The 72,089-nt window shown below is 45.2% G+C and overlaps 1 long non-coding RNA gene across 2 annotated transcripts; it reads left to right on the forward strand.

Annotated features, from left to right (window-relative positions):
- The first annotated feature begins 9,172 nt into the window (after window positions 1-9,172).
- LOC141575770 (uncharacterized) lies at window positions 9,173-38,896 on the forward strand. 2 transcript variants are annotated; one of them, XR_012503576.1, is made up of 3 exons: window positions 9,173-9,285; window positions 34,837-35,241; window positions 38,201-38,896. It is a non-coding gene; the product is annotated as an uncharacterized LOC141575770 (long non-coding RNA). The 2 variants fall into 2 exon arrangements; XR_012503577.1 differs by having other exon boundaries at window positions 34,837-34,987; window positions 35,085-38,896.
- The last annotated feature ends 33,193 nt before the right edge of the window (window positions 38,897-72,089 follow it).

The following is a 72,089-nucleotide window of genomic DNA, read 5'->3' on the forward strand; positions in this document are numbered from 1 at the left end:
TGGTCAGCACTTGCAGAAATGCCAGAGGCCTGTGGAGAGCCGGCCTGCCACATTCCAGAAGCATACTGCTCAGAGAACAGTCTTCACCTCTCCAGTTAGCAGATCATCCGGCGTCTGCCATTCAACGGCTCTAAATATTTTAAGAGAATGACTTAGCAAGGTCAGGCTGGAAAATGTTTCTTTTCCCCCTGGATCTTAGTTCCTCCTGTTCTCCATCTTGTCCGTCTTGCTGCAGTGAAGATGCTACATGGTCAAGCCTCGAAGCTCCCCCCACACTGGAGAGAGGCTACACTCAGCCAGAAGGAGGAAGCCAGGCATTTGTCTGGCGCTATGAAGTGCAGATTAATGGTGCTTTCTGGACAGCCGCTGACCTGGGGGTGGCCCTGGGGGCTAACGGGTTTCATTATTTTCAGCACTTGCAATGCCATCTATTTATATTTTGAAAGTAATGTCAGATCATGATTTTAAAGCATTTTAAAGCCCTCATTTCTTATCATATTGGGTTTGTTGTCAGTTTCCTTTCAGGAAATCTTATTTCCAAGCCCTTCCCCTTGTCCCCTCAGGGTCCCTTCTGTTGATGCCCTGGGTGTCTCTACACGGTGTCCCTCCCTTTTCCAGGTCACCTGGGGATGAATGCAGGGGAGGGTCCTTCAATAGGACTGCCACCTCCCCTGGTGGCCTCATCGTGGAACAAGGGGAAAAGTGACCACGGCTCCATGCCTCAAAACTAGCTGTGTGTGCCAGTCACTGGTGGGGCCAAGCCGGAAAGAAACTCCTGTCTGCATTTTCCTTCCATTCACAGAGAGTCAGCTCCCATCACCGAGGCTGAGCAGCGGTCCAAAATTAGATGCTGCTGTTCTCATTTGTTAGTTAAAAATAGCTGTTCTGCATCCTTGGTGCAATCACTCAGGGGCTGTTTTCAGCAAATGTTTATGATAGAGAAAGACATTTGCTTATTCACTGCTTATTCAAGGAGAATAGCACGTATCTGTTGTTCTCGTGCAAATAGACCACCCAGCATGCTGGTGGCAATTCAGCTGCATTGTCTTAGGCTTTGCAGGGAGGTTTTGTTACTGGGAAGCTAGTGAGGAGAGGGGGAGAGGGCACACATTTAACACGATTCTATAAAAGAGGCAATTAAACCCGGCTCCACTGGGGAGATGGCATACGGTGCTGGATAATTTTGATACAGAGGAAATGACCAGATCTTTCATTTTGAAGGGGTATAAGCCCCAAGGGGCGGCCACCTTGAGGATTTGCAGTCCCTCCCTGAGTTCCTGTGTTTGTTGTCCCCTCTGATGTAGGATCAGAAAGGGGAGCTTCTGACTTTAGATTCAGGGCTTCCTTTATTCTCTTTCTGAGTCAGCACTGCCTGAATGTTCAAATGGGGCCACCCTCTCGCTTTGAACGGTTCCTGTCCCACCCCTGTCCCTCTGCGGTCCTCTCTGTCTTGCACCCTTCCTTAAGTCCTGCTCCCCGAGAGCCTGACTGATGGCAGAGAGGCCAGAGCTGCCCAGCTGAGGGTGGGGGAGGGCGGCCTCACCTGGGGCTTGGGTTCTTTCTATCTCTGGCAATAGTGACATGAAATGATTTTAAGGGAAATACCAATCTCGGGAATTTTAAAGTTCAATTTGCCAAGAACAGAGTCTAAAGACATTTATCTTCAAGGCAGTGTTAGCACTGAACTTTAAAAGGCCCTGGACAGAGAAAGTCTTCTTTAAAACATGGCTTTTGGATCTCAGGATTGGCTGGCATGGGGGCTCGTCGGGGACGTGAGACTCAACCCGCCCTAAGACGGAGCACGAGAAACAGAGGCATGGGCACAGCTCCAAGCGCAGGTTTTGGCAAAAATATCTAGACTCATGGGACCTACTTCTCACTTGCTGTTCAGCAAATGGTTCGTTTTTATTGAGATATGATTGATTTGGATGTTGAAAAGCTGACGTAGGTTTAAAAGCACAATGAGCCGCAGACACAGTAATACGGACGTGAACTCTTTTTGTCCTTAAGAAGGTGTCGTGGGGAAAAACGTTTTCTCCTCTGAGGAGCAATGATGCTGCTCCTGGGCCCTCGAAGACCTGTCTAGGAGGGAGAGGGGAGTCGTGCCCTGCTGGTGAGCTACATTTGTTTTTCTAATCCTGCCAGGACTTGGGCAGCAGCAGGGAGCGTGAGTGAAGGAGCAGAAGTCTTGTGATGGAGACACGGATGACGGATGGAGGAGCTACAGTGGGGCTGGACCCCAGGGCCTGTGGCCAGTGCAGTCACACAGGGCTCCGTGCACAGACGGCCCCACGCTCGGGGGATTCTCTGCTGCTGCTGCTGAACTTCATACATTTTGAATAAGGGGCTGCACAATTCCATTTTGCTCTGGGATCTAAAAATCATGTGGCTGGTCCTGGCTACAGGAGTGGTGGGAAGGGATACAGAGGAAATGATACGCAGGAAGGAGGACGGGGGAACAGGGGCAGATGGTAGTGGAGGTGAGAGAGACTGAATGCTTAAGACAGAAGATAATATATTTTCTAGAACTTGGCAGAGGAGGAAGACAGAGAAAAAGAGAAGAAAGGAACAAACAATTATGTTTTTGGTTTTCTTTTTTGTTGTTTTTCTTGGAGGGGTAATTTGATTTATTTATTTACTTATTTTATTAATGGAGGTACTGGGGATTGAACCCAGGCCCTCACGTATGCTAGGTACGCACTCTACCACTGAGCCATATCTTGCCCCATGGTCTTGAATCATCAAGAAAAGAGAAAAGGCCTCTGTTACATGAGATACTCGCAGTGAGAAGGTGGCTGGATCCAGGCAAATCCATCCAGGTGTGGTGTGGGCGGCTTCCAAGGTGACACTGTCTTGAAGTCAAAGAAACACAAGTGTGCTTGCAGGGTCCTCTCTCTCTATTTTTGGTCAAAGCCAATTAGGAAGTGGTTTTCCTCAAATCATACCAGCATCTTGGTTTTTCTGGGGGAGAGATTTGGTTCCCGTGTGCGTGGGGGATGGAGGGCTGAACCATATCTCCATTAAGGTTATTTCAGGAGCTTCCCATTTTTCAGGACTTCCTGCAAAAGGTTTCAATTGCATTTCCCTTTATTCTCTAAAGGGAGTTTTGTGGTTCTCTGATTTACGTGAAGGTCAGGACAAGGTCTGCAGGTGGCCGCGGAACATAAATTATAGACCCCCTGACGTAACTGCGGGGTCAGAGCAGAACGGCGGATGCATTAGTGGAGGGCTGGTCACTCGCCTTTAAGTGCTAATTCACTTCTCAAAGGTGCAGCTGAAAGGCTCTCTGTCTCACTGCTCATTAGGCCTGAGGCTGAGCCTTTTCCATATTCATCACGGTGCTGGAGCTGCGGCTCGCTGGGAAGTGACTCACGGCTGGGGAGAATTACTCGGCAGACCAAAGTGATGGGAGGACGTGCGTGATCTTCACCTCTCAGGCAAGCAATGCAATTACCCAGGAAACCCATGCGCGGAGCAGGAAGCCAGCTGGCTGCGTGCTTGGCATCCTTGGTGTGTCCTCGTAGCCTGGGGAGGAGGGCACAGGTCTCGGGGGTTTGCAGCCCTGCTGGGAGAGGAAACATGCAGACATTAGTCAGTAGGTCATCGGTCCGTGGTGGGGATGAGGATGCTGAGGCCCTGCCGTCCCTGGAGAACTCTCTCGGGTGCCTGACCCCTTCTCACATCAGGGTCTGTTCCTCAGAGGGGCTGTCTTGGATGACCCAGCTGGCTGTCCCCCTCCCCCGTCACAGAAAGGCAGTGTGTGTGTCAGATTCTTGTAGAAGATGGGTCTGAAGTCAGACTTCAAGGGAAGAGGCCCATGAGGATGGCAGCATGGGGGTGACTGGGGGCCACCAGGCGTCAAGGATGGTGATGGTGAGGACAGCGTAGAGCAATAGGTGAGGGAGGCAGTGGGCCCTGGGGGAGGGGCGGCAGGCAGAGCTGACATGACTGTGGGTGGGGTCGGGGTCTCCCTCTCTTTTCATTGCCCAGAGCGATCATGGGGTCCTGGGGTCCCCACTGCAGTTTCCACGCTCAGCCTTCTGGACAGGCGCCCCTCCAGTGAGGGTGGGGGACTCCGAGAGCAGTGTGCACCATGTCCACTCATCTCTACAGTCAGGGCGGGCACAGCTCGGGGATCCCGGGAACAGAGATGCGGGGTGCCAGCATCCTTCCCCAGCAGCTCTACCTGACTTCACGGGGCTGGAGGCACTGAGCTGAGCAGTAGCGACTCAGAGAGACAGAACGCCTGGTCAACTCGTGACCTGCAGTCTGGTTGGAAAGAGAGCCACATGCAAAGCATCAGGCTTGAATGTCCCAGAGCTTCAGAGGAAGGAGGGGTAGCTGGTGTGGGGTCACAGCAGAGCTGTGTCATGGAAGAGTCAAGGCCACGAGGGTCTTGGAGCAGGTGTTCTCCTGGGGACATTCTTTCACTTATTCTGCCATGAGCTCTGCTGGGTGCTGAGTGCAGCGGTGAGGGGCACAGGAAAAGAGCCAAATCTCGTGAAACTTGAAACTTTACTGGGGAGACAGACCATAAACACGTCAAGAGTAAACAATGTGATTTCAGATGCTAAGAAAATAGAACAGTGTAGGGGGGTAAGGAGTGATGGGGGAGGTGGGTAGTCAGCTGGGTCGACCAAGACGGACTCTCTGAGGCGTAGACCCTGATGGTGAGAAGGGGTCAGGCAGCCAGGAGTTCTCCAGGGGTGACGGTTGTGGGGACAGGAGTGCATGCGGCGTGTCTGGGAGGCAAGAGCGGTTCACTGTGCACCCAGCACTGTCTTAAGAGCTCCCTGTGCATTTATGCACAACCCCCTAAGGTGGGAGCAGGGATGGTTTACAGATCAGGAGACTGAGGCTTAGAGAGGCGCCACCACCATGCTGAGGTCACAACCAGAAGTCAGTGGCGCCGTGCGTGAACATCTATCCCCTGACCCCAGGACCACCTTGCTGTCCGTTTTCCCAGTGTGAGCCCCAACACCACCTCCTCCGTGAACCCCCGGCAGCTGGAGAAGGTGCTCTGCACCCAAGCTGAGCTGCACATGCTGAGAAGAAGCCAGGATGGTGGGACAGCCAAGCCTGTGGTGTCCCTCAAAACCCAGTCCTCCTGGAGCAGCAGCAAGGGGCCTGGGAGGGAACTTCGGATGCCAGGGCTGAGGGGGTTGGCTCATTCTCAGCGTTCTAAGAACCACTCAAGATTTCTGATTAAGAATCACATGTGCAAAGTGGAATTTTAAGCAGTTAGGCAACAGGAGGCCTAAGGGTGTGAGGACGGGAGAGGGACTCAGGGCCAGCCTCAAGGTCGTGGTGTCATGGGTTGAATTGTGTCCCCACATTCGTGTGCTGAAGTCCTCATCCCCAGTACCTCGAAATGTGACCTTATATGGAAATTAGGTCTTTGCAGATGATCGTGTTACAATGAGGTCACTAGGATGGGCCTTTGGCCACTGTGGCTGGTGTCCTTACAAAAGGAGGGAGGTTTGGGCACAGACATGGAGGGAGAACGCCGCCGGGACGTGGGGCCAGAGGGCAGGGCGCACTTACACAAGGCAAAAGAGGCCGAAGTTTGCAGTTTGTTTCCGACCGAGTTGTGTCTCCCTCAGACGCACGTGTTGAAGCCCTGCCCCGCCAATGTGACAGCATTTGGAGGTGGGGTCAATCAGGAGGTCCTAGGGTGTGGGGCTGCTGTCCTTATGAGAACAGGAAGGGACCCCAGAGCCCCGTTAAGACACAGAGAGACGGTGGGGGTCTAAGAGCCAGAAGGGAGCCCTCCCCAGAAGCCGCGCTCGCTGACGCCTTGATCGTGGGCTTCTAGCCTCCGCAGCTGTGCGAGAAGGAGCGTCGCTAGCTTAACGTGCCCGGCCTGCGATATTTTCCCACGGCCGCCCGAGCTGATGAAGATCCTGACGCTGCCAGGAGGCGGGGAGAGGCCTGGAACAGCTTCAGCCTCAAGTCTCAGGAGGAACCGGCCCTGCCGGCACCTTCATTTCAGACCCCTGGCCTCCAGACTGTGGGAGTATCAGGTTCCGTGACAAACGCCGCGGTGCGGGGCGCGCTGTCACAGCAGCCCCAGGGCGCCAATTCACACAGGAAGAGTGGAGCCAGCAAGGAGACTCATTCTCGGAGCGAAAATGCCAAGCTATTTCAGGAGTAACATACCCAACAATCTTACTCAATTTTCCCCCAGTGCTTTAATGGAAATGACAATTCTAGGAAATCCAAGTGATGAATAAAGAAGATTTGAATTTTTATTGATGGGAAAATGAGAGGCAAGATTATCTTTTAATAATAAGCCCACTTATTTGGGATTTCCTGGCGCAGCACGTGAACACACGGATACTTCCGTTTTTACAATCGCACGTGCTTCAGAAATTAAAATCCAGACGCTGCGAAACAGATCTCTGAATGTTTGTTACAAAGAATCTCACTGCTGGTTTAAAATAGTCCACGAGCCCTATATTTACATATTTTGGAATAAATTAGTTCACTTAAGAAGGGAAATATCCTTTATTTCCATTGAGTGTCATAATGTCCATCTGGGGCCTAAAAATAGTTCTTTCTCTGGGCTGTGCATATCTTATGTAACTCTTCTCTCTCAGCCTGGATGTCCCCGCCTTCAGAGGGCCTGCCAGGGTCAAGTGCGAGTTCCCAGGCCCTCACACTCTCCTTCCCTCCTCCTTACTCTCCCTGCCTCCGGTGAAGACAAGGTGAGAAGAAGGTCGGGGTCCCCCCAACAAGAGATCCCTCTGCTGAGGTCTGTGGCCCCAAGGCCTCAGAGGGACAGCAGAGCCATCGAGAAGGGACTGTCTCTTCTATTCTGAGGGACTTCAGTGGTGCATTGAGAATTTAAGAGCATACTTTTGTCTCATCCACACATACTTCTTCTTAGCAGCTGGGGCCTGGCTTGGAAATAAAATGTGTATGTTAAAATACATTTTGAGTTATATAAATAATATATAATATAAAAATTACGTTAAAATATAAAAAGTACAGAAATTATATAATTATATAAAATATATACTAAAATTTAAATATAAACAATACATAAATATATAAAAATATATAATGTAAATATATACAAAATATTAAAATATATAAAAATAATATATAAAATATATACTAAAATTTAAATACATAATATATAAAATACATAAAAAATAATATTAAATATATAAAATAATATATAAAATATATACTATATTTTAAATATATAAATAATATATAATATATCAAAATAATATATAATGTAAAATATACAAAAAATTAAATATATAAAAATAATGCATTAAATACATGATATAAAATATATACTATATTTTAAATATATAATATATAAAATATATATAACGTAAAATATATACAAAATATTAAATATATAAAAATAAAATATAAAATATACACTATATTTTAAATATGTAAATATATAATATATAAAATAATATATAACATTAAAATACATAAAAATAATAATATGCAAAACATATAAATATATACTATATTTAAAATATGTAAATAGTATATATGTAACGTGTACTTTAAAAATATTTTAAAGTCAAGAACGTGAGTGACAGAGGGGGCTGCTGCTCGTTTGTTGCTGTCTTAATCAGGCGCTGAAACCCTGCAGCGGGGGCGGCGACGCGCCCCTCCTGCTGCTGGCCGCGCAGCCCGGCAGGACGGAGCGGGGCGTCTCCTTCCGCAGGGCCGGGCGGAGCTGGCGGGCGTCCTGCGTCCTCGGGCGCAGCTGCCCCGCGTCCCCGTGCTGGTCGCCCTCTCCCCGCGCGGCAGTGACAGGGGGAGGGCGTCGTTCAGGGGCGCAGGGAGCTGGGGTGGAGGGAGGAGTGGGGAGGCCACAGGCGGGAGTCCCTGGGGCTTTGGGGACTCTCCCCCCTTCCCCCCCCCCCCCCCCCGGTTCCGCGGCCGCGCCCCTTCGCCTGCCAGACCGTCGCTCCCACGCGCAGCGCGCCAGCGCGGGGTGGGGGTGGGGGGTTGGCGGGCTTTCGAGTGTCGCAGCCCCTCCCCGGGTGCTGCTCGTCACCGGCGCTCTCCCGGCCGCCCCGTGCTCTGCCTCTCTGGCACGGGAGTCAGGTGCAGACGGACGTGCCGCGGTCCTGGGGTGCTGCCCTCCCCTGCTCCCCGGCCCTTCCCGGGCGCTGCGGCGGGAAGGTTCCCCTTGTTGCCTCAGCCCCTCGCGTCTGGGATCTGCGTGTGACTCAGGTCCTGGCGCGTCCGCCTTTGAGCTCGGAATCCATCGTGTCGGGGAGCGTCAGGGTGGGGCCTCCACTTCGCTGGCACAGGTGGTGCAGGTGCCGTGGAAGCTTCTGGAATAAGCAGGCCAATTCCCCGCTTGCAGCGTCCTCGTCTCGGCAGGGCTGAGCCCATCTGGTCACCAGGTTCCCTGTGCCTTCGGGAATTCTTCCTGGAAGGTCATCCTGAAATCTGATCTGCTACTTTCCCTAGGAATTCTGCGAGCATTTAATAACATAAAAATTCCCTTTTTGCCCAAGAAGCGTAGTGGGTACCCCCTCCCCCCTCTGAAAAAATCTGTCCATGGAAAACCGCCAGTGTGACTATTGGGAACAGAGGTCCAGACCTAACGAAGTCGAGGACTTTGAGATGAGGTCATCCTGGGTTGTCTGGGTGGACTCTTAATCCGATGAGAACGTCCTTGTAAGAAGAAGAGGAGACAGGCACAGGGGAGGAGGCCGTGTGAAGGCGAAGGCAGAGATGGGGCCATGCAGCCACAAGCCAAGGAAGCCAGGGCAACCGGAAGCTGTAAGAGGCAGAGAGGATCTCCCTCTAGAGTCTGGAAGGAGTGCGGTCTTGTGGGTACCGTGATTCTGGACTTCCGGTCCCTGAAACTGTGAGAGAATAAATTTCTGTTGCTTTAAACCCCTTGCTGGTGATACATATGGCAGCTTCAAGGAGCTAATAGACTAGGTTGAGAGGATTCTGTGCTCTGCGGTGGAAACGCCCCGTACAAACTGTCCCCTAGTTGTCACAGCTGCAGTTAGCGCAGGGCGTGGCGACAACAAAGGCAGCGAAGGCGTGGGGAGGGCGTGGGGCTGTGACACTGCGAGGCCTTGGCCTTGGTTTCCCAGTGTCACTGCTCCTGGGGCCGTCTGTGAAGCTGTATCACAGGGCCACCACTAACGGTCCGTCTGTCCATCCCACTTCAGCTGCTGGCGTTTTGCAACAACCAGCCAACCGCCGATGGGGGTGCCCGTGACAAGGTGTCTCCTCTCGGAAATGGCATCCTGTCTTCCTTGCTCCAGACCAAGGCAGCAGGTAGGACTAAAGCCTTTAACGTCCAACAATGTCCTCAGGCACTGTCTGGGCTCGTCTGCACGTCTAACAGCGTGTTGCCTGTGTCCCCCGCTCCCTGGGACTGACCGTTTCTGTCTTTGTCCGTTGGGGCTGCTGTGACGATGCCACAGGCTGGGGGCTTAAATAGCACACATTTGTTTCTTAATGATTCTGGAGGCTGCAAAGTCTAAGATCCAGGCTCTGACAGGGCTGGTGTCTAGTGAGGGGTCCTTGCAGGTGTGCAGACGGCTGACTTCTCCTTGTGCCTTACCCTGGCAGGGAGCGAGGGAGAGAAGAGGTCATCTCTGTCTGTTCTTAGAAGGGCACTAATCCCACTCATGGGGGCTCCACCCTTGTGACCTAATCACCCCCCAAAGGCCCCACCTTCAAACCCCATCCCCTGGGGGTTAGGCCTCAACATGTGAGTTCTGGGGACACAAACCTGAGGTCCACAGCAATCACAAAAACAGCTTTCCTGACCTAAGCAGACACATACAGCAGGCTCCCCACCCCAACCCTACACCCAAACAAATGGCCCAGTGTTCCTCCCAGAGATAAATTCTGTAGCTTCGTTAAAATACTAGAAAAAGGTGCAGGCAACTTGTAAGAACAGCGCTTTCCTCGCCTCACATTATTGTTCTTCAAGGTTTTGAGGGGACGAGACCCCAGGGGTGTTCTCTTTTTGGCTCCCCGCTCTAACCCGGCAGCCTACCCCTCATTCTAACTCTGGCTGACCCTCCCAGACTCCCCTCTCCCGTCTCTTTGTGCTCCCAAGTCTCCTGCCTGAAGTTCCCTGGTAACAACAAGCAAACGAATGCCCCTAGTCTTGCTAAGGCTTGAAAGAAGAACTTTCTGGAAAATCCTCCAATGTGTTAAAACGTGGGGTGTTTTGCTGAGACCGGAGGGACTACAGGCCGTTCAGCCTTTCATCTCTTCTCACAGATTCCATCGTTAGCAACAGGTATTTAATTTTGTGTGGCTTCTCTCTTTTCTGAGCAGCGTCTGTGCACAGCCCAATCACACCACATCAGCCTAAATACATCGAAGGGGCTGCCAGCTTTCCACTTACGTGATCTGTTTTATTAGTTTGTCAACACGCTGTCTGGTAGAAATTGCTGCTGACAGTGGGATGAAGTGTCCCCAGGCCAGCAGCCGCTGTCACAGGGCGGCAGCAGCAGTGAGAGCGTGCCAGGCGGGGCTAGCTCCAGCGCTCTGCTTCTTGTGTTCTCTCCATGTCAAGCAGCTGGTAAGACCCCCACCCGATCAGGGCTCAAAGGGCCTCAGAGGGTAGAGTCACCTGTGGAGACAGAACCACTTAGGAGAAATGAACCAATCACTTCACTGGCTTCGTGACCCCAAGAAAGCAACTGGGGAGCTCCAGTTGGCCTCGGGCCACAGAGGGGACGGGGCTGAGTACCATGATGGGGAAACAAGTGCCCTCCCCTCTTTGGACGTTCTCCTCTGCCTGTCCTCCATCCCGCACTGGCCTTCAGGATAGAAATCCTGGAATGGAGAACCCAGGCTCTTGCTGGGGTGAGCTGTGTCTAGCTGACCCGATGAATCGCGCTGGTACAGAGAGGCGATGTGCAGTGGAAAGCAGGAGGATCACAAGTAACTTCAGGTGTCAGGACTCAGGTGACAGCACACAGCTGACCCCCAGAGCCTGCCCGGATCTACTCACCTAGAGAGAGGCTCCTATAATAATAACGTTTAATTCACTGGATGCTTATCTGAGGGCCAACCGTGTACTAAATGCTCTTCCGAGCATTTGATATCTTTTCACCCATTTGGTGCTCGATGACCCCGAGAGGCCAGTGCACTTACCGCCCCCTCTTGCAGGCTCTGGGACCGAGGTGTTTAACCAAGGGCAGGTGAAGCAGCTTCTCCAGGGCTGGGGGGGTGCGGCGCCGACGCTGACCACGTGGCCTGACGTCCGGCTGCGATGCTCCGGACTCAGGACCGCCCTGCACTTCTCCAGGGCGTGTTTGTGACATTTGTTCAAGTTCAGCCTGAAACTGATTGGGAAATTGAATTCACAGGCGATGCCAGGCAGCCCGCTGTTCGTCTAATTAACCCTGAGGCCTTGGAGGTCTGAGGTTACACAAGCTCCGTGCTCCTGGCTGAGCTCCCGGTGAGAAGAAAGCGCAGAGACGCTGGAGCAGACGGCCTCTGTCTCAGGTGGACGTGAGGCTCGCCGTGCAGCGCACAGTTTAATCTCCCCTCTCCCGTGGAAAGCTCATCAGATAAAACATTCCATGAAAAGATTACAATAAACAAAGAGGCAGCAGAGCAGTGAGGTGATGGGCTTTGCAGTCAGGGTGGAGCCGCAGGCCTGTCACGCAACCTCTTTGTGCCTCAGTTTACCCCTCTGTGAAACGGGAATAATAGTTTCTACCCCTAAATGTTGTTACACGGGGGTTTTAAATGAGTCAATATTTGTAACACTTATAGGAGAGTCAGGCCCTTGGTTAATGCTGTATAATATTTGCTAAATAAATAAAAATCACCACATGACCCCATCTGTGGGTTTGAGACAGTTTTGGCTTTTTTACCTTGTGATTAAATTTATTTATGTTAGACAATTTCTGGTCAAACAAATTAATAATCAAGTCATCCATGGAGCCACAAAGACCGAAAACTGTACAGGCGAGTAGGACCGAACAGCATCACATTCTCCTGTGTCAGTCACGACTCTGCACCTCCTCACATCCCCTGGTGCCCGGTGTCCTGCCCAGATCCGCCCTCATGGTACACCCTGGCTGCCCCCATCTCCACGGCTGCCACCAAGGACTGTGGCTCTTTGCTGACCCTGCCCTTTCTCGGCTCCATCCCTCTCTTGCTGACCCTGAGACACCCCAACACCCTGGACCAGGGATCTGGTGTCTGCATGGCTGCCTTGAGGGGCCCAGCAGCACGATCTGGAGCACAGGGAGCCACTGACTGTGACATGAGAGACAGGAGAGAGGAGGGGGCCTGAAGAAACCTCCTCCCCCTCCAGCCCCAGCTGCGGGGCCTGCGCTGAGCCCGTCACTCTGACCTCCTGTCCGGCGAGGCCCCGGGGAGCTGTCCCTCTGTGGCGCGGCACGGCCAGCACGGTCCTGCACTGTCCTGGGTGGGCTTCTCTGCTCCCCTGGCCTCGCTTCCTTTTCCTCACTCTCACCACTCTTGGGGGAGGCCTGCAGCTCCCCAAATCCAGGGGTGCTTCAGCTTGGCTTTGGTTCTGGTTCCTAGGAAACCTGGTCCAAGCTTCCTCTTTAACCCCAGATTGTCCTTCCCTTGTTTTGCCACACTTGGTCTGTGCTTCCAAACCCGGCAGGTCCCCTGTGGACACACCCTTCCTCTTCCCTTCAGAGTCCAGCCCGGTCCAGAGTCAGTTTGAGTTTTAGGTCCTCTGGTACCCATGCCCACTGCCATCACCCTGGTCCAAGCCTCCTCACCCTCCTCCCCGGCACTCACCTTGACCTCTGCTCTCCAGCTCTCTCACTACTGGTCCCGAATATCTTCCACCTGTTGGATAAGTCATCCTCTTTCTCAAAAGGCCCTTAATTACCCTCCAAGCTTGCATAGTCACCTCAAGGAATGTCTCTGAGATTCTGCCCAGTCTGCCTGAACTTCCTCTTCAGAGTTGTCCCATGTCAGTCTTTTTTTCAGCCCATCTTTCCTGAATTACCTTCCAGGGATAGGCCCTTGGTGATGCCGAGGATGCCAAGGTCCACAACGCAGGGCGGTGCATCTGGCTTCTGGGGCTGCTGCAACAGTCACCGTGAGCCTGGTGGCTGGAAACAAGACGAATGCGTTCTCTCTCAGTCTGGCTGCCAGAAGTCCGACACTGAGGTGTGCGCAGGGCTGGCTCCTTCTGGAGGTTTGAGGGAGCATTTGTTCCGGGTCTCTTCCCGCCCGGGGCGGCTGCCAGCCGCCCTTGGTGTTCCTTGCCTGGTGGCCGCATCCCTCCCACCTCCGCCTCACTCTTCACATGGCCCCTGTGTCCCTGTGTGTGGACTCCCCCTCTTCTTACTCTTATCAGAACACGGATCATTGGGTTTAGGACCCACCCTGAATCCAGGGTGACCTCATCCAGAGATTATCCTCCACTTAATCACATTTGCAAAGACCCTATTTCCAAATAAGTTCCCATTCACAAGTACCGGGGTTTAGGACTTGGACGTATCTTTTTTGAGGGGGACCCAATTCAACCCTCTGCAGTCAGACAGTCAGAATATTCTCTTCTCCTCTGTATTCTCGGGAGTTAGAAGTTAGGCATGTCAGCCGTCCTGCCCTCGTCAGACTTGCTCGCCTCCTGGAAGAGCACTTCCTTCCCTCATCATCCATCCTTCAAGGCACAGGCCAAATGCTGCCGCCTCCACAAAGCCCTGCCTCCTCTCCTCTCCCTCCACTGAGAGTGTGCTCAGGTTACCTGTCCGGGATTTTACCCCTAAGACCGTTTGAAGGCAAAGGATGTCTGTGGTACAGCCCCTTTTCGGTGGTGTGTACTCAGTAAATGCTGAATGCAGTGAGAACTCAGTGCTTGAAGATGACACTTTTTGAAATTCTTTGATGTAGATTCTTCTTTTGACCAAAAATGCAGTTTAGATGTTAATTAAAACCAGTTGCATGAATGATCCTCATTAACTGTCTTAACCCTGGAAGTTTTCTGAGAAAGAGAGAGGCATACAATAGTTTGTATTTAGTAAGTAACATACCATTTTTTTTTAAAAGCAAATATATCTTTGCTCTTAAATCCAATTATTCAACTTCGTCTATTAAAAAGTCTTGAATGCCATAGAAGACAAACTTACGGTCACTGGGAGAAAAGGGGATGGGACGAGATAAACTGGGAGTTCGAGATTTGCAGATACTAATACATATAAAATAGATAATCAAGTTTATACTGTAGAGCACAGGGAACTATATTCAATCTCTTGTAGTAACTTACAGTGAAAAAGAATTGAAAACAAATACATGTATTCAAGTATCCGTCTGACTGAAGCTTTATGCTCTGCACCAGAAATTGACACAACATCGTAAACTGACTGCGCTTCAGTAAAAAAGCTAAACTGTAAACTGTAAAAATAATAAAATAATAAAGTCTTGAATGTAGTCAATTTTAGATGTTTCTTCTTTTTTCAGCATAACAATGTTGATGAGGAAACCCCCCAATTGAATACAAATGAAAATGTATCCTGGCTCATGCTGCTTCCTGCCTGTTCCTATTTGTTTAAAGTAACCATCTGTAGGCGCAGTGACCCACGTGTCATCGTGATGTGCAAACATGAGTAGCAGCTGATCCCGTAATTTCTTACATTGAGAAACTTTCCTGGGTTCTTCTCAGCTACATCTGTTGCTACAAGTTTTACTGAAGCGTTCATGGCTTGGCTTCTGTATCACTAAGTCTTCGGCATTGGTCAGGACGGCTGTGAGCATTTATGGACAGTTCCTCAGGTGCCTTTCTCTAGAGAGATGGCCAAAGTTCTTCTCATTTTGACACAAGATGTGACACCTATCCAGCCCTGAAACAAGCAGAGGGGAAGCGAGAACCCATGTGGTTGCTCTTTACAGAAAAGATTGGAGAGACATTATTTCAAGCTTTTGACCTTTGTTTTAAAAGAATAGATGTTTTCAACTGATACTAAATGCACGTAGCAAGACATGCCTGACGTTTGGTTCTTTTCTATCTTTGAGAAGATATTCTGCCTCTTAGAACTAAATTGGCGACATAGCTCACATACTGTTTTGGACTTTGCTTTGTTCTCTAACAATGTATCTAGGAGCTTTTTCTATCAAAGTTCTATTTAAGTACAGAACTGCTACATTCTCTTTTACATCTGCCTAAGTTTCTTAGCAGGAATGTACCAACATTTATTTAACAGTTACATACTGAAGAACTTTTGGTTTTTGAATCTTTTGTTCATACAAATGGGTGTTGCTGTAAAGATCCTTGTAAATACACCATCTCAGATGAGTATGCACATTTCTGTAAGATATATTCTAAAAACGTGTTTGCTGGGTCAAAGTTGACATGCTCCTCAAACTTTGGATCCTACTGCCAAACCATTCTTCAAAGAAATTGCACCAGTTTATACTCTCACTGGTAATATGATGGTACCTGTTTCTCCACATGCCCACCAGCGCAGTGTACTACCAGACAGTTAGATTTTTGTGACTCTAATAGGTACAAAATTGTATGTCCCCCAAGTTTTAATTTGCATCTCTCTTTGGGTGAGGTGTGTTCATTTGCTTGTCTATTCCTTCTGCTAATATTAGTTGAGGGCTCACTGTGCACAGGTACTGTCCTGTGCACAAGTAATGTAGCCCTGAACAGACTGAACCCCAAATTCCCTGTTCGCAAGAAGTGAACATTTTAGGCAGAGGAGACAGGCAAAGGAGAAGTAAATATGGGAAATATAAGATGGTAATAAGTCCTATGAAGACAAAGAAACCAGGGAAGGGAGCTAAAGAGTGCGGGGGAAGGGGGATGGCTTGTAGCTTTCAACGAGGGTGAGGGAAGGACCCCTGAGTAGTTGCCATTACCGCAAAGCCCTGATGGGGGCGGTAGGGAGAGAGCCACGTGGGATTCCAGGGAGACTATCCAGGAAGATGGGGCAGCAGGCATAGGGGCTTAGAGACGTGCTTGGCATCTGTGCCAAAATCACTTGGTTATGCTGTGGATTCTGTGGGTCAGGAATTTGGACAGCCACAGCGGGGATGTTTCTCTTGCTCCTTGGAGCTGGGGGCCTCAGCTGGAGAGCATGAGTAGTTGGGCTAACTTGAGGTCAAAAGCTGAGATTATCGGAGGCCTCTTTGCTCACACGTTGGCACCTGGGCTAGGAGGACTTGACAGCGGGGCTCAGGGGGACTGTCAAGCAGGGTGCCTCCATGTGGCCCCTCCATAACACCTGGGCTTCCTCCAGCTCAGTGAGGAGCTTCTGAGGGAGCACACTCTGCGATCAGATGTTCCAAGAGCACCAGGTGGAAGCTGAAGGGTTTTTATGACCTAATCTCAGAATTCATAGTCTGTTGATCAAAGTAGGCACACACCCAGGGGAGGGGCACGGGAGAAATGAGGTCATATCTAAGCTGGAATCTGACCAGATATCTGGGTACCATAGTTTGGCCAAGTTGACGGACAAAATTCACCACCACCGGCAATATTGTTGCTGCCACCTTTGGGAAAATCTTCCACGTCATGCTTGAGGGAGAACAAGGAGGCCAGGACAGTTGGAGTGAGAGCAGTGGGGGGCAGTGTGATAGGAAAGGAGGTTAGAGAGGTTGTTGGGGTTCAGATGTTTGGGCTTTGGAGCCACTGGACTTTGGCTTTGACTCTGAGTTGGGAAACCAATATAGGGTTATATTTAAAAAGGGTTACTTTGCTTGCCTCATGAGGAATAGTACAAAGAACAAGTATGGAAAAAGAGGATTCAGTTAGGAGTTGCAAGAATCCAAGTAAAGGTCATGATGGTGAGAAGTGGGTAAGATTTCAGATCCTTTCAGAAGACAGAGTCAATAGGACGCATTGACATATTAAATATGATGAGGGGAAGTGAAAGAAAAGAATCAGGGTGGTTCCAAGTTTTGAGTGAGAAATGGAAGGACAGATTGGAGAAATTTTTCATATGTTTCAGAATCATTTACGTTTCTTGTTCTGTAAACTGTTTTATTATATACTGTGCCCATTTTTTCCTATTGCATTGTTGGCTTTTTTCTTAAAGATTTATTGCAACTCATTACGTATTAAGAAGATAAAAACTTTTATTTGTGAAATAAATTGCAGATATTTTTTCTAGTTCCCCATTTGTTTTATAACTTTGGGCTTTACTGCATAGAATTATTGTTATTATTGTTTGCTTTCTGCAGTGTGTTTATCTGTCTTTTATGACGTCTGAATGGACATGCTCTAATATTGTTATGGGAATGAGCAAGATATGTGGCCAATTTCTTTGCATAGAAACATTTTCCTTTTCCATTATGATTGGAAAAAAATTGTGTAAACTAAGATTTAGGAGTAATAATTGTAATTTATAAGTTTATAAACACAATTTTAAGCACTATCTTTACCATTTCTTCTGAAGCTCTATAAACAGAACAACTCTGTATTAAACTGGCTTGAATTGATTTTTTTTTTTTGCCTAGGGACAGTTTCTATTTAATGCTTTTCTCCCTGTGTAAGGGTCACACTTCCCTGCTTCTTAGGATGCGCCGTAACTGTGTTTCACTTCTTGCTGGTGTGGGGCCTTTGGATCAGGTGGCGGTAGCATTAGGGTCTCTTCAGGTCTTTCTTGGACACACACATAGTTATTCCCCAAATCTTCCTCTTACGTTTTTTGGCTAGTCTCTTGTTCGTCCCCTTAGGCAGCTGCAATGTTAAACACTTGCCACCGGTTGTTTTAAACCAGGCCTGAATTGACTTTTGATTCCTAGCTTTACTCTTTTAAAAAACGTTTTTTTACTTGAAGTATAGTTGTTTTACAATGTTGTGTTAGTTTCAGGTTAGACTTAGTTATATATATACATACATACATGTATAACTAAAAATTAAATTTTTTTTGTTCCAGTTCTGTGAAAAATGCCATTGGTAATTTGATAGGGATTGCATTAAGTCTGTATATTGCCTTGGGTAATATGGCCATTTTAACAATATTGTGTCTTTCAATCCAAGGACATGGTATATCTTTCCATCTGTTTATGTCGTCTTCAATTCCTTTCACCAGCATCTTATAGTTTTCAGAGCACAGGTCTTTTTCCTCTTTAGGTAGGTTTATTCCTAGGTATTTTATTCTTTTTGACGTGATGGTAAATGAGATGGTCTTCTTAATTTCTTTTTCTGGTACGTTGTTGTTAGTGTATAGAAATGCAACAGAATTCTGGGTATTAATTTTGTATTCTGCGCCTTTACCGAGTTCATCAGTGAGTTCTAGCAGTTTTTTGGCAGCATCTTTAGGATTTTCTATGTATTGTATCATGCCATCGGCAAACAGTGATGGTTTATTTCCCCTTTTCCAATTTCGATTCCTTTTATTAATTTATTTTTTCTCCGATTGCTGCGGCTATGACTTCCAAAATTATGTTGAGTAAAAGTGGCAAGAGTGGGCATCCTTGTCTTGTTTCTGATCTTAGAGGAAATGCTTTCAGCTTTTCACCATTCAGTGTGATGTCAGCTGTGGGTTTGTCATATGTGGTCTTTATTATGTTGAGGTATGTCCCCTCTGTGCCCACTTTCTGGAAAATTTTATTAAGAGCTTTTTCTACATCTATTGACGTAGTCACATGGTTTTTGTTTTTCAGTTTGCTAATGTGGTGTATCACATTGTGTGGTTTGTGGATATTGAAAAATTCTTGCACGCCTGGGATAAATAGCACTTGATCATGGCAGCATGATCCCACTAATGTATTGTTGGATTTGTCTGGCTAGTATTTTGCGTCTGTGTTCATCAGTGATACTGGCCTGTGATTTTCCTTTTTCTGTAATATTTTTGTTTTGCTAGCAGAGTGCTGGTGGACTCATAGAATGGGTTTGGAAATCTTCCTTCTTCTTCAGTTTTTTGGAATAGTTTCAGAAGGATATGTGTTGACTCTTCTCTAAATATTTGGTAGAATTCACCTGTGAAGCCATCTAGTCCTGGACTTTTGTTTGGTGGGAATTTTAAAGTTACTGATTCAATTTCAGTCCTGGTAATTGGTCTGTTCATATTTTCTATTTCCTCCTGGTTCAGTCTTGGGAGATTGTACCTTTCCAAGAATATGTCCATTTCTTCTAGGTTGTCCATTTTATTGGTGTATGGTTGCTTGCAGCAGCCTCTTGGGATCTTTTGTAATAAGATGGTGTCAGTTGTAACTTCTCCTTTTCCATTTCTGATTTTATTGACTTGGGCTCTCTCCCTTTTTTTCTCAATGATCTGGCTAAAGGTTTGTCAATTTTGTTTATCTTTTCAAAGAGCCAGCTTTTAGTTTCATTGATCTTCTCTATTTTTTAATTCTCTATTTCATTCATTTCTACTCTAATATTTATGATTCCTTTCCTTCTACTAACTTTGGGTTTTGTTTGTTCTTTCTCTAGTTGCTTTAGGTGTTAAGGTTAGTTTGTTTATTTGAGATTTTTCTTGTTTCTTGAAGTAAACTTGTATAGCTATAAACTTCTCTCTGAGAACTGCTTTTGCTGAGTCTCATAGGTTTTGGGCTGTCATGTTTTCATTTTCATTTATCGCTAGGTATCATTGATTTCCTCAGGGATCCATTGGTCGTTTAGTAGCTTACTTTCTAGCCTCCACGTATCTGGTTTTTGAAAAAAATTTTTTGTAGTTATTTGTAGTCTCATAGCATTGTGGCTGGAAGAGATGCCTGATACGATTTCTGTTTTCTTAAATTTACTGACTCTTGTTTTGTGGCCTATTATGTGGTCTGTCCTGGAGGCTGTTCCTTGTGCATTTGAAAGGCATTCTGCTGCATTTGTGTGGAATACTCTATAAATGTCGATTAAGTCCAATTGATCTAATGTGTTATTTAAGGTCTATGTTTCTTTACTGATTTTCTATCTGAAAGATCTGCCACTGATGTAAGTGGGATGTTAAAGTCCCCTACTATTACTGTATTATTGTCAGTTTTTCCTTTTATGTTTGTAAATATTTGCCTTAATATTGAGGTGTTCTGTTGGGTGCATATATATTTGCACTTGTTATATCTTCTTCTTGGATTGATTCCTTGATCATTGTGTCATTGTGTAGTGTCCTTCTTTTTCTCTTGTAACCATCTTTATTTTAAAATCTATTTTGTCTGGTGTAAATATTGACACTCCAGCTTTTTAAAAAACTTCCATTTGCACAGAATACCTTTTTTCACTCCCTCACTTTTAGTCTGTATGTGTCTCTAGATTTGAAATGAGTCTCTTGTAGGCAGTAAATGTATAGGTCTTATTTTCGTACCCATTCAGTCTGTGTCTTTTGGTTAGAGCATTAGCCTGTTTATATCTAAGGTAATTATTGATATGTATGTTCTTATTGACATTTTGTTGTTTTGTATTTGTTTTTGTAGGTCTTTTTCCTCCTTTTCTTCTTTTATCCTCTTGTGATTTGGTGACTATCTACAGTGTTATGTTTGGATCCTTTTTTCTTTTTTGTGTGTATACCTATTATAGACTTTTTGTTTGCAGTTACCGTGTTTTGGTATATCAGTCTGATTAAACTAATCTAATTAAACTGTAGTGGATTATATTTGACATAAAACATCCAGTGCTAAGTATTTATGAATTCAGCTTTATAAGATTAACAAAGCATTCATTTGGGAATGTGTACTTTTCAAGAACACATGTCGCACAGTCTTTTACCTTTGTAGTAACAAACATCATTTACATACTAATTTCTGATTTCACTCTGGATTTGAATTGCATGAAAATGGACCTGCACTTTTTCTATAAGTTTGATAAGAATTGAGCTCAACTCTTCTTCTCAATGTGTTAAATTCAAGGTACCTATTAACAACATTTAAGGTACATGATAAGGAATCTTGAAAGTTGGGAAATGCCTCTTGCATCTTGCTAACAGTCTTCTAATTCAGTTACATCACTTAGAGACAAATAATAATTATGTAAATGTTCATACCATTTTCTTCATAATTGTAGTTCTTACCACTAGACTTAGTCTATCTTGGTCATTTTTCCTGCTTTTTCAACCTGAGCACTAGCAGCACAATCCATTCCTGTTTTCTCTGAACTGACTTCTTGTGGGAAAATTGGATTCCCAAGAGACTATGACTTCCATCTCGCTCTTTCTGACTCTTCTTATCTCTTGCTTTGAGGAAAACAGCTACAATGTTTTGAGCTTCCCATTGGAATAGCCCAGTTGGCAAGGACCTGAGTACAGCCTCTGACCAACAATCCACAAGGAAAGAATCCTGCCAGCAATCAAGTGAGTGGGGAGGTCTTTCTCCAGTTGAGCCTTGAGATGACTGCCACCTGTGAGAGACCCTGATGGAGGGGACTCAGCTAAGATACAACTGGAGTCCTGACCCTAAAAACTGAAAGATGATAAATGTTTGCGACTTTAAGTTGCTGTGTTTTGGGGTAATTTGTTATGCAGCAATAGATAACTAATACACCTCCACCACCAATATATAACTCATGCATCCTTCTGCTGGGTGACTCTCCTTGTGCTCCCTGAAGCACAGGTTAGCTGTTACTTCCTTTGGGAAGCCTCATGTCTGAGACGTGGTTAGTTGTGATTCTCTCTGCTCCCCTGGCATCCTGGCCAAGGGCTTTGGCATCCTCATCACAGAAAAGTTGCCTGTTTCTTGTCTGTCCTCAGGGTTTCGTGAACAGGGTCTCTTCCCTACTGTTATTTATTCTGCCCTCTTCCAAATTGATCAGGATGATTTCTCAACAGGGTGTTTAGGAAACATAAGAACATGGAAAAGTTGTTAAGACTGTGATTTAAGGACCTTAGGGAAGTCACGGGAAATATCCTGCAGAAATACCAGTGGTTAGTCGTGAGAAGGTTGACCTTTGTAACCTTCTGTGTGTTTGTTCCTCAATCCCAAACAGTGCCGGCTCTGTGTCCATCACTCCGACACCTCACTGTCCAGCCACAATGCTCACCCTCAGTCTGTGATATTTGATCCTGGCTCACAGCCAGTGCTGATTTATTAGAGCCAGACAGTAGTGCTAGTGAGATTCTCCCAAGAGGGAATCTGTAATTTTGAATGTAAAAGCTCAGGGAGTTGGAGGCCCTGGGGCTGAGTCAGGGTGTGATATTGACACAGGGCACGTCTCCTTCTAGCTGGAATACAGAGCAGCTCTAATGAGTTCTACAGAAAGCAATTTCTTGGGACCTGGGTATGAGAATATGCTAGAGACATCTGCAATGGATAGTGCAGCTGAGAATACACACGTGACCTAAGCTTTGTGTGGAGCTCTGCTCTTGAGCACAGCGATGCCAGGGTGCAATTAATCCACTGGCAGCGTTGACACCTTGATAGGACTAAAGCATGGTTCCCACTGCTAGAGATCTTCTCAACCTGTTGGAGCTTCTCTGTCTGTTTCTCTAGGATTTTCTTTGATATTATTACCTTCTCTACATTGTCCCCTGCTAAGCTGGTATTGTGTCTCCAGGAAACCCTTGTTTGTTTGGTAACAGGTAGATTTCACTGAATCCTTTCCATCTTGGTGGGAGCAATTGTCTCTTTACTGAATGAACACTCATGCTGGATTTGCAGTTTTATTTTCTGCCTGCCTGTTAGCAGGACCACAGGCGGAATCAAAGGATGCCTTCCATGTGATCATGTTAGTCTACAACGTATCTGTCAGAGGTTGCTTTTGCTCCATGAGGCAGACAGCTAAGTACAACAGCCACACCACACAGGTTTTGTTTTGGTTTTATCCTTCATGTAATGAGGAGCCTGGAGGGAGGCGGCCCAGGATCGGTGCCAGGCACATAGTATCAATATCCCCACCTTCTTCTGTCTTTCTGCTCCTCAGATGATACTACAGCCTTATTCCAGGTGGGAAGAAGGGCAAAGTTGAAAGGCAAAAGGCCTTTACCAGCTGAGTTTGTCTTTTTTGTCAAGAAAACAGTTTCCTGGATGTTGTGTCTTCACACCACTGTTCAGTGATGCTGTCTCCTCCACTGGAAGGTGAGCAGTGTGAGGGCAGGGATCACCTCATGGTGTCACTTTGTGTTCTCAGTACCAATCCCAGGGACCTGCACAATGAATGTACCAAATGGATAAGAGATAAGTGGGTTCCTTATCCCTTATGCTCCTGTGGTCTGCAGGAGAGCCCTGGGCTGGAGGTCAACAATGGATGAGTGGGCTGTCGTCCCTAAACCACTGACAGTAGCTGGAACTCCGTGGCTTCAGCACCCCACTGTGTGTGTGTATGTGTGTGTGTGTGTGTGTGTGAATTTGTGTGAGCACCTGTGAGAGGGTGTGTGAGTGTGTAAGTATGTGTGGTGTGCACTGTGTGAGCATATGTATGCATGTATGTAAGCATGTGTATGCTGCACATGTGTCAGTGAGTGAAAGTGTGTTCATGCACATGTCTGGATGTGTGTGTGTGGATGAGTGTGTGGTGTGTGCACATGTATGCATGTGTGTGTCTTTTCTTTGGCTTTGTTTGAATTGCGAAGTGTCAATAAATTAATCAAATTTACTGCATTCTGTGATTAATTCTGATGCCTTTAAAAAGAGGTTATTTGATATTTTTTCTAAGAAGTACAGTGATGTCTTTTAAAAAGGACACATTTGCCCCTTTCCTGGTGGGGTGTCTTCTTTCTAATTCTCACCTTATAATATCTTATGCTCAACTCCCAGAAACACGATAAACACTAGTGATCTTGTCAGGCATGATGGTCTAATTCCTGGCTTCAGTGGGAGTCTTAGGTACGATTTTGCCTGTTGATATAAGATAACCATTCTTTATCATGTTAACCAACTGTTATTTTTTAAATTCCTGTTTTGTTAAGAATTTTAACCAGTAATAAACATTGAATTACATCAAAAGCCTTTTAAAGCAGCTATTGAAATATTTGTCTTCTTTTTGCTCTTTTGTGTGATAGATGGATATTGCCGTAAACTCTATATTTCATTGGAATGTTGTTTTGATACACTTTAACTCAATTTGCCAATGTTTTAGGATTTTATATGTATATGTATGCAACCTCTGTCAAATTTGGCATCTGATTATTTTAGCTAAAGTGAATTTAAAAAACGCTTTATGTTTTCCACATTCTATAGCATTGTCATGATCATTTCCTTGCAGCTATGACAAATTACCAAAAAATTTATTAACATATATTTGTGACCTTTTTAAAAATCAACTTTTAATTTTAGAAGAGTTTTAGATTTGCAAGAAACGCCACAGATAACACTGAGTGTTCCCACCCCCACACCCACTTCCCGTATTGTTACTGTCTTGCTTAGAATGGAAGCTTTGTTACAGTTTGTGGACCAGTCTCTATGCCTTACTGTTAACTAAACCCCATTCTTGATTCTGATGTCCTCAGTTTTTACCCAATGCCTTTGTCTAAACCAAGGTCCCACCCTGGACACCACGTTACATTTTGACACTGTGGCTCCTTGTGCTCCTTAGATGCCTCTGGCTGTGGCGGCTATTCAGGTTTTCCTTGTTCTTGATGACCTTGACAGTTTTGAGGGGTTCTGGTCATGTGTTTTGTTGAATATCCATCCTCTGGGATTTGCCTGAAGTTTTTCTCACGGCTAGAGATGTGTTATGGCTTTTGGGGAGGAGGACCACAGAGGTAAAATGCTTTCTTATCATATCGTATCGAGGGCGTGCATGACCAACAGGACTTACCACTGATGATGGTGACCTTGCTCTCCTGGCTGAGGTCTTGTTCGTCAGGTTTCTCCTCTGTGAAGCTAGCCCCATCCTTCCATTCTTCAGTCTTTGGAAGGAGGCCACTTTGTGCTGCCCACACTTAAGGGGTGGGGAGTTGTAATTCATCTCCGTGAGGGCAGAGGAACCACGTAATTCATTTAGAATTCTGCAGGGGAGGTTTATCTCTTCACCTCCATTTATTTATTATTCATTTATTTATTTGTATCAGTATGGACTCAAGGACACTGGTCTTGTACTTGGGTTATGATCCAACGTGGCTTTATTTATTTTATTGCTCAAATTATTCCAGTTTTGAGACATTGGAAGTGATTTCAGTTGGCTCCTGTGTCCCTTGACCTTGGGGTTGTCTTTTTTATTTTTTTTCTTTTCCTGATCATTCCCTGACTTTCTGGCATTATAAGACATTATAAGGTGCTCCAGGCTCATCTTGCCCTAGAATTAGCCATTTTTCCTAGGAGCCCTGATTTCTTTTATTGGAGAATGATATTAGAAACCAGGATCTGGGTTTTGGGTTTGTGCCCTTTTTTGGAGATAATTTTTTATGACAAATATTTTGTATCCTTTTTCAAGTTGATTTTGATGATTTAATTTTTTTGGAAAACCATAATTTTTTGTGACATTTTAAATTTAAGCAGCATACACTTGTATAATACAACATTCAAAATTGTTTTTAAAATGCTATTTCTGTATTATCTCTAGCTGTTTTAAAACTCAACTCCTGGAATAGTTTAGCAAGTCTACTGATTTCTTTTCATTAACGTCTGATTTGAATTTACTATTTCTTTCCTCCTGCTTCCCTGGAAATGCATTTCCCCAGATTTTTAAGTTTATGACTTTTTTTTGAGTAAATACTTAGTTCACGTAATTTTCTTCTTCTTCTTTTAATAGTGAATGCATTTAAAGAAATAAAATTTTCTTTTAAATACAGTTTTGGTACATACTCTGAGATTTTGATATATTACAGCCCCAAATTAAAATGGTAGACTTCTTAGAAAATTTACTTTTGTTTGCTCTTTAACCAAGAGTTATTTCTGAGGATGTTTTAAAATCTCTGGAAGGAAGTATTTTATTTAAGTTTTACTAATGTGTGTTTTTTTCCAATCTTAAGATCACTTTTGGTTAATAATTCTGTTGATACATGTAAGCAGCTTATCTTCTCTTTGTAGAATCAACAGAATCAAGTGCATCAATGAATTTGCAATTATATTATTTACATTTCCTGAATCCTTGGTTTAGGCATACTAGATCTGTTTTACACTGAGTCCCGTGTCCTGCTCTATTTCCTTTCATTTCCTTTTTTTTTTTTTTTTAATCAAATGTTCTTTTTTTTAATCTCCTTTTCTGTGCAGATTTTGAGGATAAGCTATTTGTCTCAAAGACTTCATGACTCTTTCCCTTTGATTTTGGATTATCCCTTAAACTGAAGTGAAGACTCCTCTTTGTCACATTTAATTCATTTTGCCTTAGATTCTGGTCTGGTGTTGATGTGCTCTGATTTCTTTTTATATGTGTTTTCCTGATGGATCTTCATTCATCTTTTTATTTTTAACTTGTCTGCTTTGTTTTATTCTTTGTCTGCCTTTTGTAAGCAGCACATAAGATTGATATTATTAACCCAGTTTGAGTGTGTGTGTCCTTTATTAGGTAGGGGGATTTACTTGATTAAATATATGGTTGCTATGCATATATTAAATTACCTTCAACCATCCTCATCTCTTTCCCCTCCTCCTCCTCCTCCTCCTTCCTTTTCTGAAGTCTGCTTTCTGGTGAGGGGAGCAGCCCAGCTCTCTTGTTTGGGGGGGAACAGTGGTGGAGGGTCCTGGAGTCCGTGCCCAGTGGGGCGTACTAGGATCTCCATAGGGGCTGACCCTCAGCGTGGCCTCAGGCATTGTCCCTGGCTGCCAAGCCCCCTGCCTCACTAGCGAGCTGGACCCCTGCTATCCTCTAATGAATTCCTTCCCTACTTAAGCTGGCTGGTGGCAGGTCTCTTCTTACAATTAAGAGCCTACTATACAGCACAGGGAACTATATTCAACATCTTGTAATAACCTATAAGGGGAAAAAAATCTAAAAGAAATAAATCACTTTCCTGTACACTTGAAACATTGTAAATCAACTATACTTCAATACAATTTTAAGATAACTTAAAAAAGAAAACCCTGGGATAGCAGGAATGAAGAGTTAAAGCTCGCAAGACGTGGCTTATAGGCGAGCAGGGAGGGAAGCGAGCTTCCTGCTGGTGGCTCCCGGTGCCAGGGATTCAGCAGGCGCAGGGCCCCCGCGCGGGCGGTGCGAGCACATGATTGCCTCAGCTCTGGGCTCCCGGGAGACGGAGTGATGGTGCCTTTCCTCCTGGGTCACCTGGGTGTATCCATGACTCTCTTGTGAGGCTGAGTACAGAGGCCGCCTACTAGCCATCACTAGTCCCTTAAAAACATAAAACAAAAAAGCCAATGAAACATTCACATTTCAAATATAGTATTCATATCGAGTTGCTTCTCACTGAGGTCCTTCAGGTTTCAACGAACTTGTGTTACCACAGGTGAGTGAAGGAGGAAGGTTCTCCTACAAGGTGTGAGGATTGGCAGAAGCACAAGAACATGTTTCTGGAGACAGTCAACCAGATGCACTAGAGTTGGGAGGTGGCTGCCCATTTCTGGTTGGTGTAAACACCAACATTTCTGAACAGGGCAGTCAGTGGTCTCTTTGGAACGATCTATCTTGTTCTGGTACAGAGAATGGAACATGTGGTGTGTGCTCTGAGAGTCTGCTTCAAAATCCATTTCCATAATTGCTGTAAGTAAAGGGAATTTTCCCAGACACCGACATATGGTTTTTGGTGCTGTTGCCAGTCTTGGTCTCTGTTTTTCTAGAATCCACCACGTTACACAATTCTGGAGACTTAATTGTATTTTGTACTGGTTTCCTATGGCTGCTCTAACAAATGACCACAAATGAAGGGTCTTAAAACAAGACACATTTTTAATCTTGCAGTTCTGTAGGTCAGAAGTCTGATGCGGGTCTTACTGGGCTAAAATCCAGGCATTGGCAGAGCTTCCGTCCTTTCTGAAAAGTTCTTGCCCTTTCCAGCCTCTAGAATCTGCCTGTGTTCCTAGGGGGATGGCCCCTTCCTCCATCTGCAAAGTTAACAACTTTGGACTGAGTCCTTCTCATCTTGCCATTTCTGTGGTTCTCCCTTCTGAGTAGCTCCTCCTTCATTTTTGACTCTTGTGATTACACTGGGCCCACCTGGATAATCCAGCATAATCTGTCCATCTCAAAGTCAACTGATTAGCAACCTTAATTCCATTTGCCTGAAACCTAACATATTCACGGGTTCTGGACTTAGGATGTGGACATCTGTGGGGGGCATTCGTTTTTCTAGTACTTAATGCCACTGTCCTTCCACGTACGCAGCACTTCATGCGGCTGTGAGACATGGAAGCCCTGCTGACATTGGGAGGACGAGGGGGGATCCCGACTCTAGCTGCCATGTTACCATAGAAATGGAGAATTTTCTGGCTTGATTTTGAAATGGAACCATTATTTGGTACATAGAGTCCCACTAACGGCAGTGCTTCAAGCAGCTCCACAGAGGCTCCTAGCTGCCATGTCGTTTGCTTGAGAGTGGAATTTGTGTAAGAGGCTTCATCATGGACCCAAGTGAGATGGCTTAAGTATGGAAGGCTCAGAGGTGTCCGCCCTTTTCTGGGACAGTTACACAGCTCACTTTCACATCCATCTTTAAATTTTTTTTTAAACTTAAAGATAATTTTAAGCTTACAGAAAAGTTGCAAAGATAGCACAAAGAGTCCCTGTGTACCACTCACCCAGCATGCTACCTTGTATAACCACAGTACAGTTTCAAAACTGAGAAACTAATGCTCGTGCATTACTCTTAGCTGAGTTACATTCAAGTTGGATTTCACCATTTTTCTGCTAATATCCTGTTCTGTTCAGTACTGAACCCAGAATCCACACTGCATATTGTTGTTACAACTCCTTGTCTATTCAGTCTGTGACAGGCCTCAGTCTTTCCTGGTCTTTATGCTCTTGCCATGTTTGAAGAGCAGTGGTCAGGTGTTCTGTAAAATGTCCCTCCATTTGGGGTTATCTTATCTCTTCTTGCAATTAGATTGAAGTTATGCATTTTGAAGAACACCACACACAATTTGTAACCTGAATTCTGTGAATATTTAGATGTTTTTGTAGCCTTTATCCTGACCTCCCACGAGTGACATGCCCCTTTGCATTATCTCCTGACCTTTGGCCTCCAGTAGAACTTAACCGCTCATCATTTTCCCAACTCGGATGGCCCTTTCCTCCAGTGTATTCGCTGACACACACACATGGCTTGGCTGCCACTCAAAATTTCACGTCTAAGACCGTAGCTCCTGGGGCTACCTTTCCCCAACAGAATCTCTCATTCAGATGCTTTGTGTTTTCACTCATTCCAAACTTGGTATTTTTCCTCATTCTGACCTCATGTCACACTTTTCCCTTTCCCTCCCCCGCCTCTCTCCAAAGATTAGTTTGAAGGTGACATGAGGTGAGGGAGGAGCACGACACTGAGTCTAGCAAGTGATTCGTGGATGGGAGTCAGCAGTGGTAATAGCCAGCCTTTTTCTGGCTTTGACTGTCTCCTTTTCAGTCCATCTCCTAAACATCTGTCACCCATGGCTGTCACAGGCAAAGAACGAACCTTGTTCCTGCCTTCCTCATTTTCCCTGGGTGAGTTCAGCCAGCCATCCTTTTGCTTTCTGTTCATACTGAGCAAAAACAAACAAGGAAACGAAAAACTAAAACACAAGAAAACATGAGTAATCTTGCTAATTGGCTAATTGGTTCTGCTAACATTAGAGATAAACTATTGTGCCTTAGCTGAGACCCAGTACTGTAAGACTCTCTTTTACCCATTTTTAGGTACTTTCCCTTTGCTCTAATCCCTAAATGGATCTTTTTGCTACACATCCCTCGAAAAAGTCAAATAGCATCTTTCCGCTTGCTTGGAAGTCCTTCTCCTGCTCACAGTTTACCTGGGTCCTTCCTTCCTTCTCGCTGTTTTGAAGAGGAGGTTTAGTCTTTGCCCTGAGATGTTCACCAGATGCTCTGTTCCAATCTGCCACCTTTCCCTGCCCCACCCCCCACCCCCTACGTCAGCAATCATCCTTCCTCTGACTCTTGCAGGTCCTTTCTGTGGCCTTCCCTACAGGCTTCCTCCCCAAAACAAAGATGCTAACATCTCTGTTACAGGGTCTCTAGCTTGCCTTACCCACCTCCTTTCTCATCAGAGTTCTCAAAAGAATGAAATCATGCTCTGCCTGCAGGTCCCCATTGCCATTCATGTCTTACATTAAAATCTGACTCCCCACCCCCACCCCCAGCCCTTAACGCTGCTGGAACTCTTCAACCTGATTGCTGCATGTAATAACATTTTAAATTCTGCTAGGGATGACTGTGGCATTTGTCACAACTCACCAGATGTTCCTTTCGGAAGTTCACGCCTCCTCTGATTCCCATGGAACTGCAGTTTTGGGTAATTTCTCAGCTCTTACTGTTAATCCTCCGCTTCCATTGGAAGCTCAGTTCCGTGTCTTCAATTTTAACGGCATCTGTGGTTCTCCTCTCTCCTCCCTCCATCTCTCCCTGGGTCCCCTCATTGCTTTCTATGGCTTTGACCATCACTTCAATGCAAAGGACTCAGCGTCTGTATTTCTAGTCCTGGCTCCATCCTGAGATCCCTCTCTCAGCCCCGAACCCACAGATCCCAGGTGCAGACACATCACCTTTGCTTTCTCCCTCCTGTTCTTACATCCTGTTCCTCTTGCAGGAAGGAGCTGCACAGGACAGAGCTCCAGGTTTTTTATGAGACATTCTTTCTACCACCTAGCCAGTGATCAATGGGAGCTTTGAAGCAGCATTTAGCTCAATTTATCTCTTTGTATCTCTTTCCTTCCTTGTCTTTTTGTTTTCCTTTTTCATGAAGGAGCCCCCTGGTTTCCATTCTTCTGATACCGTGTCCCCCTGGTTCCTTTGCCCAATGTGCATACTACCCGAGTGCCAGTAAACCCCCGCAACTGTAGCTCTGATGCAAACCTCTCTGCTGTGCTCCAGGCAGAGGAGTGGTCTTTCCCTTTGGATAGACCACAAGCATCTCAGACTCGAGATGTCCAGCGGAATTAATTTTGCTTCCCTTGAAAACTCTCCTTCTCCAGATTCCCTTGTTCAGGGGATGCAGTGGGTCCAGAAAGCAGAAGTCATCTGACCCTTTTCCCTCCCACTCACCCCCAGCAAAGGACTAGATACCACCCTCTCAGTAGCCCTCCCATCTGTCCTCTCCTATCACCTCTGGTTCCATTGCCTTAGTTCTCGTCCCAGTAGCTTCCTCACTGGCCCACTCTCTCCAATTCTTTTCCCTCTTCTAGCCCAAGCATCCTGCAAAAGCCAGAGGAGAGATTTCTAAAGTGTGAATTCTGTCTGGTCCCTCTCCCGACTATAATCATTCAGAGGGGCTCTCCATCTCCTTCAGGGTGAAATCTTCTTAGAATAGTTAATGTGTAATAAATATATAATAAGTATTATAATATAAATATATATTTATATACACATACTTAAATATATAAAATAAATATAATTATATAAGAATATTATATAATAATACTGATAAATACACAATAGTATATATAATAATAATAAAACGGTTTGCTATTGCCACAATAATGTTTCTTAACAAAATGTCACAGAACATAGTGACCTGCAAGGACGGCCATTTGTTCTTAGGCTCACGTGTCTGCAGGTCAGCTGTGGACTGGCGGTTTCACTCTGGGCTTGGCTGGGCACCCCAGGCTGCAAGTGAGCAGGGCTTGCCCTTAGGCTGTGGTTGGGGTTCACGTCCACTCTCTGTGGGGCAAAGGAGAAATGGCCACTTGGTGACCATTCTTCCTGTAGAGGATAACTAGCATCTGAGAGGGTGTGTGGGGACTGAGATGTCTCTGGAGGCTGTGGTCTGGAACTAGCGTGCTATCACTTCTGTTCACCTTCTTGTGGCTTTAAAAAGTCACATTGTGGAGTCCAACATCCTTGCAGCAGGAGCAGATACTCTGCCCACCCTGGTGGGCAGTATGCCAAGTCCCAGGGAACAGGCAGGGACGCAGGACTCAGATACAGAGAGGACATGAAGAGCTGCAAATGGTGGTAGCACCCGAGGCTTGGGAGAACTCTGTCTTATCCAGATCCGTCGCTCCCTGGTCTCAGAATTCCTTCCCCACACTGCGGCCCGCTCCACCAGACCTGCCCCCTGGCCAGGCCGTCTGCTCTCCCACCGCCGTGCTTTAGACATGTCCTTTCTTCTGCACGGGAAGACGTCCCCTCTGCTCCCCCTGGAGTGCTCCCCTGGCCTCCTTAGCCCCAGCGCTGCTGTCTCTACCTCCAAAAGCGTCCTTACCTTCCAGGCTAGGTTAGGTCCTCACAGCCAGTGTTTCCATCACACCAGTTTCACCACTCTCTGCACACATTTTCTGTCAGGGAGAAGCATTTTATTCTTCTTATTTTGCCTCTTCCAGCAGGTTCTAAGCTCCTTTAGTTCAGGATGTTTATTCTCAGCTTCTTGTATAGAACCAAGTCTGTTCTGTATGCTCAATAAATATTTGTTGAATAAATGAATGGATGAGTGCGCAGACGTCTGCTTCTGAGCACCATTTCATTACATCGTTCATCTTATGAAATCCTACATTATACAGTCATACTTTAAAACAGGTTTAAAAAATCGCACACACACTGGAAGACATTTACAGAACAGTAATTTTTCTCTACCCATTTTTTGTGAACAGACTTGCTTCCTTTAGTAGCCAAGCTAATTTAGAGAAGAATATTGTCTTTGTCCTTGCATTTTGGATCAATTTGATTTACTTTCTTTCAACAACATCTATATTGGGTGGTGATTACACAGCAGCCTTGTTTTTCTTGGATTTTGCCTTGGGCACAAAGAAACTATATTTCACCTTTAAACAATGAGCTCAAAATAGATTTTTTATTGCAATACCCAGATTAATTCAGATATCACCCAATTTTGACTTGGCGTACTTCAGAGCCTGAGTGTGGGTTATTTTATTACTCTGGAAAGTGAAGTGAGTAAATGGTTTCTTGATCTAATCTTAGCTAGTTCTGAGTCACATAAACTCTGATCGATCAAACTCTGAAGTTTGTTTATGCCCACAGGAGACTCAAGGAATGTAAAATTAGAAAAATGCTACAACAAACACGTGGACTTTGACCACAAATCTAAGCAAGATTAGCAATTTATTAATTCGTGTAAAACTAGAAATTAAAATTTGCATTTGTCAGATATAAAAGAGCTACGTTATATTCCAGCCAGTGTTTTCCCTTACACTTTGTTCATTCAACCACAGTTCTGCAGTATTGACTTTCTGTTAGGCACAAAGATCAAATCCTACGATAAGTCCTTTCTCATACGTCCTTACTGGGATGCCCCGTGGATTCCCACACGGTGAGCTCTCCCTCACTGCAGTGAGTAAGAAACACAACTTGTTTAGCTAGAGGTGTGTCCCTGCTCACCCTGGCTGGAGGATGTTGACAGCACTTAACAGGAACCCCCAAATAATAGTGCTTTAAACCAAAAGGGTTTGTTTTCTCGGGAGAAGCTGGGTGTGGGCGAGTCCAGGCTGGTGTGACAGTGTCTGTGTGTCATCAGGTCCAGTCTTCTCCTGATTGGCCACTTTCAGCACGTGGCTTCTATCACTGCATGCAACTCATGATTCAAGAAGCTGCTGGAGCTCCAGCCATCATGTCTGCATCCTATGCAGCAGGAATGGAAGTAGAGAGAAGAGAAAAAAATGGTGCCCTTCCTACTTGTGTAAACCCCTTTTAAGAAGACTTCCTAGAGTCTTCCACACAATTTCGCACGCTTCGATGACTGCAATTTAGTCACATGGGCACACCTTGTTGCAAGGGCAGATAAGAAATGTCTTTTAGCTGGGCACACTGCTTCCTTACATAGAGTCAGGATCCTGTTACCAAGTGACAAGGAAGAAAGAGACATTAGGGGGAGAACAACCATCTCTGCCACAAAGTATTTCTTCGTTATTATCAGATCACCTGTCTGATTAAAACTGTATGTGGCTTCCAAATGCTCCTGTGGATTCGATGTCCGTAGTTCATAAACGTGTGCTTTGGACTCATCCTGTATCACCAGCCTTGGGTCAGAACTGCCTTTCTTGCCTCAGATCTCTCACACTTGCTACCTGTGGTGGAGCAACTACCCTGCATGTCTTGGACTCTGCACTCAACCCTCATTGTCCAGGGCCCTGCCAAGCCCTCAGGCCAGATGGCCACCTGTTCACCTAGCAAACGAAGCTCCCATGGGGCGGGAGCTGGCTGAGCACTTGGAGTAGTGTGGAGAAAGCAACGTTCTTGCTCCTGTGACACCTTTCTTCTGCAAACACACAAAGACATCGCTGTTTCTTGTGCTGACAGGGACGGATCTGGAGGACAAGAGAGGTTGGGGCCACCCAGGACCCACAGGGCTGGGATGGACCCTCAGCAAGAGCAGATGGGCTAGTGATTGGTGTTGAGCTGCAATATCGTCAGACCCACGTCTGGACCCCACATGCCTTCTCCCCCCTTTTCTTGTTCGTTCTGAACAAGGCAAGAGAAATCAAGGGCACTAGAATGAGGGTGAAACTGAGGATAATGTGTCCTTGGAAAGGCTGTAGAGAAAGTGATGTTTGAATGGGGAACTGAGGGATGGGAAGGAGTGAGCTGTGGCTGGGAAGAGTGTTCCAGCCAGAATGTATAGCTGTGCAAAGGCCCTGAGGTCAGCACTTGATTGACATTCAGAGAACAGGAAGGAGGCCATGTGGTTGGAATAGAGAGTTCAAGAGTGTAGGTGGTGGGAGATGAGGTCTGGAGGTGATGGGGCTAGATCACACAGGGCCTCAGGGCTGGTAAAAGGACTTCAAGTGAGACGGGGGGCTTTGGGCTATGGGGACATGATCTCATTGTCTCTCTTGTGGTGTCTTTGTTTAGCAGAGTTCCTGCTTGACAGAAATGTTTGGTAAGGCCTGTATGAAATTTTGAGATTGGTTTACATTTTTTGAATTATTGACAAAGAATGGATTTGGTTATTCCAGAATGGAATACTTTTGGGTGAAAAGATTTTCTTTTTCTTTATTCAGACTTTGAACGTCTGAGATCATCCTCATCACCATAGTGTGCCACCTGGAGGGCTGGCCCCAAGTGACAAGCCACAAGGAGAGACCACGTGTTTCCGTGTGTTCACATGTGTTCACACGGAGAACAGCAGGACTGAGCACTGTGCTTTCAGAGGTGGGTGACTGTTACGGAGCCATGCTTTTCCTAGTCTCTCTTCTTTGCTTTTGGGTTTTTCTCCTCTATTCAGATCACCCCACTTTCCTCCAAAAAGATAAAGATGGAGAAGAAAGCGAGACTAGTAGTGTGGAGTGGAGAACATAACAGCGCGCTTCTCCCAACACGACCCAGTCCCATCCGGGCTTTGCTCCAGAACACCTGAGACCAAGTCCTCACCCATTCTCGAGCCCAGCAGGCCTTTTCAGGCTCCTGTAAGTGAGAGATGTAGCTGAAAGCTGGGGGTTTGGGGAGGGGTCTAATCTTTCGGGCCCAAGGGGCTTGGTGGTACAGGGAGAGGCAGGCGGTCCCAGCCAGGATGCAGCCCCTGCGGGGAGGGGCGGCCGAGTTTGCAGACAGAGGAGGACTCCGGTCTCTGGCCCAGATGAGCCACGCAGAGAGCCACTGAGCGGCCGGTCGCTCAGTGTGGTCCTGGGTCCATTAAGGTTGAGAAATAGCGACTAGTGTGGAGGAAAAGTAGAACAATAGCCAGGGCGTTGATCATGATGCAAATGAGGAAGCTCAAAAGGAAAGCCTCTCTCCTGAGTGTCTCAGACGATCCCACCCCTTCACTACCTGCCCTCCCAGGGCCAGGGAGAGTGACAGCTCGTTGGCAGACAACTGAGGGCCACGCGTGGTGGAATAAAAACGTCCCACATGAAAGGGAGCAAATGAGCGGCCCGGGACGTGTGTTCTGACGGTTCAGCGGCCGTGGTGCCTCGGACCTGAATTCCCGAGTCAGGTGCATCACGGACGTTGCCTGATCTAGGGGTTTGAGACCTTTCTGAAGAGAACGTCTGTAGAGAAGGGAGGGGTTTGAGGCCACATCTGGTTTGAAGGGGGACACACTGGGCCACATCCCTCTGACTCCACCCTTGTCCCAGCTTCTGACTCAGAACAACCACACCACATGTATGCGATACACGTGCATTAAATTTTAAATTCTGCTTTTAAAATTTTATATCCACACCGTAACTTTCTAATGAAGATTGGAAACAACTATTTGTCAAAATGGACTTTGTTTTCAGGAAGGTATTATTCTTGAAGCTGACAGAGACAGGAATTGTTCCACTGAAGGAGTCTGTCACATACCACGCATACCGCTTTGTCAGTGTCCCCAGGGGTTCTCTCCTGGATGCTGCTGACAGCTGCTTCTGGCAGGACAGTTGGGGGCTATATGCTGGAATCTCCACACTCACTGGGGCCAGAGGGGAGAAGGGAGCTGTCGGCATGTTTCCAGCTGGCACAGGAGCCTTAGTGCTAAGGAGGTGAGCAGTTCACGCCTCAGCGAGGAACCCCAGACAAACGCATCCTGGGCTGTTGTCCCTGCGGCTTTAACATCTTTAAGGAGATGCAGAAACCGTGAGGGGCTGACCTCTGCTCAGAGCTTTGGTGATGGTTTTTGTAGTTTTGAATTCCATTAAACGCTGGAATGAAAATTCTTCTTTTTGTCCTGAAAATGTAGACAAGGTGATATGCTTTATCTGGATCTGAGGAAATGTACCAGATTTAAGTTGTATGTGCATTGAAAGGCAGCCTGCATATAGTATATGAGTGTGCATATATGTAACCTTTATGTAGATTGTATTAACTGTCTATGCTGTGTGATAAGTTACCACAAACTTAGGGGCTTCAAACAAAACCCCATTATTTCTCACAGTTCCTCAGCTCAGAAGTCTGGGCAGGCTTGGCTGGGTTCTCTGCTCAGAGTCTTATGGGCTGAAATCACGGAATTGGCCCAGTGAGACTCTTATCTGGGGCCTCGGGGGAAGACGATGTTTCCAGGCTCCCTCGGGTGTTGGCTGAGTTCAGCTCCTTGCAGCTGTAAGACTGAAGTCCTGACTCCTTGCTCGATGTCGGCCAGGGGTTGCTGTCCGCTCCTGGGCTCCCCTTGGTTGCTCTGTGGGCCTTGCATGTGGCCCTGTTTTGAGATATAGGGCATTAACAGAAAGTCTGAGGTTCAGTAAGGCCAGCAGATGAGGAGGTACTCGCCACTGGGCTCCAGACTGCCAGGCTCAGTTCCCCTCTGTATGCTTTCCCATCCTGGACCCATGTTTCTCCCACAGCGGGAGACGGGACGGTGGAGCTGTGCCAAGCAAGGATGAGGTGGCGTCTGAAGCAGCCACTTGCTGTTTACATCCCATCAAAGCAGCTCGTGTGTCCAGACCCAACGTCTAGGAGAGGGGCGAGGGGATGAATATTCGATGAATAACAATAGAGTATGCCAGGCCAAAGATAAAGCTGCTGCCAGACCGTGTTTAGTGACACTTCCTTGCCGACTTGAGCCCTGATATGATTCATCCCAGGGAACGGGAAGCTGGCAGGGATGGCTGTGTAAGCAAGGCTTTCAAAAGCCCTCCCTGACTTCATTACCAAGGAAAACCTTCCACGATCTGTCTCTCACCAGCTCTCAGCATCTTCCAGCTTCTCCTGACTTACCTCTCTTCAGGACCAACTATAGAATTTGCAAGGCCTGATGCAAAATTAAGATGCAGGGCCATGTGTGAAAAAATGAGGAATGTCAAGATGATAACGGCAGAGCATTAAACCAAGTACGGGGTCCTTCTAAGTGCCAGGCTCAGACGTATGTCCGGGAAGCCAGCCCTGGTCCCACCCTGTGTCCCTGGTCCTCTGATCTCAGCCCACAAACTTCCTGCACTTCCGTGTCCCATTTCCCTTCTGTGTAACGCCACCTCCTATCTCCTGTGTCTTTCTTGGCCAGCTTCTGTTCTAGAGTCAAAATCCATTTCTAAACCAGTTCTTTAGGCTTCCTGAAGACTCTGTTCCAATTTCTAGCAGTGTACTTACCTTTTCATGTTTAGACTACAAGATTGTTAAGTGAATGAATAGACAAATGAATGAATAATGGGCTCTGAAGAGTCAAGTCCAACGAAATAAACCACAAGAAGCCTTGTCCGCAGCAGTTCACCCGCGCGAGAATGCAGTCCTTTCCCAGAATCAAAGGACGCTTCTGCGTTCCGCTCTCGGGGAAAGGGGACGGAGCCTTTCAGTTCTGATGTGCTGCAGGCGTTCAGGTCATTGACTCATCCGTGCCCTGCCCCACGGCAGAAATGATCTGAAGGCACAGGGTACAAAAATAATTTACTTATAACCTTGGAAAAGTAAGTGACAATATTTACTTAAATTTTTTCCCTGGGTCTTTATTTCCAAAAGATTTGAGACTGTTGATAAGAAAAGATAAATGAAGCTGAACACAAAGTTCAAGATCACACAGCAGGAAGCCGAAGGTAAGGCTATTACCAGCACCAGGTCATAGAGTTTCTACTTTGAACCTTAGATTTGACTTGGAGTTTCTCAGCAGCAAAAGCAAAGACAGGGAAGGCACTGCTTCATAGATTTCTATTTGTCAGATCAAGTTCAGACTGGCACAGACACAGACGGACGCAGGGTTCCAGGTCTGGCCTGGACAGTCCACACCTCTCCGCGAGCATCCCAGGGAAGGGTGAGCACCTCGCGCAGGGCTTGGCAAAGGGACCCTTTTCCTCCTCGATGCTTCAGCCCCGACTACTAATCAGAGTTCCCCAGAGCTGTCCGGCGCGGTGGTGGGTGCCCTCCACCCAGGCCAGGTGGGCACCACCGCCCAGAGCCACGCAAAGAGGAGGGTCTGTGACCAGCCTTCCGACTGAGGACCCACGCCTGAGCCGAAGGCTCCTGGCTTCCGGTGGGGGAGACAGACAGCCTGGGGACCGAGCAGGAGAGAGCGCGCCTGAGCCCAGCGGAGGCAGGACTGCAGCGCCCAGCGCGCTCTTCCCCTCTTCCCGCAGGCGCCCTGGGAGCTCGCCTGGCCCGCCTCGTCCTGAGTTTCAGGGAAGCGGGGCGCGGGGGGAGGGGAGGGGAGGGGAGGGGCGGGCCCGGGAGGGGCGCTGTTTGCATTTTAGTTAATAAAAGCCGAGAGTGTGCTCCTGAACCGGAGCCTGCGAGCCTCCCTCCACTCTCAGGAGACGAGCTAATGTCGCCGGCTGGGCCGTTTCCCCATCAGCGCGAGGCCAGTGAGAGGAGCGGGGGCGGGCCCAGCGCACCCCTCCGTCTCTCTCACGTCCCTCCCTGACGGACACAGGGGACTTTCTCAGCAGCTGGAAGGGGGCTAATTTAGTAGCTCAGAGGGGAGAAGTTCTGAGATGTTAATTTTTTAAAATTTATTTTTAAATTTTAACTTTATCTTGAAGGGGGTAGGAAACTAGGTTTATTTATGTATTTATTTATTTTTTAATGGAGGTGCTGGGGATTGAACCCAGGACCTCGTGCATGCTAAGCACACACTCTGCCACTGAGCTGCACCCTCCCCCAGATGTTAATTGAAGGGCACCCAAGGGCTTGGATGTCAGAAGCTAAGTTAAGGGTGTTTTCATTGTTGCGTAAATTGACAGATACATCCCCCCCCCCCCCCCAGTGGAGGGTCAGTTCACTGGAGATCCTGGGTGGGCAGCTCTGCAGGTGCCCGCGGGCAAAGTGGGGTCTCCAGGCAAGTCGCCCAAAGAAGGTAGATGACTATGTTCATGTTATGTACACCAAGGACAGGTGAGTGCTTTCCCCTCCCACACAGAGAATGATCTAGAACAAAGCTGAGTCACTTATCCACACTTTGGAATAGCTCTGAGGTGAACAATCCAACATTTTTGACATAAGCAAAACAGAATAAACAAATGAAAAAAAAAATCTCAGCAGGCACTTTTGAAATAGTAAGTATATGAGAACTTTCTGCTGGAACACAACTGAAAATAGTTCGTATGTAATATAACAAAACAAACAGCAATATCATACAACATATAATGTGTAACGCATTATATACAACACGTATTGTAACATGACCTGGTATTATAATACATAATGTAATATTAAAAGATAAACACCTTTAGGAGACAAAGCCCTGGTGGATTTGAAGGACCCGGAGTGCCCTGCGGAAGGTTCGAGAGCCTGTGGGCAGGCAGGGTCTGCTGCTGTAACATCCGTGCGGCCAGGCAGCACAGGGCGGAGGTGCACTGCACTTCAAGGTCAGGAATCTCCCTCCCGTCCCACTTCCCCACGGACCGGCCCGGTGGCCTTGAGCAAATGCCGTAACTGTGCCGCATTGTTGCTGTGGGTGAAGTGGGCACGATAACATCACCGACCCAGCAGACCCACGGGCAGATCCAGTGAGTGACTCACAGGAACCCCGTAGACCCGGGCCTGGTCCATGGTCAGCCCCTGTGAACTTAGCCACCCAAGCTACAGTCAAACCAGGCCTGGGAATGTGTATACACAGGACTCATTAAAAACACGTCTCTGCTTTGTAACCTTGCAGCTAGAAATCCGTTATTGCATTTGGGTTTTGCGATGGCTTGAAGTAAGCATGATCTGACTTACTGTAACTGAACTGGGTCAACTGTTGTAGAGGGAAATTATCTCTGCATATGGATGGACAGTTGGAGAGGATGGTTATATATGCGTATTTAGGAAGACATGTCCCAGGTCCCTTTCAAGAGAATCAAGGTAAAAAAAGTCAGGAAATAAAATACTGAGTGTTGGCACGACTGCTTTTAGAGCTTAGGAGTGATCACGGAACGCAGCAAGCGCAAGGTGCCAGCAGGCCTGTTTACCGGTGATGTTTCTGTCCGACGCCAAGGGTCGTGTGGTTATTTTGGGGTTAGAGAGTAAGTTATCAATTGAGCTGGAAATAAAATCCAATGCAGTTTAATAGGCTCAAGTCTTGCGGCTGTTGATTTTCTTCCTTTAATTTGTTTTTACAAAAAAAGTGCTATATGCAGCTGGCTTTATAGCCATCTGTTTGGGGCAGTTTTTCTGCAGAGATGCTAGTTAAGCAGAAAAAAGATTTGTCATCTCAAGGAATGCTGACAACTCATGGTTCTCACGGGAGTAAAATCTGGTTAGAAAACTATCTTTCTTTAATTGCTGTTTATTTAATGTCTCATTTATTCTCTTTTTGATGTGCAAACAGAATGTTTGCACATTATTCTCAAAAACGATGCCCACCTTTCTCAGAAGGAGGCAACTCATTTCCAGTTTTAATGTTTTAATTCTTGCAAGCTTTCTCAATTTGGTCAATAGTCCATTGTATTGCTATGGGTTATCTTAGAAAACCTTTTTATTGTGGTTATATATATATATAAAATCATATTATATATAATTTATACTATATAGATACATAAAATTTATCTATTGTATATAATTTTGTTGTTTAATTTTATACTATGTGTACATATAATTTATGTCTTATACAATATATATTATGTATAATTTTATTTTTTACATGATTTTATATCAATGTATATACTTTGTCTTATATAATACATATTGTATATGTAATGTTACTGTGGTTGTGTGTATTATATACACACAGTTGCCACTACGACCATTTTTAATTGTGTGTTGCAGTGGCAGACGTTCTGGTCACGACGTTGTGCAGCCATCACCACTGTCTATTTCTGAAACGTTACCGCTCTAGCTGTGGCCGGAACTTGCACTGGGAGGAGCTCTCCGTGATTCGGTGCACGGGGCCTCCTCTGAGTGTTTTCAGTGGACAGTTACCACCCAAGAGCAGAAGAGGAGGCATTTGTCCCGAGACAGGAGAGCAACAGAGGTCAGAGATGGACAAGACAGGGTGGCCTGAGCCAGGCCCCTGGACCCGAGTCCTTTCAGCGGGGCTCTGAGCCCTCGTGTAAACTAGTGGATTCCTCTGTTAACTTTTCAGAAAACCAAGCCAGCTTTCCAAGCTGCAATAACCTTTCTTCCGTCTCCTGTGCCTGCTCTCGCCCATGACCACCCAACAAATAAATGAAACACAGCTTTTCCTTGTAGGTTTGGCCGCTGGGAACGGAAGAGCCAAGTGGCCGTGAACGTCACCCCAGCTGCACCCTGCAAAGGCCCCCCGTCCCTTCAGGAGCCCATGGGGTTGCGGGGGGCCGCCTTCCTGGCTCTGCACGTCGCCTTCGTGGGGCCGGAGGAGGCGAGGCAGGGATGTCGCTCTTTAAGGCCCCTTGTTTGCTTTTCACCCAAATGTGGTTAAATTATAACCCATCCAACCTCCGGAGCCCGAGAAGTTTCTAACAGAGATTGCAGGAGACCATCTGCCTTTTATTTTATCAGTAAACAAACACATTAAAAGCGTACTTTCATTTCAGGCCTACGGAATTTGAAATGAACACTGAATAATTTGAAGTCTAAGTCATTTTCAAGCCATTATCCTTCTTCGGCCTACTTAGAGTCATGAAAAAGTGAAAACAAGGCTTCGGTGGCTGCTGGACACCCTGGATGCTCAGCTTCGTCAAGTTCACTTGATGCAGTTGAGGGTGGGGTGGAGGAGCCGCGACTCGGTGGGACCAGCCTCCCCTTAAACCGCGTGTTTCTGCGTCCAAACCAGTCCCCGGGGCTGTTTTACAACCTCACACTTTCTGTAGCTTGGGGAGTATCTGGAGGACGCGGCCTCAGGCCTCACCAGTTCCCCAGACTAACCGGCCTACGAAGGCAGGAGGCGTGTAAGGACAGCGGGTAACAGGCACCCTCCGCCTTGGTGCCTCAGCTGCGGTCGCGATGGTCTGTGAGGACCCCCCGTCCTGAGCCTCCACAAGCATGACCCCCGGGAGGGGGCCCTGTGAGTGGCCTGTTTTGAGGTCAGGAAAGTGGGAGCTGGGGTGGCAGCTTCTCCAAAACCACAGCCAGCGAACAGCAGGCGAGCGCCTCCTGAAGTCCATCGTCCGCATCTCAAGCTGGTCACCGCTTCTCTGTCTCTGATGGAAGCGCATTGGGTAAGGGAGCAGACGGTAGATTCGCAAAGGGATCTTCACGTCAGAGTTTTATCCTGTCTCATTCGGGGAATCTTTATTTTTTCCAGACCAGTTCCAAATGGTCTACATCACCCCACTCCCCGCAAGGTTCCCTTGTCTGCAAAGGAGCTGGTCCCCCAAAACTAGGTCTGTCCTCCTCACAAACAAGGACGTTCCCTCCGCTCCAAGTTCCCACGTCCACGTCACGCCAGGTTCTCTCCTGCAGAAACTGACACAGTCACGCTGCATTACAGGCATTTCAGTGTGTCTCTGCCCCCTCGGGGAGGGTCACAGAGTTTGTGGTTGTATCTCCAGTGGGTGACACAGGGCCTGAAACGTGCCATGTGTTCTTAAACACTGAATTGAACTGAATTGCAGGTCCTCCCACTGGGTCTGAAGCATGTGCGTTCCACCCCGTGCAGGACAAGCCCTGGACTAGTTGTCACTGTGATCTGGGGTTTCATATGGTCGAGGCCTTACTATATTCGCACCTCTTTGGCTCTGAAAGGTAGAAAAACTGAGGCAGTTTTGGACACCTGTGAGTCACACTGAATATCTGTGAACCAAATGGTGTGTGACTCTTCCCCAGTTCTGACACGCTGGGCATCAAGGAGCCCTGGCGCCCACGGGCATCTTGGGAAGAAGCCATCAGCCCGCGTGTGAGGTTGAGTGAGGGCTGTGCGTTTAGCAGAGTGCTGGAAGGCCGCTCTCTGGTTTCAAGTGGCTTCCCTTGAGAAGAGCTCAGCGTCGCCAGTGTAGAGCAGGTCGCCTGGTAGGGCCTGGGCAAGGCTGCAGAGACGGAGACGATGGCCCCGAAGACAGCTGGCTTTCCCCACATAGCCACACCCCGGGGAGTCCGCCTCGCAGGCCCCCACGGGAGGCGCTGCGTCAGGGGTCTGTCTGCCGAGCCTGGAGCTTGGAGTGCTCATCCGGGCTTCCCCGAGAGCAAAGTAATGCTGCATCTGATCGCAGTGTGGGTGCACCTGCCTCCCGCCTGTTCCTCCCTGGTCACAGAGACCCTCGGGCCACAGAGGCACAACATGGCAGGAGGTGACACCTCATAGAGCTCTAAGTGATTCTTCTGGACGGTGTCCCTGGACACGCAGCTTTGGGTTTCCAGGGCTCAGTTAAGCGAGTCTGTTTCTGTCAGGTCTAGGCCGCCTTTCCTTCTTCAGTTTGCCAAATACGCCAACGAAACATAGAAAGGCAACGTTGCTGGGGACGCCTGTGGGCACCTCAGTCTCCCCGTCCCCTGCACGCCGGGGGGAAGCCTGCTGCTCGGAGAGGCACCTGGGGGCCCGGGAGCCCGGACCGGGTCACCGCATTGTATGTCTTAGCGCCTCTGCCTTGGTCTCTGGGAGAAACTTCCCATGGGAAATTTTTCACCATCTTTTCCAATGAATTTTAAATTTTGTTAGACTCTGCCTTTCTTTTCTGCTTTTCTTTTCTTTAAATGATAAGCGAGAAGGAGCAATTTAAGGGGCTCAGGAAAAAGTGTTTTTCAATCACAGTTGTCCCAAAACAGAAACATACTTGAAATACATGGCTTTACAGAAAGGTTTATATAAAAAAGAAGAAAATATACCATTCACGGAGCCAGGCACCGGTGTTGACTGGAACTCGGCTGTAAACCGAGGCTGCGGGCGGAGGAGAGAGGCAAGCTCTCCAGCCGCGCTAGTGCGTCCACGCTAAGCCTTCGGAACGACAGGAGCGCGGAGAAGCACCGCGCGCGGCCGAGGGGCGGGCCCAGCAGGTCTGGATCCCGCCCTCTGGCTCCCACGCTGCCGCGGGAGGACCCTCTCGTGGCTCTGGGCCTCCCTTCCGTCCACACTGTGTCCGTGCTCACCCCTCAGAGTGTGGCCTCCTCCTCCTCCGAGCAGGACCTGGCTCACCGCCTTTGGTGAGTGTGGCTCATCTGCTTAGTGTTTTAGACACTTGTCTTCATCCGCGTTCCCTTTGAAGCTCTGAAACTGCTTTTGGAGCATGAGACGTTTGGAAATCACGTGAAACCTAGGCACCTTCTCTCCAGGAGAAACGCACAAACTGGCATAAAACGTGGCCACAAACCCTGCTTGAGATGCAGAGTCCTTGTCTGCGGTGGCCCCATTTGGAGATACCACAGCCATGTCGAGATGCGGCCGGAAGTCAGTCTGAGGCTGACTTCAGCATCAGCCCGCCTGGAACACTCAGGCTCGGGCCTCGCTCTTGCTCAGTTTCGGCCCAGGGACTTGCTGTTTTTCCTGTTTTGAACTTGTCTGCTTTACTCTGCTTGTTAATGTCAAATATGGGGGAGCAGAACTTGGGTGTCAGAACCCTCCTAACCAACAAGCCTTAGAATTTTTTTAATGCAAATTAATTCACTGATTCCGGAATGAATAGCTCTGCCTACCACAGGGTGAGGTAATTTATGCTAAACTGACAATACGAAGAGTTGGCTCGTCCGTAATCTTTCCCCAGGAGAATGAATTCTTCCTCACCAGGCATTTGCTCAAGTAAGGCTACTTAAAGATGCCTAAGAGGCAACATGACAAAGATCTGCTTCCTTCCACAGCAATAAAAATGTCCTTGCTTCCCCAGAAGTGATGGATGGGCGTTTGTATTGTCAAGTCACCGCCATGAGGCATGGCGGGCTTGCTTGGGAATGAGTAAAACGCTGCAGCAGACCCATCCCTGTGCAGTATGATTTAGTGGACTCGTACGACTGGGCCATGCTGTGCTTTGCACACGGCTTCAGCTCTGAATCACATTCACATTCCTTTCGGATGACAGTGAAAGAAAGAAGAGTGTGTTCTCTGGTGAAGGTGAGCCTCCTTGACCCTGCCACGTGACGTTTTTATTGGTTGTTTTGATGCAGCCTTTTGCCATGTTTGATTTTTGCAACTGTTTTGGCCCAGGGACTTTGTGACTCAGATTAGAAAGTGTTTCACTGAGCTCCTAGAATCTTTAAACTATGAAGTCATCTGTGAACCCAGAGTCATCTTCTCTCTGGAGAACTAGATTATTAACTTGATGGATGTTGGGAACGACAGGGCGTTTGAGTTGAGGGATGGGCCCGGTGCTCTCTGGTGGCTCAGCTGCATAGAACCCAGAGTGAATTTCCCACATTTGCTCGTCTCAGACAGCACTGTCAATCATTCTGGGCAATCTCTGAGATTTTGGAGCACGTGGGACAAGCAGCATCTCACATACTCAGATTTTGCCTGCAAAGTTACAGTGGTCATAATACTCCTTTTCCTCTCAGTAACAAGCACACATTATCCACAAAATCTTTGTGATAGACTCCTTTGCTATGGTCTCTCTGCATCCTGCTTCTTCTTGGAACCATTTTGCAATTGATCAGCTTGTTAATTATGTAAAATGTCTGACTCAGATGAAGTGTGTCATACTGGATCGCCTCTCTTCCGGAAACACCTTTTTCTATCCTCACATCTGCTACTCTTAGAACCACAGGCACTTCCCAGAGCTTAGGGAGGTTGTTTATTTTTAGAGATTTTATGTTGGAAAGTGAAAGACATGAGTAAGATCAAATATGTGGTATATTTTGTGGTGTGCCTGAGATAGAATTCTAAATTTTGGGGGTAGAACATTAGGAAAAAGCCAAATCCATGTTCCCTATCATTTCAAACAAAAGGCACTGGTTTAATTCATTTGTCAAATAGTCATCGGGTGTCTGCTACCTGCCACATGTGATGAATGCTAAGCTCTCAGGGTTAAATAAGACACTGACCATGCTTTTGGAAACTTGTGCAGATGTGAAGGAGCTGACAGGCTCAGAGATGATCATAATACAAGGAAGAACATGGAAATTCCATGAGAGAGAAGGAGATCCCTGGGGACCTTCACAGCCGGGAGCTCAGCTGAATGACGGTATGAGGCAGTCCCTTCATAAAGGGACATTCAGAGATGGACAAGGGGTGCCAAGTGGCATTTTGATAGATAGACATTGCAGAGAGATGTTAAGTACAAGAGAGAAAGTTCTAAAGCCTTCTCCTAGGACAGGCAGAGGGGGCATGTTCAGGAGATGGTGAATGATCTGGTTTTGTTGTAAGTGAAGTTCTATCCTGGGACATCCTGAGAGGGAACCTAGAAGGATCAGCTGACAGCTCGGGGACCACACCTCTGCTTTGCCCAAATCAGCCTCATCTGCACTTGTGGTCCCAGCACTTTGCTCATCATCATCACTCACGTTTCCCTTCTCAGAAATACCCTGGTTCAGACAGACGATGACTTATGTGGACGGCCTGGCATTTCTGAGCTGTTATTGTTAATACGATAGTTTCCTTCCATCCTCAAAAGAACTATTTTCTTAACAATTCTTGATTAACTGTGACATGTATTTTTCCTGCCATTTCATGTTAATGGAGGCAGAGTAGGGAATCTTATGTGATATGATTTCAAATTTCTAAAGGTAGCCCAAGATCTAAAAATCTCTCCTATAGAACTGCCTGAAATTCAATAATAGTGATAATAATAATAATAATAGACAATGTGTATAGATGATTAGATTTATACAAGACACTGGGCTATGCTACTGGTTTATTTAAATGAGTTGACCTTGGCAACAGCCCAAGAAGTGAGGATTGTTGGTGTCTCTGTCTTACAAATGGGGAGACGGGGGCTCACAGGACTGAACTTAGAGCTAGTGAGTAATGGAGACAGGACTTGAGCCCAGACAGCCTTAATCTAGACCCATGTTTTTAGCTCCAGATCAAATCACAGTATTGCTGGGAACGTGGTAGGACACATTGACCATGATTTTTATGAAAATGATGAAGCTTTTCAATTTACAAAGTACTTGTGTATAACTTGCTATTTGTTCCTGTGCATAACTTGCTATTTGTTCCTGTGCTTTATTGAGTCACATTGTTCTTGTAGCTCTCCAGAGAAATCAGCTGCCTTCCGAAGTTTCACAGGGCTAAGAAGCCGTTGAACTAGGTGCCAAGTTCAAATGATCAGATGTTGTTTCTACTCTACTTACACACAGTTGAACATTAACTTCTTTGATTGAATAAGTTTAATGGATACTTAAAGGAGAGATGGCTCTCTGGCTGGGGAGCAGGGTCAAAAGTGGAAGGTGTTCTCATTGGGCATCAATTTTCTGTTCTGCAAGATGAGTAAGTCCCAAAGATCTGCCCTACACACGGCACTTATAGTTGACAGTATCATGAAATGTGAAATATGTTCAGAGAATAGATCTCATGTTAAGCATTAGTGCCAAAAATAGGACACCAAAGCATGCAGGGAAATTTCTGGAGGTGGTGAATGATATGTTCGGTACTTTGGTTGTGGCAATGGGACCATGGATGGATCCATATGCCCAGACTCATCAAGACGGAGACATTAAATGTGTGCAATCTTTTTTGTGTATCAATTATATCCCTTAAAGCTAAAAAAATCCCAAGTTGCTATAAATATTCATATACCGAAAAAAAAAAAAAAAAGAGCGGAAGGTGACAGGTCTAAGAAGGGAAGGGGGAAGGGGCCAAAGAAGCAAGTGGGATGGGTGCAGACCTTCACCCTGCTTAGCACATTTTCCCGAGGCTGGCCAAGACTGATGATGTGGAAATCAATTCCGCAGCAGGCTTTTAATCTGTGTAAGATGGTGATTGAGAGGGTGACAAACACTAAGATCCCACTGTTAGGGAAGAAAATAAAGTGGTTCTCAAGTCTAGGTTGCTGTGATTTAAAAATTGCAATAAAGCAAAGCATCATAGTGCCACCTTTCACATTCATGTATCCTTAAATTCAGGGACTAAGTTGAGTTTTACACTACCATGTTTTCTATTTAAAAGTTGCAAAATATTAGAATAATACCAGTTGCCATCATCTTCGTAATGAACACCGTCACCCACTCTGTAGCTCATCTGCCTTGTGGAGGCTGGATGCGTCTCTCGGCTCAGATGCTCAGGTACATCACTTTTCTTTCCAGATGGCAGCTTCATGATCATCTCCCAGGTGAACACATTTTGTTTTTGAATCATCTCCTCTTCTGAAATTGTAAAGGACACAATATTCAGGAGAGTTCAGATGCTTCAGAGGAGTTTGATTTTAACGTGACAAGAGAAATGAGCTCCTAGGAGGTAAAGGGCTTCTGGAAGGACACCGGAAATCTGCCCAGTCATTTATGATGGCTAGGCTACAGAGGACTTTAAAACTGTTTTTGAAATGTCTCTGCTTCCAATTCTGACTTAGGTCAAGAAGGCAATCAGACACCTGATACAAATCCGTATTTTTGGAACAAGGTGCAGTGATAATACTTATTGGGTCAAGCTTTACAGAAGCAGCCATTGGAACAAAGTAGAGAAAACCCTGTGGCAGCATCTTTTTCTGTTTCTGGTGTAGACTGGAGTTAGTATTTCCAGATATGAGAAGCAGTTACCAGACCATTTGCCCCTATTAATTTGTCAAAAATTATAAGTGAGTAATGACTAACTCCGATGGGTGGTTTAACTGAAACCAGCCTGTAAATCCTCAGGGATTAATCCAAGAAAGAGAGAACAACAATACCTGAAATACTATTAAAACTGTACAAGAAAATAGAAACAAAAATGGGAGAACGGAAAATGAAATCTATTACATTAATTTGGCAGAATGTGAAACAAATGTGAAAAGATAATTATTAAGTCTAAGCAGTGCTATATGGGAAAGTGTATGAAATAATAGAAAATAAAAAATACAGACTTTCACCCTTGCCCTACACAGAGCCACAGAGAACTGCGAAGCTGTCACGTCATTAATGTCGCCTCTACAATGTTTATGCCATGAATAGTCGTAACGGTGGGGTAAGAAGTGACTAGTACTTGCCTAAGATTGAGGGAAGCCCAGAAGCCCACCCAGAAATCAGACACAGTTCCCAGAGAGCACACAGAGCAGAGGACCTCTAGCTATGGCGTGCCCCTTGGTGAAGTTTGATGTTTCTGCATTTTGATCCCTTTTATTTTCTCCTGTGATTTTAAAAGAAGACTGGAAGAGAGACATAAACTGTTGAGAGAAATATGGTAATTATATATTTAGAAACTTGATAAGACGAAGCACATTTTCTCAAACCTAGCAAACTGTCATGTTTATGTTCTCACTCTGAGTAAAAGAACGCCACCCACCCAGATACCCTGGGAGCAAACACAGAGGCAGTCATGCACAGAGATGCCATCATGGGGTGTCCATGCACTTCGTCCTCAAACATACTGGCAATTTAGTAGGTAGGTATGCTTAAACAAACAAACGTGGTAGTTCTGCAACTTAAAAGTATGGTTATTAAGTCCCCATGACTATTTCTTGTTGTTGTTATAAAAGTCATTATTTGCCTAATTTTCCTGGAGACCCTTAATTTATATTAGTTGTGGAAAAAGACTGCTAACTAAACATAGATTATTGGCTTCTTCTTGGACATGCATCTTAGGAGCCACAAGAAGAGAAAAAGATTGAAAGAACAGAAATTTCACTTGAGAACATGAAACATAGTTTCTTGAACAAATGATGTTGGGAAAATTAGATATCTAATTGCAAAAGAATGAAATTGGATCTTTATCTTATGCCATACAAAAAATTAACTCAAAATGGACTAAAGATTTGAATGTAAGACTTACATCTATGAAACTCCTAGAATAAAACATAGAGGAAAAGCTTCATGACATTGGTCTTGGCAATGATTTCATGAATATGGCATCAAAAGCACAGGCAGCAGAAGGAAAGATAAACAAGTGGGACTATATCAGACTAAAAAGCTTCTGCACAGCAAAGGAAGCCATTAACAGAGTGCAAATACAACCTCCTGAATGGGAGAAAGTATCTGCAAACCGTATATCTGATAAGGAATCAGTATCCAAAATGTACAAGGAACTATTACAACTCAATAACAATAACAATGAAAAGACTTGATTTAAAAATGGGTAAAGATTTGAATAGATATTTCTCTGAAGAATAGTTACAAATGGCCAACTTGTATATGAAAGTATGCTCAGTATCACTAATCGTCAGGGAAATGCAAATCCAGACCACAGCAGATAGCACCTCATACCTGGTAGAATGGCTGTTATAAAACAAACAAACAAACAAACAAACAAACAAACAAGCAAGAAAAGTTCACAAGCGTTGGCTAGTAGGTGTTGATGGGACTTTAAGATGGTATGGCCACTATAAAAATGGTATGACAATTCCTCAAAAAATTAAAAATAGAATTACCATATTATCTATCAATCTCATTCTGGATATATACTCAAAAGAATTGAAATCAGGATCTTGAAAATCTGTTTGTACCCCCATGTGTATTACAGCATTGTTTACAATAGCCAAGATATAGAAACAACCTAAGTGTCCATCAATGGATGAATGGAGAAAGATGTGATATATACACACAATGAAATGATATAAGAAGTTCTGCCAAATGCAACAACATGGATGAACCTTGAGAACATTATGCTAAGTGAAATAAGCCAGTCGTAGGACAAATATTGCATCATTCCACTTAAATGAGGTATCTAAAATAGTCAAACTCATAGAATCAGAGAATAGAATGGCAGTTGCTTGGGGATGGGAGTAGGGAGAAATGGAGTGTTGCTCTTCAATGGGTATAAAGCTTCTGCTAGGCAAGATAAATACATTCTAGATATCTGGTGTATGACATTGTGCTTATAGTTAACAACATGGTAACATGCACTTAAACATTTTTGAAGAGGGTAGATCTCATGTTAAGTTGTCTTACCACAAAAAGTAGTAATTAATAATAACAATGATAATAAAACTGTAAGACACTTGGGATGGCAGAAGGTATTTGTGTTCCTGTGTAGGAAGAAACAGTTGTGGAACAGGCCATTCCCAGGGAACCCACACACAGCGGATGAGTCCCTCTCTCTCTTCCCCTACATGGCCGTGTGAGTATATGGCTGGCATTGTGATCCATGCAGGCTAAGCCTGGTCTAGCCTAGGAGATGCCCCTACTTTTAACTTGCAAATTTGGAATATGTTCTATGGCTAGGTGGGCAAAGCTCTGCCAAACAGGTCCTCATCTACCCACCCAAGATGCTGTGTAAATTTCCACCCATTTCCAAGATGGATTGCCTACTATGATGGTGGTGAGGCTGGAAAACAATAATGCCAGCTAAAGGAAGAGAGAATATTGAGGTGGTGATCTGGAAGAGCTGGAGTGCTAAAAGCAATGAGTGGAAGTGCAGCTTGTCTGCCTTTATGTGTGTCCTGAATTCCAACTCTGCCCCACAAGGCATCCTGAGAAATAACAAGGAGGAGTGGCTTGATGTTGAACCCAAAAATGTTTGGGTCCAGAACAATGCACTTGGAAGGTGTATTGTGGGGTAGGCATGCCTTAATGACGTCAGACGTATGAATGGTTCTCTGCCCTGAGGAGTGTTTCTCCTACCCCTCAAGCTGGCCAAGGGGACCAAAGCACTTGGCTCTTCTCCCAAGTCAGCATCACTAGTCAAGACAGTGGACCATCCCAAAGAATAAATATGAGCTCACAGGAAAAAATCGTGAGACAAATTTCAAACAAGAAACCAGTAGAAAAACTGCTAGGAGGTAAAACAAACTATTTCAACACTAAGAAAATAAATTTAAAATAAGCATAATAACTATCCTCAGAGAGATAAGAGAGAATATTTGCAATCCTTAATCATGTGTGTCTGCATCAATACCAAGGTGTAGGTCAGGGGTAACTGGCTTAGGCCATCTGGAGGGAGATGAGTGCATCTTAGGGCTCTTTTCTTGTATGAGAGGACTTTGCTCATCTTTAGACATTCGTATGGGAAAAAACTAAAATTATGGTTTCAACTGTTTAAGGGTAACCATCAGAATAATGAAAATAGGACCTATTTTTAAATCAGCAGAAGACAGCTCTGTATATCAAAGTGAAAGTAAGAAAAGAGAAGACAAGAAACAAAATAATTAAGCATGGTAAGTGGAGGATTATAAAATAAGATGGCTCAAATAATCCTACTATAACCATAATTACAATAAGTGTAAGTGGGTTAAATACCCTCAAGTTGTGTAGATTGAATTTTGAAAAATATTCCAGTTTATATTTATAAGCAATTTCAGTTAATTTTTACATAGAAAAACAAGTGACTCAGCTACAGAATATAGGAAGGTTAAAAATAAAAGGATACAAAGAATACACATTTGAAGAAAAGGAAGCCAGTATAGCAACTGCAATATCAGACAACAGTAAAATTTTTAAATGAAATACAGAATAAACGAAAGATAGAGATTTTGCGCATAGAACTAAGAAAATACTCTAAACTAATATTTGTTTTACTTGATGTAAAGAATTAAGAAAATAAAGGTTGTGAATCTATTGAAAACGAATAAAATGGCCTCAGAATATATAAAATCTGGTGGAGTCACAGGGAGGAATAAATAACTGTACAGTCGTTGTCAGCGTGAACAACCCCTACCTTAACCTGGCAGATCAGTGTGGCAAGCTAAGCCATACCAGAAACCCATCATCATGAAATAAATTAAAAACAAAACAAAACAACAACAAAAATTAACAAGTGAAAACAGTTGAGTTAAACGGCAAAATTGAAAGCTGGTTCTTCGAAAGGATTTAACACAAGCAATGCTCTGGCAAATCTGATCAAGGAATGAAAAAGGATACACAAACGAAAAACACGCAGAATGAGTTATGGGGAATAATTTCTAAAGATGCGCTGGTGGGCTGTGGCAAAAATGTGAGTGCTCCTGCTCATCTGCTAGAAGTGGACTCTGACAGCCATTGCTTTGAAGAGCAATCTGGCAGTGCTTAGGTATCATACAACTTAGCAGTTTTACTCCTCTGTTTATATTCTCCAAGACATCTGCCCAAATGTCCAAGGAGACACGGGCATTGTAGCAAAGAACTGGAGAAGGCATCGGTGTTCAGCAGTACGGCAATGGATGAAAAGAGTGTGGCATGCGCAGAATGGAATGCAATGCAGACATAGAAGGAGGAATTGCAACCTTGTATGACAGCAGGAATGAATACTGCTGTGAAAGCAGCAATGCATGGATTAGGTTTATTGTATAAAGACCATGTAAATAAATTAAAACCTATACAACCAACAGCAGTATTACATACAGAGGAGCACATGGAGATACATGTATGGGAGGTGGGTTGGAAAGATATTTAGCAAATGGCAGTGGTCCCCTTGGTGGGGAGATTGGGAATGGGATCTGGGATTAGGTTGAAAAGGGGAAACATTATGCTAAAAGTAAGCCAGTGTTGTCCCACTGATGCTAATGTTTACAAATCCAGACATATTATCAAGAAAGGAAAGGAACTCTTTCCCCCGAATGCATAACTGAGAATGAGAAAGAAACAAGTTTATAGGCTAATCCCCACCTCCACCCCCAGCAAAGTGTTTATTAGATGACTTTCAGCACAATGGAATATTCATACGGAAATACACGAGACGCTATTGCCACACTTAGGTTTAACTCTAACGGTGTGAAACAGGAGGAATCCCTTCCCTCCGATTTGCCCTCCTTGTGTATTGATTGATAAAATCCCAGTACTAAGAGCTAACATTTGCACAGTGCCTCTCATTTTAAGAAGAAAAGTCCCATAGATTATGTCATTTGATCTTTGCAATAATTCCACAAGGCAGGTAAACTGGAATTACTGTTATGCTCATTTGATAGAAGCTATTGATCCTCAGAGGTGTCGACTGAAATAAAGGCACAGCCTGAAAGTTGAGAGTTATGTTTTATTCGGCGGACATTTCTGAGGACTCAAACCCCTTCGAGCCCTGGATGACGGCCTCTCAGATGGCTCTGAGGGACTGCTCCAAAGAGGTAGGGGAGAAGCTAGGATGTATAGGAGTCTTACAACAAAGACCAGGTAGTTAGGACATTAAAAGCTTACTTGTTAACTAAAGAAAACGAGGCATCTCAAGTTAAAGAATTTAGTGCTTTTCTCTTTATGGGAGGAAGCAAACATTTGGGCTCACTGAATTCATTCCTTTGACAAGCACCTAGCCATCTAGGGCGAGTCCTGTCCTTTCTTATTCTGGGTCCCCTCAGAGGGCACCACTGTGAGTGGCTGCAGGCTTGTCTTCACTTGGGGGTGGCGGCAGCCACTGATGACTTGATGGCTTCAGCATTCTTTGTTTACTGATACGGTTTGCAGTATTTTTCGTTCACAGGGGTTAAGCGACTTATCCAAACTCTCATAGCTGAGTTTAATCTGAACCACCCCCTTTCTTCTTCCGCATCACCTCCCTGAAGCCTGGCTTGCTGGGGCAACTAGCAGTCTTTGCACTTGGAGCTTGTCCAAGATTCCAGACTTCAGTTCTTTGCTGCAGTTGAACAAACTCTCATTTATTCCTCCCTGTACACCTTCTATATATTATTTGCATATTTACCTCTAAATAGTATCATTTGGGTGTGTGAGTTGTATTCAAATGGGAATTGTCCAAGGAATAACTTTCTATGTGACATTCTGCAAGTGAGTGAGCCTCCCTGAGTCTCACCTGTTTCATTGGCAAGATCAGGGGTCGAATTCTGTGAAAATGTCTCTTCTAGTTCTTAAAAGTCTATGCATCTAGAAATATAATCTTAAAGATGCACTAAAATTAGCACCTTTCTTTGTTTTTCTAGCCTGCAAAAATTTTCAGAATTCTCCAGTCACCCATTGCTTCTGTACCGTTTTCATTGAATCTAAAAACAGCATGTTTCAGTAGGAACAAAAGGCTCAATAACTTGAAAAGAATCTTCAAGTGGTACTGCAATTTTCTTACTCAAACAAGTTCTCTTACACCTACCTTCTGCGCCTGGGGACTGACACACACAGCTAAGCAAGGGGCACTAAGGATCTTTGTAAGAGGTTGTCTGGAGGTGGTCAGAAGTGGCCTCAAGGAGCTGGAACAGGTGCACGTGGGCACAGGTCCCCGCTCTGGGCCTCCCTGCTCGCTCTGCGGGACGGCGCACACTTGCTGGTTTGGGATGTGTCATTTCTTTTTCTCATTAAGAATACTGCTTGAAAATGAGAATGAAACAAGTGTGCAGGCCAACCCCCACCTCCTCCCCAATCCAAATGTCTATTTAGTGGGTGATTTTCAGCACAATGGAATATTCACAGGGAAATGTGTGCCTTAAAGGCATGCTTCATTCCTGAAATAAACAACTTAAAAGTGACAATACATGATAAACAAACTTAAGCTTATGCAAACCCAGAAGCAATTCACATCAGGTTAGCATACATTTTTCTGTTCAACCTGGAGAATATCACATCTGTCTATTAAACATGATTTAGCATCTCAGGGCAGGGTTTCTCCAGGAGGAATTCTGGTGCAGCCAAGGAGAACTTCCTGGGGAGTTTGGGAAAAGCCAAGCTTTTGCGAGAAGTAGTAGTTTCTGAGCGTGGAGATGCTCATGCAGACGCCTGCTTGAATCCTGGCTGTGCCACTTACTGACTGTGTGACCCTGAGTAAGTCAGTGACTTTTCTGTACTTGGATTTTATCATCTGAACATGGGGCTGATCACAGGACCTACTTCACAGAGACATTGTGAAGATTAAATGATTGAGTACAAGTGAAGTGTCTGGAACAGTGCTCAGCATACAGTGGGCACTTGATTGATATGAGCCACGATCTTTTTTCATTATTTTCATTACTATTCACCAGGAGATATTATTCATGTTTTGTCAGGGACAGGAAAACAGTGAAATGGGTTATATAAAATGCGCTATATTCCCATTTAGATGCCTCTATCAGTTTGTTCATTTCTATCGTTGAGGAGAGTTCCACTGTACGAACGTACCACAATTTGCTTATCCATTCATCAGTTGCCAGATTTGTTTTCATTTTTGGCAATTGTGAATCAAGCCACTTATTTCAGGGTTCATACAATGACTAACCAAGGATGTTTGTAAGTTTCTCTATGGAAAAATCACCATGAGCTATTGTTGAACTTGACCTTGAGGCAAGTGTTCCCTTGGTCTGTGTTTTCCATCCTGGTCAACCCTCCCTGGCTTTCAGCTCTACACTGGTGTGTATGCTATTCTCATTATCTGATATTTGTTATTTCATGAGTAATTTAAGAAGTGATCCAGTTAGATTGTTTTCGGTAGTTGCTTTATGTTCATCTAAATGGAAATAAGGACAAAAAGGAAAGAGTTGAATGAGACTGTCATTGCAGTTTCTCAAGTTTCCAGTTATTGATGAATATTTACTGTCAAGATTTCTGTTCTCTCACTTCATTTTATTCCTTTGCTAAAACTCAGTACCTATGTGGGTTATAAAGTGACTTCCTCATTTTCATTCATTAATGTAGATTTTAAAATTCTTTAAAATTCTCTACTTTTATATAACCATACATTTTGTGGATATTTTAGTAAGAGGTCACTTTCCAAACTCATTTTACAAAGAAATGCTTTAACTTTCTCATTAATGTTAATAGACTTTAGATGGCAAAGCCATTGATGGTGTATAGAATTGCCAGTTTCTAAGCATAGACTTAGAGATTTTAACCTTATTTAAAATGTTAGGTGTTTTTCTTTACTTTGGATTCATGATTATTTTACTAGCCCCCACAGATGATTCTGTTTCCATGGTCCAACACTTGAGCCTTCAGAATGCCTGCGGGATTTTCTGAAGTGTACTGAGTGAACTTCTGGTGCTCATTTTGATCGTCAAGGCGAATGAAAGACGTTTGTTTTAACAAACAACATACACTGGCTTCCTTTTACGTTTGCCAAGATTCTCAAGAATCCAACGTCATTTTGAGGCATCCTACCTCATAGGTAGTATTTCCCATGTGTGCTCTTCCAACTTTTAAGAAATGTCTGTAGTTCAAGCCAATGTAAAGGAGTTCACGGGAAGAATTTGAGCCCCTGCCAGAGTGCACGAGACACAGCTACCCAAGTGCCCTACGGACTCCCAGCTTACTCATCTCCTGAGGATCGCAGCTTCCCTGCGGGGCTCCTGGGAGCAGATAGCAAGTGGAGAGGCTCTGCAAAGGATGCCAGTCTCTTGAGTGTGTTCATTTAACTGTGAAACTTGCCAAGGGGCACTGTGCTGTAAGGAAGGGTGCTCCCCATCCAGCTGGCTCCCATGGGCTAGCCCAGAGTCTGACAGGACTTACTGAATTGAATTGATTCAAGCTTCTTATTAAAAGGAAGCAGGACAAAATGCTTTGGTATCTATTAAATTAACTTCCTTTCCTCAATTCTTTGAGCAACACTTACTTCTACATATCACTCCAGATTCTCCAACAATTGTTTCAAAAAAAAGGGTTCCTAATGAGATCTCATAATCTTTGGTACCATCCCTTTACTGTGCCAAAGAGGGAGTATTTCCCTGTACTCTTTCCAAACCTGTTTCTTTAGGGTCTCAGCCTTTCAATGGAAATGAGCCCTTTCACTTGAAATTTCCTACCTTAAAGTAAAGTTCTGTCCTAACCAGGTGAATTCACTGCACTCTTCTAGAAGTTTCTTTGCTCATTGACACTCAGATGTGAGAATTAGAAGAAAACTCTCAAGTATGTTTTAAAATTACATCATTTACTGAGGCATGATATTCACACAGTAAATTCGCCCTCTTTAATGTGCAGTTCCATCAGCTTTTACAGACGCAGTCATGGCATCACCACGGCACGTTATTCACCAGCTGAAGGTCGCTTGGGTCCTTTCCAGTTTGGGTGATTATGAATTAAGCCACTACAAGCGTTCACATGCAGGTTTTGTTGTAAACTTCAGCTCTCATTTCCTTTGGGTAAATGCCTTGACATAGGATTGTTCGGTTACATAGTAAGCGCAACTTCAACTTTACAAGAAATTGCCAAACCGTCTTCCAAAGTGGTTGTAACTCTCTGCGTTGCCTACCAGGCGTGCATGAGTGTTCCAGTTGCTCCAAGTCCCTGCGCGCACTTGGTGTTACTACTTAAACATTTTGTTGTTTAAATTTTAGTTCTTCTAATTAGAGAATAATGATATCTAATTGTGGTTCTAATTTGCATTTCTCTAATGACTAATTATGTTGAACAGCTTTTCATGTATGTATTTTCCATTCATAGGTCTTCTTGGTAAAGCGTCTGTACCAATCTTTTTCCCATTTTTAGGGAGCTTGTTTATTTTCTTTACATTGAATTTTGAGAGTTATTTATGTCTTCTGTACGCAAGTTCTTTACCAAGTATGTTCTTTGAAAATATTTTCTTCCAGAAAGGCAGCTTGCTTTGAAAATTTTATTAACAGAGTCCTTCAAGGAAAAGGAATTTTTTATGTTTTATAAAGTCCAATTTATTGATTTTTTTCTTTTATTGTTCATGGCTTAGTGTTTAAGAAATCTTTGCCTAAATCTAGCTCATTAATATCTTCTCCTGTGTTTCCCAGTAGAAATTTTGTAGTTTTGGGTTTAAATTGCAATTTAGTGTTTGTAAACGGTGCAAGGCATGGGTCAGCTGTATTTACTTGTTTGCACCCTGATGGCCAGTTGTTCCAAACTTTGTTAAGACTATTCCTTCCCTCATTAACGTACCACTGCAGCTTTGTTGGAAATCATTTATTTGATCGTGTATATGTGAGGCACCCATGGACTGTATGTTCTGTTCAACCGATCTGTGTCTATCCCGATCAATACATTCTCTTCATTACTGCAGCTTTATAATAAGTCTTGCAATCAGGTCATGGAGGTTCCTTAAACTTGATTCTTTTTTCTTATTCAAAAAATTTTTGACTATCCTAGTTCGTTTGCCTTTCCAGAGAAATTTTACAATCAACTCATCAATTTCACAAGATTTTCTGCTGGGATTTTGATTGGAATTGCATTGCATCTATAGATCATTTTGGAGAGAACTGACAACATTGAACCTTCCAATCAATGAGTATGATGTATCTTTCCATTTATTTGCCTTTTCTATGATTTTTTTCCCTCAGCATTTTGTGGCTTTCAGCTTAGAAATGTTGCACATCTTCTGTTATATTTAAATCTAAGTATTTTATTTTTGGCTGCTATGGCAAATGGTAGGCTTTTAGGCTAATCAGCTAATTTTTTTCAATTTCTATTATTATCTTTGTTTCTTGAATTCTTCTCCTTCACTCGAGGTTGACTTTTCTGCTTTACTTTTGTGTTTACTTCTCTCTCTCTCTCAACTCAATTAAAATCACATTGTACATAGCATTTCATAAACTTTCCCCTTATATCCTTCATTTTAATGCCTGCATTCTTTGAAAGTGTGTGATTATTTCCTTATGCAGAGTATTTAAGTTTTTAAATTATGAGTAAAACCAGTGAACATTTCTGTGCATATGACTTGAAAAAAAGAGAATATCTTTGTTTAAAATCGTGTTTCTTATTGAGAAACTTTTGATAGCAAATCAAGTAAAGGAAAAGCTTATCATTAATATAACCTGTCATAAAAGTTTAGCAATACTAAGAGTTCAAAAATATTGAACTATGTTACAAGATACGTTGAAATTAGTGAAGCATATTGAAATATAAATGATCTATGTGCGTACAGTGTTATTATTTCTAAGTCCTCCTGTTGACTATTAGAGTGTCACAATGTTTCTCCTGGATTTTCTCATTTTATGTTTAAACTCTGCATATGGGTGCTCTGACCGCCCCTCATGTGGCTGTGCTGCACTCCATTTAACTCTTCTCCTTTTTTGAACATAGTGGTACTTTATCTGTTGCCGTTGCAATCATTGCTCCAGCAGCATCTTCTTGCATATTTTTTATGCACGAGTGTGAGGATCTCTCGTCAATATGTGTTTTTCCATGCCCAGTAGTTGGAGACTCTCTGCTTCCTTCGGTTGGGGCTGTCTTGTGAGCAGCACACGGCCGTCTTCCAGCCAGCCGGGTGATGTGCCGTCCTGTGGGCAGTTTCAGTCCCGTCTCACGTGCTGTGACAGATGCTGTCGCTGTCTCTCTCCACAGCCCCACCTGGGTTCTCCTGAGCGGAGGGATGTCCCCGCAGGCTGCTGCCTTCACCTCTTGTGTCGGTGTCATCCCTCATGTTGGCTTGAGGGCTTTCTCAGGTACTGTGGGAACTACTCTGCCACAGACAGGCTCGGTGCTGAAACGAGAACCAGAGCCACAGAGGCAGCAGTAGCCGATGGGGTCAGTGCCTCAGTGCCTCCTTTGCGTGCTGGGTGACCCAGCCGGCTGCGAGTCTCCCACGGCTTCAGAGGCTCTCCATGGGGCAGAGCCCCAGATGCCCAGAGTCACCTCTGTGGGTTTTCTCACTTCCCTATCTCACATGTGCTTGTGGAATCATCCTTCAAAAAACCACCATGCCCCCTTCTTTGCTGCAGGGGCTGCTTTGGAAGGGTCCTTGTTCATGACTAGTATGACTAGTATCCCCTCATTTCTTCTGTTTCCCTTGCTTTTTGTATTCTTTGTTTCTATCTTTTGCCTAATTTACCTAGTTTTCTTTGGTTCCTGCTTTTCTTCTGGCTTGGGAACTATAGATTGCTGTTTCTATTTCTATTCCTTCAATTCCTTCATTTCAATCCCTACATTTCTATTCTTCAGTGTTTTCTTTAAATTTTTAAAATATATCTATAAATATAAACCTTGCCAACAAAGTCTAAATTTACTGTTTGTTTTCTCCTCCTCAAAAGAAAGCACTTTGGTGTGCTTTAACCCCCCTCCCCACCTCCATAGTTCTGTCTCCCTTCATATCCCTTGTTTTTGTCAATATTTTATCATTCTGATTCTTTAAGTGCTCAACAGTCATTTACATTAACGATGTGTTTCATCAGTTCTATGCTCATCATTGTTTCTTGAATACCGTTAGTCTCCCCAGGTTTATTTTTCTGTTCCGTAGTTGTAGACTGTTATGTAGAAGTGGTCAAGGGGTTGCAGTAAACGCTCTTATTTTTGTATTCTGAAACTGTCTTTAAGCTTCCTTTCACTTTAGAGCGATAGCTTCTCACCTGCTGTTCCCTCTCCCTGCATTTTGGGAAGACATGTCATCTGCTGGCATCCATTGTCATCCACTGTCGTTAACGCATTGACGAAGTATTAGCTTTCAAACTAACTGCTGGTTTCTTTGTAGGTAATCAGTATTTTCAGTCTGGTAACTTTTACGATTTATTGCTTAATATCAATCATATTTTACATGTTCACAATGACGTGTGTAGAGATTTTTCCGATCTTTCTTGTATTTTATCTTCTTTATCTCTGTCTTTTACATGATAGATAAATTTCAAAAATATTTTCTAATTCTTTAGTTTTTAAAAATTTGTTGTCTAAGTGTTCATTCTCTTTATTGGGTGTTTTCTAATTCACAAACCATTTTGCTTTAATTTCCAGAGATTCTTTTTCATAGCCACTACTCTGTTTTTGTTTCAGAATGTCTATTTTCTTCTCATAAATGCTGCTTTCTACTTTAATCTCTGATTATTAAAAAAAAAATCCTTACTTTAAGGCCACTTTTCATATTTTTAAACTATTTCTACTTCATCCAAGGTCGTTTCATTTCACGGCAGCTGATCCTGCTGGGCGTCACTCTTGGCATTCGTGCTTCTCACTTTTGACTTGTACGCTCATCTTTTTTTCACTCTCTCCCTCTTTCCCTCCCCTCAGCTCCCTCTCCCCTCCCCTCACCCGCCCTGTCTCGTCACTCCGTGGTAGCGTCCACGTCGTCTCCCTGCGCTCACAGTGCAGGATGAGTGCTGCCCTGCTGCCGCTGCGGGTGTCCTCGATGCAGTCACGGAGCATCCCTGCTTGCTGAGACTCAGGCTCTCCTTGCTAGGCTGGGTCTTCCTCTCACCTCTTTAGACAAGCAGCTCACATCAGCCCTAGCAGTTCTGTGCTATTTCTGTCCTCGCTTCATGGGAAGGAGACTTGACCCAAGCCAGCTCCAACTGGGAGCTTGGCTCTCATCCCCAGCTACCTAACGGACTCAGTCTCCCGGGAGCCCCTCTCTGGCCCCAGGGCTGGAGAACAGCTGGTGAAGATCGGCCGTGATTTCCCCTTTGTGTTCCTCCTCCTTTTCTGGTGACAAAGACGTTTGTCCTGCTTCTGTGCTGGGTTGTATTCTGATCATCTTGGTTGTGTGTTCTCCGTCATTCTTGCACGTTTGGTGATGATGGCGGTGGGGTGATGGGAGATTTGGTGCACACACTTACCACACCAGCTGGACTGGAAGCTCCTTTTTTTCCTTTTCACAAAGGGTTCAAACGCAACTGAAGCATTGTTCTAATGGTCACACATTTCAAGTGAGATAAGTAAAAATTACCAAAAGAACACAGCATCAAAGTATAACCCTAAATTCTTGGTTTTAGGATGACATTTTCAAGACAGCTGGTTTTCCACAGTCACTAGCAGGCTGAGGGGAAGTCTATAGGGACTAATGCGGGTGCAATATTCTTAGAAATTCATGGGTCTGGCTTATTTGCCAAGACACCAAATGGCTTCAGGGGAATTTACACTCTGATTAGTGTAAGACTTTAAAAGATAAATCTGTAACGGCTGCAGAGAAGCAGCAAAATTAATGGCTGGCCATCTGGCCCGGTTTTATTAACCTATTTGTTCCAACTGTGCTCGTTGGCGCCTACAGACGGGGCAGACGAAGATGAGCTAGCTACAAGAAGTGTTTAGAGGGCTACCGAGATTTCCCTCCCTCCTTTCTTGAAAGAATTTGTGTAAGATGGTAGTGTTGTGGAAGGTGTTTATTCACTTAACAGACATTGGCTGCAGCCATCACGCACCAGGCACTGCTGCCCACCGAGCAGGAAACACACGGGAAAAGCACAGACTCGAGTCCAAGGGCCCCAGGGAGATTGCTCTTGTTGGGTGCTGGCCATGCTCCGTGGGCTCCTGTTGTTTGTTTGTTTTCGATTTCTTAACCATGTGTTGGAAACATTGTAAGAGCAAAACAAAAGTCTTTCCTAAGGGGGGGCGGGTATAGCTCAGTGGTAGAGTGTGTGCTTAGCATGCCTGAGGTTGTGGTTCAATCCCCAGTACCTCCAGCAAAAAAATAAATAAATAAACCTAATGACCTCCCTCCACCGTCCTGCAAAAAAAAAAAAAAAAAAAAAAAAATTCCCAGGCCACATATGGGGTTTCCTTTTCATTTTTCCCTTCTTTCTTTCCTTCCCTTCCTCTTCCCTTTTCTTTCCTCATTTCCTTCCTCCCTCCCTCCTTCCCTCCGTTCCTTCCTTCTTTCTGATACAAGATACATTCCTATTTAGGGCTCCTTCTGTGACGCAGTCATTAGGAAAGGGCTGCCAGGCGCAAGGTCCCTCAGTCTAAGGCACCGGAGGGAAAACATCACGGCACAGTTCAGCGTTTCCCATCCTGCTCTCTGAGTTATTTGACTGACAAGATGCTCATCAGGAAGAAGTCATCCGCTAGTTCTAGAGACAAGGGGAGAGGGAAGTGAAAGACGGGGAGGCAGGAAAGAGAAAAATTGAACTATACCTGCCCCTGTTCTCACACAATTTTAAAATACTTCCCTTCATCAGTTGTCTGAGATCTGATATTTGACCTCAGAGGATGCCCGCTAACACGTCCACCCCACTTGTAACTTAAATTGCAGGCCTGGCAGCCAGCTGCCGGGGAGCAGGACGCTCGCGGGGAGGAGGTCAGCAAGGTCTGAGGAGCACTGCGGGCTCCGAGGCGCAGGCGTGGAAAGCCAGGGGAACCTGTAGCTAGATCCCAGCGAGGGCCACGGGCCTGGGTGTCTGTGGGGCTGGGGTTTTGGGGGGAGCCCTGGGTTTGCATTTGGAAGAGCCAGATTTGAATCTTACCTCTTTCACTTACCAGATGCCTGATGGGGCAAGTCACAACTGATTGGCTTCTGTTCTTTGCCGACACAGTGGGCACAGCTTTGTACCTCACAGTGTTGCGTGCAGATCAATCACTTCCAACTCAAGACCTCTGCAGGAAATGGAGACACTCAGCCATGTGGCTTTGTCCTCACAACAGTGACAACGGTTAACATCCAGGCCATCAGAACTGGGAAACTCACTCCAAAGGGGTTTTCATTTCTTTGGGAAATGAGCAACGTGGGGTCTTCCCTTCAGTTGTCCCCTCTGCTTTATTGCTGGGCTCACATTCACGGACATGATTTAGGAGAACTATGGTGGCACTTACAGGCTTTATCTCCAGGAGACTGTAAGCCAGGCTTGCATTTTTCTCTGGAGTTTTTCAGCTCTGTTTTTTTTTTTTTTTTTTTCTCTCTCTAACATTTTTCCTGAGAAGACAGAGCATTGGAAGAAAGGTCAGACAAGGACAGAGAAAAGTCATTAATTCAACAATTCTTTAATTTGGCTTCACTGTTAGGGATGTAATGATGGAAAAGACTCAGCCTCCCAGGAAGGCAGGGTGGTGGAGAAATGAGGAAACCAGTAAGGAAGCAGGGGGCTAGACATGGGGATGCATGGTGTGAAGGATGTAGTAGCTGAGTGTCTTCCTTTCCTCCACCATCCTCAATACTGTACTTTATTTCCAAAGAGATACGAATTTGAGTAATAAAAATAGCGACCTCCATCTGTGTCATTCGTAACGTGTGCCCAGCGCTGAGCATGCATCTACTCCTTTCCAACTCACCGTGATCCTAAAAGGCACACGCATCACTTCCCCCATCAGGAAACTGAAACATTCACTAGCCTGCTCAAGGTCATGCAGCTAGTGAGGAACCGAGAAAGAATTCAAACCTGAGCTCGTCCCCACACCTGTGTTCCCTGCAGCGCTGAGCTGCACAAAAGTGGGTTTTGGAGGGCCCCTGAGTCAGGGCACAGGGTGCGTGGTGGGTCTTCTGGGATGCTGGGGTCCTGGCCAAGGTAGCTGCGTCTGCACGCGGGGACCCTGGCGGGCTCTCCTAGAGAGCTCTGACTGAATAAACACCAGACCGCTTCCCTGGTCCCCATGCTGAACGTTCCCTCTGGATATATGCATTATACAGTCTTTTTTGCTGATCACACTGGGCTAAGATTGGTTACAAGGAGCACTCCTACTTCTATGTGATGACCAATCCTGTGTGCTTCTGTGCCCCCTGCTCTCCTGGACAGTAGCTTTGTCGGGGCAGGCATCACCCACTTCTCCTCTGAGGCACAGAGAGATGGGGGAGGAGTGTTCAGTTGTTATTTTTGGCATGGATCTGCATATTTATGTACACGCTCTGCACATGTCTGTGTTTACTATGCACGCATCAGCTGCCGGCCTCATATAACCCCTTATTGACTGTAATGAGGCCACACTTTGTTTTCTCTGTGAATAATTGAGATCCCAAATTATCCAACATCTGCAGAGCTTGAGCTGACAAGATGCTGCCTCCTCCTCCCTTGTCTTTTCCGGAACAAAAGCCACTTCACCATCGACTCCGTGGGTTCTACTTTCTGAAATGCCAGTAGAAATGCTCTTTCCTAGAGAGTGAATTTCATTCTTTGTGGTTTATTTTTTCTCAGACTTTTTCATGATTTTGATAAAAGTGATTGAATTCACCCCAACATAACAAGTGCTCACTGGGGTCCTGCTGGGCGCCAGGCCCTAAGGATGGGGCTCAGAGTTGGTGGGCGCTGGTCTGGGCTCCTCTGGGCGGCAGGTACCCCAGGGTCACCTCTGTGATGGGGCCCCTGCCCCAGGCCCCACGGTCTCATCTTCAACCACACCAAGGACAAATCCCTAACTTCTCTGGCTTGCGGCTTCGCCCTCTGTAAAGTGAGAGGTTAGGCTATGGCGAACCATCGGCCAAATCCCAGAATTCTGAGTCTGTTTGTAAACCTTGTATTGAATTATTTGTGAGGTAGGTAAAAATCCCCCCTCGTTCCAATAGGGTGATTCTGCTTTTGGATGTGTATTAAGACCAAACAACTGTTCAGAGCACGTGAAGGCGGGGTGGAACTTTGTCGAAAATATGGACGTGACACAACTCAGGAGTAAGCAGCCACGTGTGTGAATGAGCTCATCAGCCTTCTTTCATAAGTGTTTCAGCTGTTGGTTCCACGTGCTGTAAAGGATACGTCAGCCATCTCTGCGAGCTGATGGTTAGTGTGTTACGCCTGTGGATTTATAGAGCATTAGGAGTGGAGCCCCTTCAGGAGCTGACTGTTTTGTCAGAAGGCACAGGCTTTTTCTTGGTACTAAATTTGAGGAAGAATTCACACTGTATTAAAAAAATAATAAACATTTTATTTAAACATTCAAGTGAATCAGGCTTTGATAAAACTCAACATATGAAATAAAATAAAATTAAATGGTTTCAGTAAGTTATGAAAATCAGCATTTCCCCAAGATTTTAAATGGGCTTCTCCTAAAATACTTGAAGTTCATTCTGATTTTTTTAAATCTTTTTTTTTAGTTCTGATTTGAGATTTTTAAAGGTTTCCCCTCATCTTTATTGAAGTAAAACTGATCAAAATTTAAAAAAAAATTATATATGTCTTATTATGTTAAATGTCACAGAAAAGAAATGCATTTTGTGACAAAAGGTAGCCCTTACATTCTAGAAATTTTTGCTAAGTCAAGGTAGTCTTCTGCCTTCTGCATTCCAAATTAGGAAAGTTGTACAGAGAGCGTCTCCATTCCTTCACGAATCCCATGGGTATGTTATATGAGGCCAGCTCTAATTTATTCAGACCTTTTATTTCCGTGATGTAGTGAGGATATCACTGGTCTTGGGGTAATTTTCTCAAGCCTCCAAGCATAAATGTGACCTGGAGGAACTCATTCCAGACCCACTGGATCAGAATGTCCTGAGGAGGACCCAGGAAGGTGAACATACGACAAGAACCCTAGTGATGCTGATCAGCCCCGAATTTCAGAAGCATGCCTTTCGGCCACTCTGCATGGACCAAGGTAAGATGGGAAGCTTACCACCTGGTTCAGTTCTGACTGTAGATGAGTCGTTCTAACTACATGTTGACCCGACAGGAATGATAATGAAATCAGTTAGGACAGTTGGGAGCAGATGGAATCCAGGGATTTTGAGTGGTTCTTCCCTTCAAATCCTGCCTTGAGAACTTGGAACCCCAGCCTCACAGGGTAGAAGACAAGATACACGGCAATGATGCAAATGGAGGCACCGGTGCTGGACACCAACAAAGAACATCGCCCGGCACCATGGAGGAGAACCGCACACGAGGGCTCCGATTCTCTCGAGAACCTTGTCTACCCAAGGAAACTGATGCTGTGGTGATCTAAACAACTTCTGCACAAGCATACACCTGGCGCAGGGAAAAGACCGGATGAGAGCCCTTCTCAAGCTAATGCCAATTTCCACAATCTCTTGTTGCCTTTGACACTATAATAAAAATGCTCCTCGTAGCACATTACGTTAACAGACAATTTATAATTTGCAGGGGAATTTCACAAACACAGCCTCATCACATATCCAGCAAGATATCTCTTGTCCGTTCCACAAAGAAGGCATGGCCACTCCACTGCTCACATGTTTATGGATGCTGTTATCTTCACCTAGAACCCTCCTGCCTTTATTTGCCCAAATTCTCCTCATCCTCAGGTTTTGCTCAAGTCCCACTTCCTTCACTGTAGCCTTCCTTACCCAGCCCTACTTCTGACCTCCGAATCATTACAGCATCCCTGATACGTTATCTGCTGTTTAACACAATTTTACTGTGATCTGTGCTGTGTGTTTTGCTCTGATTATTTTAATCCATTCTGTCACTCATTCATTTCATCTGACTGTGATCCCTCCAGTGTCCCCAGTGATACTGTGAGCTCTTCAAGGATGGCCCTCACTTTCATGATGCTTCTGTGTCCTTCACAGCACCTGGAGCAGGGCTGGATGGGCCCTTATTTCTCTCAGCGAGTGGATGACCAGCAGACATCATACCTAAACAGAGCTTCCCAGCTTTCATGCTGGGAATGACTCCGACGTCCCCTTGGTCTTTGGAGCTTCTGGAGCCCAGGCCTGCCAGCTCTTGCCTTCACCAGACTCAATATTTATGCTAATGGGATGTGCAAATATAATTTTCTATGGGTGCCATGAAATTAAAACAATAAAAAAGTTTGGGAAGCATTGTGATGGCCAGATGGCTAGATGTATCCCTGGTCTTTACTCAAATAGCCAGTAAGTATATAGAGAAATTCAAAGGAAACTTTAGATGATAAATATATTTTAAAAACCATGTCTCTTGGGAAGTGCAAACTCATATACGGATATGTTTAAGAAGTTGATACGAATAGCAAAATTAGAACATTCCATGTAAGTCAGTCTAGCTCTAGAAATGCCCGATGGCTACATTTTCTATTAACATAGAGTTGGTTTCTAAGATAACTTTGTAAAGACACTGCTGTCTAAGCATAACGTCAGTATTGACCACGAATTTACAAGGAATGTCTCATTAGATTACATATAACGTTATATAAATACTTAGGAAAACAGTGTTCACACAAAGGAAATGTTCAACACTAAGTGATATTGGCACTGGCAGCTTTCATATATACGTGCTAAGTCTCCAACTCCAAGCTATTTTGACTATGTGAGTTTGTGAATACGAGATCAGTAATAACTTGACAGAATGGGGGATGTACAGAGTGGGGCAGCTTTGGAGAGCAGACGTGTCCCAGAGCAGTGCCTGAACGACCATGATGAGAGTGGGCCTGGAAGCTGTGTGCCAGGGCATGCCTGCCTGGATTCTGATCTGCCGTTGCCATTCACAGTGGAAACTGTGTTTGCTGCCTGGGCAGGACCTCTCCTTCGTATCTGCAGCCACACACCCACCTAGCCCCACCCAGTGGAACTGAATGCCACCCCCAGGTCTTCTCCTACACCAGGAGAGTGATCAGCCCCAGTTCTAGGAGCTCTTGATGAGTTTCTGTCTTACTTTTCGGAACTCGGCTGCAGTCTAGGCCAGCTTCTGGCAGCAGGTCCTGGCAATATTTAGTGCTGAATGCTAGACATTTTGTCATCTTGGTGACCTGCATTGCCTCTCACCTACTAATCAACTCCGTGACTCTTGCTGCAGTCCAGAAAGAAGACGGCCCTTGTCAAAAGATCACTATTCTTTGTTTTAAGGCCATGTTGCCAGGAGCTATTTCTCTAAGCCAACCCAGACAATTGAACAGCAAAATTCAGAGAGCAGAGCAAGAATGCCATCCGCGCGGCGCTACTTGAGGTCTGCTTCTGCAAGGTCTTGGGACAGCCTGATGCTCAGTGTCGCCACCCTCTGGACACGGCCAGGTGGGTTATGGAGACAGTCTTCCCTCCACTGCATTAGCCCCTTGATTGTCTTGGGCGCTCCCGGTAACCTGATGGCTGATTTGACTTGCTAGTGTTTCCTCTGGCTATTCTCACACAGGGCCGCTTTGGGAACTAATGAAATAGTATGTGCGGAAAATGAATGAGGAAACTATTTTACAAATTGTGAGTTTTAAATTCATTCGTATTATATCAGCAGGGAAATGACTCAATTCTTTTCATTGACAGTGACTGAGAAGGGCCATTGTATACGCAGTCTGGATTGAAAAGAGCCCAGAAACTTGACTTCCCAAAATTTGGTTCCCATGCTCCTCCTGACACATATCTCTCACGGTGTTCTTGCCCATGGTGGCTGAGAAGACAGCTCTAACCCTAAGCTTGCTTTCTTTTCCCGTCGGAAGCAGGACAATTCTCGGTTCTCGCTCTTGGTCTGGGAATAGAGGCTGTTTCCCATAGGTGGTGGTACCTGGTGTTTAATTGTGGCTCTTGGAGCCTCCTCTTGAGGAGGTTAGACGGCAGGCTGGTTCAGCTGGTTTTCAGCAGATGAGCTTCTGGACAGAGCATGACTAGGCAATGCTGTCTGCCTTGCGCAGCAGCATCCAAGCGGACTCTGCTTCCCCAGCCTGGCTGTTCGCTTTCATCCCTCCTAGGGGAAGCAGGCTCTTCCTTTCCAGATTAATAGAGTCAGCACTTCCAGAAAGTGCTGTTGGCTCGCATTCTTGGACAGAGCTATGGTTTCTCAAATTGGTTCATCCAGTCTTATGACGAATATATTATGGGGAAATATGAATCCATTGCCTATCCATTTGCAAAACTTCTCTCCCAGTGTGCCTGGCTGCCACTGTCTTGAATAAGGAAGCTGATTTGGCTGCAAGTTTTGAGTGAGCAAAGTAAATTCATTTCATGGAAGATTTCAGATAAGCTTTTAGAATAGCAAACCCTGAAGTTTTGGAGAAGGCTTAATTTTAGATTATAACTTGCTTTAATGAATTTGATGCAGTGTGCACACATGGTATCCATGGATGCCTAGACAGTGCCACAAGAAGTCTATGATAATGTTGTTGTCTCTAGGGAGATCGCAGATTGTAGAGACGGGACAACTGAAGACCGAGAAGGATGAACGGCAGCAATTTGGTTCATCTTGATAGATTTGCGTGTTTCTCTTCTCTCTCACTCATCCTTTGAGGCCTATTTGCCCTTGGCAAGCCCACAATGAACAGAAACTAAGATTCACAGAACTCATGATTTAGGTAAAGACTTCCTTCTGAGTGGGAGAAACATAAGACCCTTCTGATGTAGAGATCTGGAGGGCAAAAGGCAAGGGACTTAGAAGGCGGGCTGTCGTCATGGATGGACCCTCCTTGACCAGCACGCTCGCTCTCTCTCCCCTTTGTCTCTCACCTCTGGTATTTCTACACTCAAGGAGTTTATACTAAATTCAGATCTTGTCCTGGTTTCAATAACAAAATGACATCTTCTCAAAAAGTACATCTTGTTTGAAGTTAAGAATTTGAAACTCCAGAAATAAGCTCGTTTACATTTTCAAAGACAGAGAGCAAGTTAGATTACAGAATGTCTTTCCTCCGGTTCATTCGGTAGATCCTAGACCCAGGGTTATGCTCTTTTGAACACAAAACTGTTTTTTGCCCCCCAGGTTATCACCTGGATGGTTGTGTCCTCAGTGGTGGCAGCTGAGCCCCTCCACCTGGATGCCCAGAGCGCAGCTCAGCTCTCACTGGGGAACGTGCTTAATGACTGCTGGTCACTGATGATGGTTAGGAAAGCACACGACTGAGCTGAGTCTCCAGGGAATCCCACAGAGTCTTGTAATTTTAAAGTAGACATTTGAGCTTAGAGAAAATGAGAAAGAAAACTCCCAGTGCTTTCAAACACTAGGCGACAAATAATTTAAAAATTTCCATAGCACTGAGCAAGCAGTTTCAGCATTATAGGAAACAAGCAATGTGTTATCAGCTCTTTTGCACAAAGGAGGTTAGAACAAAGTTCATAACCCTGGAAGTTCTTTGTAACAAAATTGCAGTGTTTAGAGACAAAAATAACTGTCTGCCATGGAAAGCAATTTTTTGACACCTACTGTGATTGAAATGAAAGTCAACAAAACTCTCCCAGTAATGTGGTCTCGATCACTGAAATCTCAGCAAACACTGGGCTCTTGAGTTA

The sequence above is a fragment of the Camelus bactrianus genome, chromosome 3, assembly GCF_048773025.1.
Source record: "Camelus bactrianus isolate YW-2024 breed Bactrian camel chromosome 3, ASM4877302v1, whole genome shotgun sequence".
NCBI classification, from domain to species: Eukaryota; Metazoa; Chordata; class Mammalia; order Artiodactyla; family Camelidae; genus Camelus; species Camelus bactrianus.